Below are 72,089 nucleotides of genomic sequence, written 5' to 3' on the forward strand. Positions count from 1 at the left end.
TTTCTTTTGATGGCTGCATAGTATTCCATTATATATATATATATATATATATATATATATATATACACACACACACACACACACACACACACACACCACATCTTCTTTATCCATTCATCTGTTGATGGACATCTAGGTTCTTTCCATAGTTTGGCTATTGTGGACATTGCTGCTATAAACATTCAGGTGCACATGTCCCTTAAGATCACTACATTTGTATCTTTATGGTAAATACCCAGTAGTGCAATTGCTGGTCATAGGGTAACTCTATTTTCAACTTTTTGAGGAACCTCCCTGCTGTTTTCCAGAGTGGTTGCACCAGCTTGCATTTGCACCAATAGTGTAGGAGGGTTCCCCTTTCTCCACATCCTCGCCAGCATCTGTCATTTCCCGACTTGTTAATTTTAGCCATTCTGACTGGTGTGAGGTGATATCTCATTGTGGTTTTGATTTGTATTTCCCTGATGCTGAGTGATGTGGAGCACTTTTTCATGTGTCTATTGGCCATCTGGATGTAAGACCCCATTTCTTTTGACCTATCAGATTTGAAAAAAAAGAACAAAGTACTATTTGTTGGCAAAGCTATGGGGAATAGGCAAATTTGGTGTGATCCCCCATGGCAGATAATTTGGTAAAATTCATCAAAATTACAAATGCCCTGCTCTTCAAGTTTCATACTTTTTTAAAAGAGATTTTTAAAAATTTATGTAGCTTTGAAAGAAAGAGAGTGCACATGAGCATGGCAGGGGAGGGGCAGAGGGAGAAGCAGGCTCTCTGCTAAGCAGGGATCCCCATGCAGAACTTGATTTCAGTTCCCTGACATCATGGCCTGACAGATAAGGCAGACACTTAACCGACTGAGCTACCCAGGTGCCCTCAACTTTCACACTTTAATCCTATAGCAATCCTTGCCTCTTGTGCAATAGCGTACATGCAAGGCTATCTGTTACAGCATTATTTGAAAGAGCACAAGATTGGACACAACCTAAATTTCCAACAATAGAGAACTGATTAGACATATTATACCACATCTGTTCAATAGAATAGCATGCAGCCATAAAAACGGACGAGGGCGATCTTTACATACTAATATGATTAGACCTCTGAGATAGACTTCAAAGTGAAAAAAACAACAAGGAGACCATTAGGTACTCTGCTCTCTTTAGGATGCAGAGCTGACATCTGTACTTGTACTTGCTTATATATGCATAAAGGAACTAGAAAATGTGTGCAAGGAGACCACCCTATTTCATGGGTTCTAAGACATACATGTTTTTCTCATTTGGATATCTGTGAAATAGGAAGGTGTCTTCCATTATGTGGCATTTTAGAATTATAATCCACCATATTATTTTCTTTCTTAATAGTACATAAAATGATACATCTCAAAACCGATCATGTCTTCGATTTGCTACAGTGCAGTAATAACATGCAGGAGGGGGGAGACTGGGGAGTGGGAGGAAGTGGAGGTTTTAATTAGTTTTTGCTTGAAACACGTGAGTTTGTTGTCTACTCAAATAAAAATGAAAAAAATAATATTGTTAAAAATTACATAAATAGGGGCACCTGGGTGGCTCAGTGGGTTAAATTCTCTGCCTTCTGCTCAGGTCACGATCCCAGGGTCCTGGGATCAAGCCCCGCATTGGGCTCCTTGCTCAGCAGGGAGCCTGCCTCCCCTTCTCTCTCTGTCTGCCTCTCTGCCTACTTGTGATCTCTGTCAAATAAATAAATAAAATCTTTTTAAAAAGTGCATAAATATGCATATGTATATTTTATGTAATATATCTGTAATAATATTATTTCTCTTAAATTTTTATTTATTTGAGAGAAAGAGCACAAGGAGGAGAAGGGGCAGAGGGAGAAGGAGACTCCCAGCCAAGCAGAGAGCCCAATGTGGGGCTAGATTCCAGGACCCTAGGATCGTGACCTGAGCCAAAGGCAGACTGAGCCACCCAGGCGCCCCTATAATAATATTATTAGAATTATATATGCATGTACATGTGTTATGTTTGTGTGTGCATATATGTGTGTGTGTATATATATTGTGTGTGTGTGTATATATACACATACACATATACACAGTATGTGTGTATATGTATATATGTGTGTATATATACTGTGTACACACACACATACGCAGTAGGTTAATTTCTGAGGTTTACATCCCCTTGTAGCAACGGTTTAAGATACCAGGTTTGAAAATATTAAAATGGGATAAAAACTGACCCACACTTGGAACATGCTAACTGATGAGAAGATAACAGCTGTGTGCCATGCTGACCTGGGTACACCTGGAAAGCCCGTGGCTTCTCAGCATCACACCTGGCTTGGCCAGTAGGAAGGGCATGTGATTCTTCTCCATGCGTCCAATCCAACTTTAGTTTGGGAGTCCAGAAAGACATTGCCTCATCATAAAGCTTTATGAGAGGAGGAGACATGCAGTTAAGGCTTCTACTCTGACCTCGTAGACATTTTCAGAGCTCTGAGGCAAAAATCAATGCTTGGGCAAGCACACAACTAAACCAGGATCTTGTTTTTACTTTTTTCTCCCTTCAAAATACTAAATAAGCTCTGAATTAAGTCAGTTTTTCTTTTTGGCTATTTATTTTAGTCATGAAAGCCATTGCTTCTCTTCCCCTCCTCCCCACTTCCACAAACCTTTACAAGCTTCTTCTGGGTTAAATGCAGCTTCCAGGTAAGTCACTGACAAGAAGCAGGGTGACAGATGCCACTGAAAGGGCCAGGCATGGAGCATCTAGAGTTGCATTCCAAACAAATATTTTTAATGAAAAATAGAACTGGGAGAAATCCCAGCAGGTCTTTCTTTTGGTGACAGGAAAGGTTCATAACTTTATGGAAAACAAACTGATGAATGCTTTCTGGAAATTCTTTTAGAGGCCCTTTCCTTCCGTTTTCTGCCCTGGATGGTGGAGGTGGTAATACATATTCGGCTTTCCTTTCAGGGCTGTAGCAAGAAGAAATGAGATAATGTTTGCAAAGACACTTAAACGTACGTCTGTCAGAGTACTGGACATCAAGGTGAGGTTTTAGTTGCCACTGTGTGACAGGGAACCAAGACTTGTGCAGAGAGGTCATTTGCCAGACATTCGTCATGTCTCAGCTGGAGATTCTTCTTTCCCAACTTTCTCCATGCAACAGGAAACATCCCTGAACAATGACCGTGGGGTGCAGGGAGGGGCTAAGCTTATCACCACCTGATGAAGTAACAGCAGTACTAACCAAATTGTCTTCCCAAAGTACTTTCACACCCTCTCTGTTACCTCATCCTCCCAGAAGTCCTGTAAAGTAGGCAGTGGCATTACTCTTCCTCTGTAACAGATGAAGAACTCATGTTGTGAGCTAAGCTAGAATTTGGACCCAGGTTTCTCTGGCTCCAAAATTTGCACTCCTTCCCTAATACTGTCCCCCTCCCTTCTGCTCTGAACTGAGCTCAGCAACACGTTGCAGAAAACACAGAAAGCTGGGGCCTGGGGTGCCCTGGGGACCAGAGGTGGAAGCAGGGAGGCGAAATGGAAACTTTTTCTCCTTCTAACAGAGGCTATTAGCACACGTGTACTAGGACATATGGCGGCCATCTGGAACTGGAGTCACTGAGGTCACTGCTGAAATTCAGCCTAAGAACAATGTACTCAGTTTAGATAGCACTGCAGTGCCCTCATCCCCTAAAATATTGCCTTCAGGGAGAATGCTCCTGGCAAATGGTGGTCAGGAATAACAGTAATCTATTGATAAGCAAAATAAAGTGAGTCGATGTGCAGGACCAGGGTATTCATTGTCCTTAAATGTTGTCAGGCAGATTGTGTCCTAACTCAACCATGTATGTCACCATTAATGATCCAGCCATGCAAGATTATACAAACAAAAGGGACAACCACAAAGGGATCCGACTTAGTTCCCAAACCCAGGTGCATCTAGTGAAGAGCTAAATAACCAGTTCCAGGTGGTGATGGGTAGTGCTAGGCTAGGGGTAGACAACAGACAGCCTTTGGGCCAAATCTGGCCCCTGAGTTGTTTCTGTAAATAAAGTTTTATTAGAGTACAACCACCCTACTTGTAGATGTATGGTTTGCTTTGTGCTACAGTGGCACAGTTGAAAACTTGAGTGGTTGACAGAGACTATATGGGTCTGAAAAGCCAAAAGTATTCACCGTCTAGCTCTTACAGAAAAAGGTTGCCAACTTCTGTTCTAGGTGATAAACATGCAGATGAATTCGGACTGTGCGTGTGGCCCAAATCCCGGCCATGTCCCCTGCTGATGAAGCACAGGAAGAGAAAAGTAAAGGTAATCTCTGGATAACCATGCCCAGAAAGATATTTCAAGGGCCAGACTTCTGCTGAAAGAGGCTATGGTCCTGTGGATTTAAACACCTGGAAGTCATAAACACATACATATAGGATATCTGTTTTAATTGGGGTCTGAAGAGCATCAGAGACCTGGCTGGCCACTCTGTTGGTTGCTCTCTCTATCTACCTCTGTGATGTTTGAATTAAACTGAAACAGAGTGAGCCCTTGTTAGAAGGCTACTGTGAGTGCTGGCCCTGGGACGCTGGAGGCCTCTATGGGACAGTTAAGTAACTTGGCAGTCTTCTAGGGGTAGTAGAGAATGCAGTGGCAGCAGTGAATCAGTTGCTCATAGTCCTGGGGGGGAACCTCTTGAACCAGGAATCTGAGCTAGGAGACCTTGAGGCACCCCAGAGACCATCTAGGTTTAAAGAATGGAATGGCTTGTTCAAGGGCTCATCTCAAGTTACATGGTGACATCTTCTAACCCCATTCAGGGTGTTTCCCACCATTCCATGTACTGTCACTAACATCAATCCACTGCACATTATCTCCAGTACCCAGTGGGCTGAAGGAGTGTTTATAGGTTCAATTTGGTCTGACCCCTGTAATCTGAACCAGCTAGGAAGAAGTGATTGAGGGAAGGAACAAATCCATGATCATCCCTGAAGCTTGGTTTCTTATAGGGTTAAGAGAAAAGAGGGTTTTTAGAAAGCTTTTGTGGACATATGGGGGCTGTAGGAAGGAGCTATCTGAGATGACTGATGTATGGCTTCTCCTTAAAGGGCTTGAAGAGTAAACCTGGGTCAGAGCCAATGGGGCAGGAGCCAGGATGAGTAGCCAAGAAATTGGGAAGAAAGGAAGCACATCCCAAGAACATTGCCAGGGTCTATGCCCTTGGATAAGAAAACAACAGGATCAGAATTAGAATCCAAAGTCATAGCCACTAAGTAGAAGTAAGGACAATCCTGGGAAGGTAAGGAGTTCCGTTCTAAATATTGGGACCGTGGAGACAGGTTGAGGTAAACAGTGCTTGGCAACAATGTGAAGTGTGTTAGAGATTCCACATACCAACTTCCCTTTGATAATGACTGCAGTGTGGGTTCCTGGGATTCTAGAATGACAATGTTGTTTTGTAGGTGACCCTGTAAAGGCAGTCTGCATGATGACCACTATTGGTACAAATACATAAAAGGAGAACCAATTATAAACATGGAGTACCCAATCAGGGGAGTTCACTGTCCTTATGAGCTGCTTAGGAGTTGGTATGGTTGCAGATGATGGCCACATTCTGTTCAGCAAGAACCAAGCACCCACAAGTGGACAGAAGGCCAGGTCAGTGGAAGACCCCAGCAACATGGTAACCAAAAATAAGAAAGTAGACTAAGGAGGACCTTGAGAAATTAGGTCTGGAGCTTCCCCACTGAATGTGGAGCTCTCATCTGCACTCTCTAGAGGATTGTACCTTTAGAATATGAGCCTTTGAGTCAAAAAGAAAGAACATGTGCAGTTGGAAATGAAATCCTAAACAAACCATCAAGCTGGAAATCAGTCCAGATTGCCTTTGGCATTCGTTCCAAGCTGGTTGAACAAACTTTATGGTGTACCTGTGGACATTGTAATCTGTGACAGGCACTAAGGCCATAGCCACTTCCCTCTGGGCCCTTCTTGCTTGATGGGGAAACAAACATAAACAGATAATGTTGATATAACTTGGTAAGGGCCAGATCATCAAGGGAGCCTGGAGGAGAGTTCTGTAACTTAGCAGAGGGTGATATGGATGCTTCTGGAAGGAGATGACACTTGGTTCCCAGCGGGGTTGGTAGTGGGAGAGTCAGTGAGGCAGGAGGAGACACAGGAGACAGAGACCAGGGGAATGGAGAGATTCAAAACATTGTGAAAGGGTAATGGTACAGCATCCAGCCAATGAGGAGGGGAAAGTTTTCCCCAGATTTGGAAACAGGGAGGTAACTGGTGATCTTAAAGATCCCATGTTTCAGTAGAGTGAGGGTGAGAGGCCATAGCCAGGGTCAAGGGCTGAATGGAATTGAGGAAATGGGTCAAGCCAGCAAAGACCACCCTCTGAAGGACTGTGGCTAAGAAGGGAACTTGGGCAATGGGCAGTGGCTGCAAGAGGTTAAAGGAAGGGGTGTGTGTGTGTGTGTGTGTGTGTGTGTGTTGTGTTTTTGTTGAGTTTGATTTTGGGGATTGGAGGGATATTTTTCATGCTGAGAACTGAGAAGAAAGTGAAGAGACACCATGACAGAGGAAGGGAGGGATGGTGTGTGGAGCGGTGAGGGAGAGGATGGCCTTGAGCAAGAAGGCTACCTCCTCCTCTGAGATTAGGGGTGGGACTGAGGAAGAGTGGGTGCCCTATGAGTTAAGTGAGTAGGCGGGGAAATGTGGCAGAGGGGACAGTCCTGATGGCTTGTTTTCTCAGTCTGTGGGAACACCAGCAACCCCAGAGGGTCTGGGCTGTGGAGGCTGCACAGGAGACCAGAAGAAGGGAGTGAGGGTCCAAAGGAGGAATGGATGAGACATGGAGTGGGGCCTGGCTACTTGAAGCTCACACTTTCTGGGATCTCAGCCACCATAATGCTGTGGAGGGGACCATGCCTGGCATGCTTCCCTCTCTCCCTGTAAGAAATACTGCATTTTTTTTTTTTGGTGATAGATTTGACTTGACAATTACTAGTCCTGTGTCTCCCTGTGGAAGGAGAGTACTACTAAGACCTTGGCGTAGCAAAGAGTTTGGGCAGAAGGTGGAGTTGGAGGAGTATATGAAATATCCCTTCAATCAAGGTTGGGCACCTGATCCATCCTGTCAGTCCTCAGGATGGCTCTGGCCCTCCTTGACAAAGGTTTTTTTCTGGACCACGCCACAAGCCAAAGGAGGAGTCCTGCACAGAGTAGAAACCTCTACTGCAGCCACTGTCCCCAGCTACGGCTCAACTGCACCCCTCTCTCCCAGTTTCACAGACCCCTTGATCTGTCCCTTATTTTCTCTGCCCACCACTGAATGCCCTCCCCTGTGACCTCAGGCTCCCAGATAGCTTGACCACCCTCCACCCTCCTGCCTCACTCCTGTTACAATGCACTGCACTCTGTTCCAGGCAACTACACTCTCTTTCTTTGTTTTTACCACTCTCTTGACATTTACTGTCTCCTGCTTTGTGAACCCTAGTCTGCCATGTTAGTATATTCCACCTGCCCCCACCAGACACACACACACACACACAATGGAGGCCTTCTTGAGGGCAGGGACGGAATGTTGCACACTTAGTTTTAGCCTTCCCCAGCACCAACTCCATTATTGCTGCTAAATGAATATTGCTGAGTTACTTGGCCAAACTGCTGGATAAAGCAGGCAAGGGGCATGCTCTGCCTTGGGGAAGACGGGTTCTTCTCTGACCCATGGAACACCAGGGTGTAAAGAGCAGCTCCCCTCCCTGGGTGAAGCCAGGGGGAACGTTGCTAATAAACATGACTCTCTTACTGATAAGCGTGTGGATGGTGCCTGTTAATACTCCCTGATTGTCTGAGACATCTCACTGCCCGAGTGAGCTCGGAGAAGGATGTGGAATGGAAGCCTATACCTACCATGGCTCCCATGGCTCCTGCCGGCCTCCAGCCACCTGCTTATCTGCCACCCTGCCCTCATTCCCAGACTTGTTCATTTCTGCGAGCAAGGACTGCCAGGCACACAAGTGGCCCCCCCAAAGCAGAGGGCAGGGTCCCCCAGTGCTCCTTCTGCACATGTGTGGATCTGTCCTGTTGCAAAATCCAAACAAGAGTTTCTCCCCCCACCCCACATCTGATTTATGGAACAGGAAAAAAATGTGTAAATAAGAACCACAGAGATAGCTGCTATCCCTTTTGCGGCTGTATTGGAGAGATTTCAGGGCCTGAGTTTTGTGACCTTGGGCTACCCCTGTTGAAGCCAGTTGCACCCAATTACAGGGTGGAACCTTAGAATGTTGGAAGGCTGAACTCTGTTTAAATGTCGGTCTAAAGAAAGTCCTTCTTGGGATTTTCAGAAGAGAAATACTACTGGGTGAGTAATAGTCTTGAGCATCCTATTACATAAGATGTTTGGATTTGGTCCTAAAACTGGAACAAATCAAAAGGCCATTTCGTTGTTTCTTATGGTTAGATGTGAATTAAAATCATGGATTTTCTGATTCACTCAAGGCCAGACTATCCTTCATTTTGAGCCTTGATGTTTTCCCATTTATCTTGGTTTCTTGGGTTGTTTCTCACACTAAAAAGGACAATGTACTTGGGCAGTGCAAAAAACAAACAAACAAAAAGGTTTCAAGGCGTTTCATCATGAAATTTACAATTCCCTTTTCATCCTTGCTCCATTCCAGATGACAGGCCAGGTGCCCTTCACAATACAGGTAGAACAGGTGGCTTCTGCTACCCCTTCTAAAATAGCACCAGCGGTCACCATGGTAGAGCATGGGGTCATGTACTAAAGAGAAGAATGAGGGAACAGCTAAAGGTCAAGACAGGTGATGTGTTCATCGTTCATCTCAACTACCCTAATCACTGAAGCCTCTAATGTTGGATTGGTGGGTTCCAGAGCACTGGATTGTTGGATTCCAAGGATCAAACTTGCTTTCCTATTCTCTCAGTCACTACCAGATTCTGAGATACATGTTCTGTTTGTTTACTTTAGGCTAAACCCAGCTGTTTGATTTAGCATGAAATCACTTGGGCAGCAACTGTCCGTCTTCCTGTAACCGTGGGAACCAGTTTTGCAGCCGGAATGGCCTTAATGCCAAAGATCCTGTCCTGTTGTCTTCCTAAATATGTTCATACTTGTTGGGTCATGTGTCCCATATTTGGATTGATGGCATAAGACTGCAAGAAAGCAACATTTTTTGGTCAACTCTAGTGTAGAACACTGATTCCAAGGTCTTTTTTCTTTAAGATTTTATTTATTTACTTGAGAGAGAGAGAGAGAGAGAGCACGAAAGGGAGGGCTGGGCAGAAGGGTAGAGGCTTCCCACTGAGCAGGGAGCCTGAGGTGGGGCTCAATCCCCAAACCCTGGGATCATGACCTGAGCTGAAGGCAGATGCTTAACAGACTGAGCCACCCAGGTGCCCCTAATTCTCAAATTCTAATGCGCCTCTAAACTCCCCAGGGCTCTTGTTAAAATGAAGATTCTGGTTCAGTATGTCTGCGAGGGACTTGAGACTCTGCATTTCTAACCAGCGCCTAGGGGATGCCACACATAGAACCAGTCTCCTATAAGGTAACTGCATGTTTAAAACCAAAGATTCCAAATACATATTTCATATTCAGCAGAACAAAACCATCTGTAGGCATTGGGTTCTGATTTAGTCCCACGCCCCTTCTCCTCAACTCTTAGTTCACCTGCTTCTGACCCTAGAGGACTAGGGCTAATTGGCTTTTAATTTCAAGAGACAGGAAACTTTGGGATCTGCCTATTATTAATGCTTGATGAATATTATTTGCTCTTATTGGAACTGATTATGAACGTTCTTTGAATATTGGGTTCTAAGTAAGCCTTGCAAACATAGTGGCACCTAACTAATTTTAGTACTGGCTCATCTCCCTTCTGTTTGGCCCCCAATGCCTCTCATCAGACCACGCTCTTTACTTGGCTTCAGATATAGCTGGTATCTCTTTACGCCACAGCTTCACTCTGTAATCCACCTGCTCCCTGAATTCTGACTGGCTTTACCTAGTAAAGGTGGACTGGGTGGACTCCCATCTTATCAAGACCAAAAGGGACTTGGGAGGCCAGGGCCTGCACAGACCCCTGGAGATCATTCCTGAGCTTCTTTTGAATCTCCTGATTCAAAAGTGAGTGGGAGTGATCCTGCTTCGTAAAGCAGCCCGTTCCGTAGCTGGGGTATTCTGGGACAGGGTTCTTATGTACCTTCAGCTGCACATCACCCCTCTGTAATTCTACTGTGGCAGAATTCTAAAGCTAATTCCTCATCTATAGTATGGCTCATCAACCAGATTAAACCTACTCCGATTGACTCCTTGTGTCTTATCTCCATGCACAAATGTCCCATTTCTTCAAATATTTCTTATATATTGAAGTTCCCAAATCCCTTACCTTCCCAGTCACCAGGCTCTGACTTGCTCTATTTAGCAGTATCCTCCTTTCCCGAGCCTTCTCTGATATGGCCGGCCTAAGCCCGGTTCTGAATGTCTGTATTGGCAGCCATGTTTTACTTGTGACTCACACTGAACCAAAAATTTCCCAGGGGATTTTCAAAGGAAGCTGTTTTCCAAACTGGGGCCGTTGACCATTTGAATCCAGTGCAGATGGTTACACTTATCTTTCTCGAATTTCATCTTGTTTCTTTCACCCATTCCGTCCATCCAGTTGAGATCTCGAGTCCTGAGTCTCTCATCTACTACGTTGTGGCTCCTTTCCAGCTTTGGTCACCACAAATTTGCTAGATACTGCTCTTCTATCTTCATTGTTGGAGATAATACTTGAAATAGATGTGACCAAATGTTGATCCCTGTGGCCTTTTGCTAAATCCATTTTCCCATTCATTTATTCATCCACTCGCTCATCCTTCCAATAAACTCTGGTGAAGGGCTACTGTGTTCTGGACACTGGGCTTGCTGCTAGAGACACTGAAGCAAATAAGGCATGATTTCTGTTCCTGAAGAGCTCAGTGTCCAGCAGGATGACAGTCTGCTTCCAAACCCTCATCCGTGATTGCCTATTCATTATGAGGATACTCACATCCTGTTAGATCATTATGACTCTATCACCTGCCAGGCCAGTCAGACTCCCATTCCATTCCCCTACCATTTACTTTCCTTATAAAGTGAGGACCAAGATCCTGGGATTTGGAAGAGGAGGACACCGAGACTGAGAATAGCAAAATGCAGTAGGCTTTACAGAGAGGAGTGAAAAGGGAGCAGGAGAAGGAGGGAGAGGGAGGGAGAGAGACCGAGGGAGAGAAGTGGAAAGGGGAAGGAGTGCCCAGAGGAGGCTGAGAGGGAAGGAAACCCTTTGACCTCTTGGCTGGTTGGGTAGTCCAGTGTGGCTGGCTGGATATGACTGAATGTATGTGTGAGGTGAATAAGCATCAATCAGGACATGCCTGTGTAACCAGTATACAGATAAGCATAGCTTCTGCTGTGAACAAAGCAGCGCTCGGTTGTTTGACTTGATTCGGGGAGGGTAATCTTCTCCAAAACCTGTGTGCAAACTAAGCAGGTCTTATTTCTATTTATTGTTAGGTAATAGATGGTTACAGGTCACTTCAGTTCACAATTGAGCAATGCAGATGTCCCATCTAAGACGACAAAGTCAGAACTCCAAGCTTGGCTTGGCACTCAGTTTTTCCCTGCCTGCCTCAGGCCCCCCTTTAGGCAGAAAGGCTGCGACGGGAAGATTGGGTGGGGAATGGAACTTCTCCTCTGTCCCTGCTCACCACCACCATTTGTTGGGGGCCATTTTGCCCCAGCCACCATTGGTTGGCCCTGGGAGAAAGAGCAGACAGCTCTAACTCGCTGGAGCCATTGCTCTTCTTGGGTCTCATTTTGAGGTTAGAGCTAGGGTCCTGGATGGGCATGAAAGATGAATAAAACCAGCTTTTCCTCTCCGGAGGTGTTCTCTTGGGCCCTTCAGAGGTTCTCATGGCTGGACACCTCTCTCCAGTTCTCTCGACCTTGGGCTGATAGGTCACCATGAAGGGTGGTGGTCACCATGAAGGCATGCTCCTGAGGTAGCCAGCTGGCAGGATCTCCTTAGCCTCTTCCAGCTGGGATTATCTTGTCCTATGACTCAGGGCCCGAGTTGGCGCCACATCAGCTCTCTTTCTTCTGCAGCTTCTTCGAGTCTGTGGGTCACACTCCTGTATCTCCTGTTCCAATATATTCTGGGAGACCAGAGTCACCCCAAGGCAGTAGTCTCTACTGACTTGGCCATGAAAGCACCTAATGGCCCTTCTGTCCCCCCACCCACCCAAATGGCCTCTGGAGGCATGGTCTGAGGGCAAAACCCAGCCCACGGTCTGCTTTAGCTTTCGGGGTCATAGGTGAGCTGCTCTGGGGCTCCCAGCTGCAGGGAACATACTGCAAAACATCTTGAAGACCCTCACCAGGCCTGGGGTTAAAGAGTGACACCACAATCCCTGCATTAAAAGGAAGAGAAGAGGGCATTCACTGTGGAGCTATGGCTCTTCACCAGTGTCCTCACATGTAAGCCTCTCCTCCCCACTCTGATGCTTTTCATAGTCTTAAAATGGGAGATGGGGCTCAAGAGTCAAGAGCTGCCATTTAAGAACACGGTTTGGTGTTAAGGTCCTGAGTTGGGATTCACACACCTAGGTATAGACCCAAGGGAAATCTTAGCCTGTCCAGTGGAAGACACATAGAGACATGTTCACAGCAGCTTTGTTTCCAGACTAAGGCTGTCAGATAAAACAGAGGATGGCCGGTTAAATTTGAATTTCAGACAAGCAGTGAATACTTTTTTGGTAATAAAGATGTCTCAAATGTTCCATGGACCTACTTATCCTTAAAAAAATGGTCTTAAAATCAAATTTAACTGGGTGCCCTGTATTTTTTACTTGCTAAATCCGGCAATGCCACCCCAAGCCAAATGCCCACTAAAAGGTGAGCAGAGGAATAAATTGTGGCATAGGCACACTGTGGAAAATTACACAGGAGACTGAGTGACAGTGACATAGGAAAATAGGGATACATCTTAGCCATGCAAAATCTGGCAGGGTGGGGAATGCTCCAAAAGATTATGTGCAGAATGTTCTTTTTTGTTGACATTAGAAACAACCAAAATAAGGGGTTTTAATTTTAAAAGAATGTACATAGCTGCAGTAAAATATATAAAGTAAATATATAACGTATATAATATATATAAAATATATAAAGCAAAATATAAAAAGGAAAGAATTAGGATGATGAATATATGATTTGAAAGTATGATAAACCTTGTCAAACAGGGAGTCAAGGTCATAGGTTAATGAGGGGTGGGGGATGTTGTGTAGGCTATGGTCACAGTCTTGCCTGGCTTTGCTTTTGGGTAATAGCTTTGCTAGTGCTTATGGAGTATGCATGAGCCAATGATGAGAGTAAGTCATTCACCAGTAATTATAAGTCATGCAGTGATTGCCCTTGATATCCAGAAATTAAATTAAATTAGAAAGATGAAAAAAAAAAAAAACCAGAGGTAGGGATAATCCCATCGTGAAAGCCCACTTCTAGTGCTTTCCCATGTAGGAGGGGGAAGAGTACTGGTGGAAAAGATGTCTCTGCGCCTGAAGAGGTGAGAGCCGAAATGGACCTCGAAGGATGACTAGAAGTTCACCAGATGGAGGAAGAAGGGGAAGCATTCCAGGAACAGTATGTTGGAGAGCCACACAGTACCACAGAGCCTGGTCTGCTTCCAGAACAGCAGCAAAGCCCAAGGTGGTCTCAACCAGAGGAGGGTGGCAGTGATGAGTTGAGAAGGTAGGGGTGGAAGTCAAGATGTGGAAGAGCTTACGTTCCTTGCCACGGAACGTGGCACTTACCCTTGAGCTTCAGGGCAAGAAATAGCAAAGGGGTTATGAGGGATGCTGTCCTTGGGAGCCCCTAGAAAATCCTTGCCGTGAGATGGGGAGTCTCTTGACTTCACCTATGCAAACTATTGCTAATAAAGCTTTTGCAGATGATGGAGGGTAGCAAGGGCTGGCAAGGCAGAGGCTGAAAAGACAGAGCCTCCTGAGCTTTGTGGATGCTGAGCAAACCATGGTCAAGGGATGGGTTATACCTCAGGTTTAAAATCATAAAATACAGGATGACCAACAGCTCGGAGAATAGAGAGGGTTATCGATCTGGTGGAAGAGGGAGCAAGTAGCAGTAAAGTTTGGCTAATTCTCCAAAGGCGATCCTAAGAAAAATTTAAAAACCATTAATGAAGAAATATAATAGAATCCCTTAGTGGTGCCTCTGGATTTCTTGTGTCTTGCCTGCACCAGCCACTCCTGCCCTGCCAAACTCACAGCATTTGTTCTTTGAATATGTTCTGTTCTAGTAACCAAGCGCACTGACTACCCCATGTCAGGTACAGGGTCGAGTGTTAGAAAGACCAAAATGAGTAAGTTATAGCTTATGCCCTTATCGAGGCTACAGCCAAACGCAAACCATCTATGACTAGTTATACTAACATTTGGAAAGTACCAGAAGGGAGGATCAAACAAGTCACTACAGGAATACAGAAGAGGGGACTGTTGGTGCTTGTCTGACATGGGGCTGTCAGAAAAAGCGTCACACTCGAGCTAGAGGCTGAAGGTCAAGCAGAAGTTGGACAAGCTCAGGAAGGGGTGGAGGTGGGCACGCACAGCAGAGAGAATGGCAAGAGTGCAGGGCCTGAAGGTGAAGCAGCCTGGAGTCGGCTGGCGCCAGGTTGGGAAAAGCCTTCTAGATCCTGTTGAGGAGAGTGAACTTTGTTCTTCGTGTCCTGGCTGTTCGGCAGGGCAGTGCCAGGAGCAGATCTGGGGCTTTGGAGCAAGCCTCCTGGCCACAGGCAGAAGATGGAATGGAGGGGGCCAAGGTTAAGGTCACAGGGACCAGCTGGGAGGCAGCTTCCAGAGTTCCTGTGAGTCCTGATGAGCCTGCGGAGGGGCTGCACGGATGGACACCTGGTGATGCTGGGACCAGAAAAGGTCTTGGTTGGGAGGGAAGTCATTCCCCTCCCTGCCAGCCACATGGGTGGGATGGCGTGTGAGGGACGTCAGCCTACAGGGAGGCTGGAGCCCAGGCCAGGAGAGGCCATTGATTTGGGAAGGGCTACAGCGACAGGAAGGGTGTTCCCTCTGTACACCTGCCAAAAGAAACATGTGATTCAGTGGATGGCATTGTCTCATTACCCAGAAGGCTTTAAGTCTCCACTTATCCTGAATCCTATCTACTTCTGTAATTCCACAGGGCCTCTGAGCTGGGATGGCAGCCAAGGGGTGGCATTTCAGGGAAGTTGCTCTGTAGAAGGCACAGACCATGGGAAGGTTGATAAAGAGCAAGGAAAACATCTTCTTTCAGGACTGCAATTCTCCCCTCAGGATTGGTGTGATCTTCTTTGTGCCAGAATTGTGTTACAGATATCAGTCATTGATAATATCAGGTGACCTCCTGTTTAGAAAGCACCCACTATAGGCTGAGAGCTGGGTCAGCTACACTATCTGATTTATTCTGCAGAATACCTCCCCATGGTAAACCTCACAAGCTCCATTTTAAAGGTGGGGAAGTAAGGCTGAGAGAGTTCGATATGCACGCTCATCGGGAACCGTCTAAAAATAGCTCCCCTCTCCAACATGGTGATGGCTGTGCTTACAATCTGACCTGTATCTTGTTTTCTTTGCTAATGAACACTGGCCACATTTTCTGATGAAAAAGCCTTCCCTGCCTCCCACACAACAAAGTACTTCTGCAAGCAGTCATTCCAAAAGCCATGTTTATTTAGTTGCAGGGTCTTTAAAAACGCAGCCACCATGGGAATCACGTTAGTGCAGGGCCTGGGCTGTGACAGCATTCGGCAATGCCTGGTATTCTGTTTGCTTCAGATGATACTTAACAGTCCAGCGGTTAGGAGATGGAAAATAATTAGTCCGTCTAGCCGGGAGATTGGGTGATAAAAGGAAACTGGGCTGCTGATTAAATTGTTTATTTAAGCTCAAGTTTAGCTATGTTTTTGGCATAATGTGTTGTTGGAAGAAGATAGGAATCTGTCCTCACGGGGAGACACCGCCAGCGTGGCCATCATCCCCACCTCTGCTCACTCACCACAGTCTTCTGTGCTTTCCTTTCCTGCCTGGATCTGGACTGTGAGGGTCTGGGGACTGGACAGAATGACAGAAGGGCAGACAACGGCCTGGAATCAGAGCCCATTGAGCTCTGATCTCGTGTTCTCTGTCTTGTGTGCCTCCGAGTGTGCGCTGCTCCCACCAAGACACGCTTTGCCTCCTCTTCCTCATGGCTTGTGTATACATTCTTCTCCCCCTAGCTTATGAACTTCCTTTCTTCTCTTGTATCACTGTTTTCCTTAATTCCTCCTTCTCTGTGTTAGAACACATGTAATTTATATGTAACACATAATTTCAACACTCACTTTGCCCATACTTTGAGCATAGGCAAGCCCAACTTTCTAGGAATGTACTAGACCAGCAAATTACAGCCCACAGGACAAGTCCAGCTTGTGCCTGTTTTTGTAAATAAAGTTTATTGGACAAAGCCACGCTACAGCAGCAGAATAGTAATTGAAGTAAAGATCGTATGGCCTGCAAAGCCTAAAATATTTACTATCTGGCCCTTTACAGAAAAGTTTGCCAACCCCTGCACTAGACAAAGGTATTACAAGTTAAATTCCAATTTAGATCATTCTTGCCTCTAGAGAGTCCTGGGCATAACTTTTATGTCTGCAGAATATGGGAGACCTGGGCCATGTTTGCACTGAACTGTCAAGAGGATTCAGGAAGAATGTTGTGGTTCACTAACCAAAGTACAATTTCATTTTTAAACTTTCATTTTTGATATGCTGAACATTAAGGAACCTCAGATTCAGTTTCCTCTCCCACTTTTTAAAAAAACTCTAATTTTTTAGAGCAGTTTTCAAAAATGTTTTATTTCTTATTTAAATTCAGTTGAGTTAACTTATAGTGTATTATTAATTTCAGGGGTAGAATTGAGTGATTCATCAATTGTATATAACACTCAGTGCTCATTCCTTCAAGTGCTCTCCTTAATATCCATCACCCAGTGACCCCATCCCCTCAACCCCCTCCCCTCCAGCAACCCTCAGTGTTTCCTGAGATTGAGTCTCTTATGGTTTGCCTCCCTCTCTGTTTTTGTCTTATTTTATGTTTCCTTCGCTTTCCCTTTATTCATCTGTTTTGTTTCTTAAATTCCACATAGGAGTGAAATCATACAGTATTTGTCTTTCTCTGACTGACTTATTTCACTTAGCATAATACCCTCTAGCTCCATCCACAGCACTGCAAATGGCAAGATTTCATTCTTTTTGTTGGCCAACCAGTATTCCATTGCATATATATACCACATCTTCTTTATCCATTTTTCTCTCAATGGACATCTGGGCTCTTGCCATATTTTGGTTATTGTGAACATTGCTGCTATAAACTTTGGGGTGCATTTGCCCCTTCAGATCACTATGTTTGTATCCTTTGGATAAATACCCAGTAGTGTGAGTGCTGGATTGTAGGGTAGCTCTATTGTCAACTTATTGAGGAACCTCCATACGGTTTTCCAGAGTGGATGTACCAGTTTGCATTCCCACCAATAGTGTAAGAGGGTTCCCCTTTCTCCAAATCCATGCCAACATCTGTTGTTTCCTAACTTGTTAATTTTAGCCATTCTGACTGGTGTGAGGTGATAGCCCACAGTGGTTTTGATTTGTATATCCCTGATACCGAGTGATGGTGAGTATTTTTTCATGTTTCTATTGGCCATTTGGTTGTCTTCTTTGGAGAAATGTCTGTTCATATCTTCTGCCCATTTCTTGACTGTTTTTGTTGTTGTTGTTGTTGTTTTGGGCATTGAGTTTGATAAGTTCTTTATAGATTTTGGATACTAGCTCTTTAAATGGTAAGTCATTTGCAATATCTTCTCCCATTCCGTAGATTGCCTTTTAGTTTTTTTGACTGTTTCCTTCACTGTGCAGAAGTGTTTTATCATGATGAAGTCCTAATAGTTCATTTTTGCTCTTGTTTCTCTTCTTGCCTTTGGAGAAATGTCTAGCAAGAAGTCGCTGTGGCCAAGGTCAGAGAGGGTGCTGTCTGTGTTGTCCTCTAGGTTTTAGAGTCACAGTAAAATGGAGAAGAAGGTATGGAGATTTCCCAGATAACCCCTGCCCCCAATACATGCATAACTTCCCCGTTATCAGCATCCCCACTGAAGTGTACATTTTTTTTTTAAGATTTTATTTATTTATTTGACAGACAGAGATCACAAGTAGGCAGAGAGGCAGGCAGAGAGAGAGAGAGAGAGAGAGAGGGAAGCAGGCTTCCTGCGGAGCAGAGAGCCCGATGCGGGGCTCGATCCCAGGACCCTGAGATCATGACCCGAGCCGAAGGCAGCAGCCCAAACCACTGAGCCACCCAGGCGCCCCTGGAGTGTACATTTTTAAAAGTTGATGAACCTATTACTGGTACATCATTATCATCCAGAGTCCATAAGTTATGTTAGGGTTGACCCTTACCATTGAACATTCTGTGGGTTTAGACAAATGTAGTGATGTGTATCCACCATTATAATATCATACAGACTATTTTCACTGTCCTAAAAATCTTCTGGGCTTCACTTGTGCTTCCCTCCCCTATCTCCCCAGCTGCCCACAACCACTCATCTTTTTGCTATTTCCAGAGTTCTGCCTTTTCTAGAATGTCGTATAGTTGGAATCGTATGTAACCTTTTTAGATTGGGTTCTTTTACTTAGTAACATGCATTTGAGGTTCCTCTTTATCTTTTCATGGCTTGATAGCTCATTTCTTGTTAGTGCTAAATCATATTGCATTGTCTGGATTACCACAGTTGATTGACCCATTCACCTACTGAAGACATCTTGTTTGTTTCCAAGCTTGGGCAATCATGAATAAAGCTACTGTAAACATCTACATGCCAGTTTTTGTATGGACATAAGTCCTTTCCCACTTTTAAGTCTTCAGTGTCTCTTCTTCCGTAGGGCAGACCCTTATAGCTGTGCCGGCGCCTCCTGCTGGCTGGCTTTTGCACCTTGGATGCTTCCTGGCTGTGGTCTGAACCACCTTGCTCTAGGCGAGACATACATATACTTCAGCAGAATTTGTCACCCCAAAATATGTCTCTTTGGCATAAAGATGATTTTAGGCTGATTATTTTTAAGGAACAGCAGACTTGGGAAAAACTCTGAAAACGGAGCACAAATTACCATTTTGTAAGAGAAAATTACATGTATAAGGGAGCTCTCCTTCTCTAAGGGTGTCTCCTTCTCTGTACCAGGATGACTCAGTCTCTAGAAACTCTGATCATTGGAGAAGGCAATGACCTAAATCTGCATAACACCTTTAGTCTTGATTACTGTGCTTTGCCTGGAAACCTCCCAGAACCAGCCTCTCCTCTCCCGATGTCTTCTCTGGCCTTTAGCTGGAGATGGTATTTAAGGGGGTGGCTTGGGCCAGTTTGGAGCTAGTCTATTTTCCTGGGTGTCTTTCATGTACATGGAAGGTATCATTAAACATCTGTTTGTTTTTTTCCTGTTAGTCTTTTATGGGGGGGGGGTGCTGTCTGAGCCAAGAACCTAGAAGGGTAGAGGGAAAGTGACTTTTCCTCCCCCAGCAGACAGACATCACACAAGGAGCAAGTCTAGAGGGTGTAACTTCAGGACCATAGTCTCATTCAGTGTTGTACCCACTCTGCCCCATAATAAATAAAAGTTATTTCTTTCATGAGGTACTCTGAACTCAGGTATTCCTTCTGGCATTTTCTTTTCCTTCCTTTCTTTGCACCTTGCATGTGCTGAGATAGGAACCTCTAGTTTTAGATTTATTGATGATCTCCTAAACTCATGGAATTTCAAAGAAGATCCATCCAGCCTCCCTTCTCTTGAACGGCCACATTTTTACGCCTCTTCTTTTCTTTGGTCATAAATGAGACTCTCTATACAATATAATTTTTTTCCATTTCCATTCTGCATTTCTACCTCTTTGTCTCCTCCCACCCCCTGCAGTACCTAAGAACGGAGTCTACAAAAAGCGTATTTTGTCGAAAGCTCTTCGTGGATCACAGTGCTCACCTTATTTGCTGAGAAAAATATTCATTAGGTTGTGTTAGAGTTTTCTGGAATCACCTGGAAGCTGAACTCCTAGAGAACATGTTTGGGTCTGGATTGTTAATTGAACGGTGTGCAGCCTAAAAATCTCCCTGCAGCCTTCTGGGACTTCTCAGCCTGAGTGCTAGGGATGGAGCATGGGCTTCATCACCTGCTGCCCCCGTCTCAGCAGGTGACTGGCATTAGTCCAGCCACATGCTGGATCTGAATTTTACTACCAGGGAAGACAGATGATAATGTCTCACTCCTACAGACCTACGATAAGGTGGGAAATGAGGCAGTGTGTGTGCCCATGGAATGTGGAGTTCCTCTGAGGATTAAGGCTGAGACTCTGGACTCAGTCCAGCCAGTGGGGCCTCCCAACGTTGCAATAGCATCTGGGCTGTCCTGGCACCTCCTTGTGTGATGCAAGTTGACCTGGTGGGATGTGCTACCCTTGCTGGCTTGCCAGTGAGGGGGAAAATGGAATTGTTACTGTAACATGGATGCTCCCAACAGTTTCCTTCAGGCCAACAACTAGATGTCAGGGGTGAGGAAGCTGAGGCCTGAGGTCAAAGTCACAGTGGTGGGTTTACCATAGTCGCTAAACGGGAACTATGTTTCACACAATTCTCGCCTTTACCCTCCATGGTCAGGGGTGGCCCAAAGAGAAACTTGTGTGAAGTTTCTGTGGTCCGACCATCCTAGCAGTACAGGCACGGTCCCAGCTCACACATGTCACCCATCCACCTTCTCACATCATTGGTGTGGGTGGCAGCGGGCCCGCAGCCGCTGGCCACCCTCCCTGGGCTTCTCTGAGTGCCGGGGCCACTGGGTGTGCGTGCTGGAAGACCCCCCACCTGGCCTGTAGGTCACCTGCATCTATGAAGTTGGAGGCTGTGAGAAACTGGGAAGGCTCCCTTCTGTCCAGCTGGCCTCCAGTTTGTCCTTGCCTTCCTCCACTTCACGTCCATCTCTCCCTCCTGACTGCCTGTGCTGCTGTTTTCAGGGTCCACACTGCGGACCTACAGACTGCTCAACAGGTCCCCAGCTGTGGAACGTTCTGCCCTATCACAGGGCACTTACTCCACAGCTGTGGCCCTTCTGACCCACTTCTGGCCGAACTGCGACATCCAGTCACATAGCCTTGCTGCAGAACCCAGGTCCCTGGGCTTCCAGAACGAGCTCCTTGTTTCCAAGGTCACCCCACTTCGAGGCTCTGTGTGGGTGTTGCAATGCCTGTGTTGCTAAATGCTGAAAAGCAAACAGGGAGGTTCTGAGCAAGGAAATCCTCGGGGCATTGAGCCAAGAATTTGTCTTCAAAGTGCTTGGGCTAGCCCTGAGCTGCAGCTTCCCAGTATAAGCTAGACCCTGCTTGCATCCCTCTCTGAGCCAGGCCAGAGTCTGTCAGCATGGTAGACCCTAAATCAATCCTGGGTGCTTGCGTCAGAGACTCAGACCAAATCAGATGAGTCTAGGACACAACCAAGTCTCATCTCCATGCTTTCTGTGGGGAAGGGTCAGCCAAACTTTTATTGAATCATTCAGTGTATGGTGACAGCTTTTGTAGGGACCTGGGGATGGGGAGCGGAGAGGGACACTTCCAGATCAGCCTCCCTCTTCCTACACATCTGTCTCCAGGATGCCTCCATCTGCGAGTTGAAGCATTGGGAGCTATGACGTCTGTCCAGGAAGTTGGGGGTGGGGCTTCCCCTTTAGTTAGTAACTAATCAGGACCCTCTCAGGGACTAGGTGGTAGCTGATAGAGAATCAGGGAGTATAGGCCCCTAGAGGCGGCTCTAAAGAGGCCAGCGCAGCAGAACAGGCTGATGAGGTAACCTGGGCACTGGCTATGATGTTCGGTGACTCTCTACCGCGCTCAGAATCTGCAGCGACAGCCTTCGTGTTTCCATTTCAGCTCCAGTGGCTCCCACGGTGCCCTGGGCCTCTGCCAGGCCTGCTTCGAGCTCAGGTCATTGGCACTTACTTAGAAGGAGCCCTCTACTTGGGTCCTTCTTCCCTCAGAGTGTCTCCTAGAGGGGCTCACTCCTTCATCTTTGCTCAAAAGTCGCCTCCTCCATTCTCCACCCCTCTCCTGGATGTATTGTTTCTCTCTTTTTAAATATTTTATTTATTTGTTTATTTATGCGGGGGGCAGGCAAAGGAAGAGGGAGACAGAGAATCTCAGGGAGACAGAGACTCTCAAGCAGACTCCCCACTGAGAACGGATCCTGACGTGTCATTCAATCTCACGACCCGGAGACCATGACCTGAGCTGCAATCAAAAGTTGAATGCTTCACCAACTGGGCCACCCAGGAGCTCCTCTCCTGGATAGGTTCTTGATCTGGCACATATCCCCTACTAACATGCTGTTTAATTTACTAATAAGAATGGAAGCTTCGGAACAGAGACCTGCTCTGTGTGGACATTGGCCTATCCCAAATGGTGGTTCATAGTGGGTGCTCCTTAGGGCATTCGTCTTGGCCAGTAACACCTCTGGAAAGAACTCCATGGGTATCTGTGGGAAGAGGGCCCCCTAGGCCTGTGCAGATCAGCGGAACAGGGCCTGCTTTCATTGAAAGGAGGCCACCTCTCCCTGCTTACCTCCGCCACCCACTGGCCTCTCTCAGTTCATTCCAGTGGCTTTGAATTCTGCAGCTCTGTTTCAACCTTCCCTGTGTCAGGATGGGGAAGCCGGCATGAAGAACGGGACTGATTTTGTTTGTTCATGGTTTATGTTCAAACTTTGACATCTTATTTCAGAGCGATGTGAGAAAGGCACTTGATAAGCTGCCGGCAGGCGTTTCTCCTAAGGGGTCTGCCAAAAACTGTGGGATTTCAGGGTCTGGTTTTCTTCCCCTTCTTCAGGTAAGCTTGTTTATAAGGAGGAAACATTTGTGCCGCTCAGCAGGTTTGAGAGACCCTGTGGGAATGGCTGTTTATTTGTCTTTTGATCACAAAGCCTGGGGTTTGGCTCCGAGGCCAAAGTTCTAGAGGCCTCTTTATCTCCTCCCCTGGAGACTTGAATCTCTCCTCTGACATTCCTTGGGCCCCTGGAGTGGCTGGGCACTGTGGGAGGGGCTCCTGTAGGTGGACAAAATCCCCTAGCTGCCTGCCCCCCGCCCCCGTGCCTGCCCCTGCCCTGGCGTAGCTGTCTTTAGCCTGACCTTCCACCAAGAACTGTGGTTCCTTCAGAGCCAGGCCCCAGAGCCTAACCTACCCCCCCCAACAAAGCCCTGTCAACATTTATTCAGGGAGCGAGACTTTTGTGTTTTATGCCACATCTTAGCCCTTGCCTTCTACCAAATCTGGGGAAGGTCGCAGCGCAATTCACTCCCTCCTCTAACACGGAACCCAGCGGGCCGCAGGAGCTGTGGGTGGGGGGAGCTGTCTGTAAAGGTGGCCAGACCAGGCCCTGGCTGTGGGATACCCCCAGTCTGTGCTCGGGGTGCCCCCACTGCCTGGTGCAAGGCAAGCTACCCACGACGAGCCTTCAACCTCAGCGAGCAGAGAGACCGTTTTCCTTGAATCAGCATGCGACACCACGCAGCTTTCCCCATGGGGGCACATATTGAGAAAATGAAATTCAAATCACCCCTTTGGTACGCTTTTCATTCCCTTTCCTGATAACGCACAGAGAGAAGCCGATTCTCTAGGAGAGCAGGTAGGTGCTTAGAGGGCCTTTCTCGTGTCCCCAGGTGCTTGCAATGGGACCCACGGCCAGCAGCCTGGGCGGAGATCACAGTCCACTCCAGGACTTTGCTCCTTGCCTTGAGGCTTGCTTGCTTCCCCAAGGAGCGGGACAACCTTCTAGGGTCAGTCTCTGGCTGTACCCACCTCCGGTCCCCCCAACACCTCCCTTGGCACGAGACTTGAGCGAGCTCGAGATCGCGCCCTGATTTTGAGCTTGCTTTCTCAAGTCATTCCACTTCACAGTAGATTGCCTTACATCTTTCTCTAAAAATAACTAAATAAACGAATGAATGAATGAATGAATGAATGAATAAATAAATAAAAAGTCCTTAGCTTGGCGTTGTGGTTTTACTGATGCAGAAAAATGTAAAGATAAAGACGAACCCCCCCCCAGAACAAACCTTTGTGCTCCCTGGCTCTCCTGGGAAAAGAGGCCAGGCAGGGCCTGTGTGCACGAGGCAAGAGCTGCTTTTGCAGAAATGGAAATGCTCCCCCATCTTTCCTTCCACATGAAGTCGCTTCATTATATTTTCAGGCGAGCGAGTCATGGGTTCCTGGTGCGCGGTTCTGTCTTTTTCAATTAATGCTTTTCACAGAAGTTCAGGTTTTAAACATCTCCCCCTCTCTTCCCAGGTCTGTTACATTTCCCAGAATGGTTCCCAGCGCTGGAGATAATTCCTTTTCGGAGAACCTACATTTCTCACCTGCTGATTGCAATTAGCCACTGCCAGCTGGGGCCTGGTGTGCAGCTGAAAAGCTAACAAGAAGTGGAGACCACGTGGAACCCAGACAGGGCAGAGGATGTGAATAAATAAGGAATAGTGCCCGTGTGTATGAGCCGCTCCCGTGAATCCAAGGTTTCCCGACCCTCTGGATGGCCCTCCCTCTTCCGGCTCTGTACTCCCCACCCCTCCCCCTCACTATTTTATTTTTAATATTTTTTTGGTCTCTGGCTTTGTAGCCTACACTTAACATCATGGTCACGAATTTACCACTAAGTACATTTTGTTAGGCAATAAACAGCCTTGGAAGAAAAATGAAATCGGACTAGGGCTTCTGTTCCAATCATGTTTGTGAGCTGTGGTGGAATCAGGCGGGCCCTGTGTGCAGGCCCTGGAGCTAACCTCGGATATGAGGACTGGCAGGACCTGGAGAGGCCTTGGGGACCACCAGATCCGAACCCCTTCATTTTATGGGCGAGGACACGGAATCCCAGAAGGGGGGAGCATGACTGATCCAAAGACTTGGAGGAAGTTGCAGGGCTGGCTGAAATCTACCTCTCCTGACCTCCAGCCCAGTCTCTAACCACTGAACTGCCTTGCCTTTGTCCATTCTCTAGAGTTTGTGAGGAAAGCACCAAGGAGATCGCCAACGGTTGGAAGGTAAGCCTCTGTTGGGCAATGTGATCTCCAACCTAAGCAGATATTTCCTTCTTTTCTTCATGGGCTGGGCCTGGCCCCAGGGCCAGGGTTATCCCCCCCCAACCCCACCCCGGTGTCCTCCGGGGTTGTACATACCCATGTCCCCATGGCTCTCAGCTGCTGACCTTGATCCCCTGCCTGGTCTCTAAGCAGAGAGTGCTGGGCCTTTGGGGTTGCTTTGTCTACATACCGCAGGCAGTGGTAGGGAACAGACAACCAGCCAGGGGGAAACGAGTAGCTCTCTCTTCTAGCTCCACAGTGGAGAGATGCTGGCCCAGTGAGGTCTGTGGCTCCTGATGCAACTGTATCTACCTGGTAGGAGCAGGCTGCGTCCCCCCTAGCCCTCCTCCCCACCCCACAACTCACACTTAGAGGCTCAGGCGTTCTCTGCCTAGCTCACTTTCCACTGGGAGACGTCGCCTTGTATGGTTTAGGGTCAGAGAGTGGATAAGCTCCCAGACAGCCATAAGTAACCAAACATGCCTGGACTGTGGACTCCAACCTGGCCATCTTCTATGATAGGCATGTTCCTCAGCCTGTCTCATCATCTGAAACTTGGACACTCCTAATGCCTGGCTCACTGGGCTAGCCGAGAGGATAAGGGAAGGTAATGTAGGTAAAAGAAGGTTCTGCGTAATCATTCATTTTCCTTCACTCTAGTCCTATCTCCATTTTACAGAGGAGGAAACCTGAAGTCAAGGATGGTAAAGCCACTGTCTCCAGCCACCAACTTCGTCTCCCTGTGAGGCACTCAGGGAAGAAGCCTAACACAAAATCCGTTCTCCAAAGACAAGCAATTCTGTGCAGGTAAATGTTCAACAACTCGCTGGGGGTGGTGGGGAGGGGGAGCGAAAGGGGAGGGAGGAAGTTCTGACTTGCAGGGTTGTTGACTTTTATTTGGAGATAATCGTAGATTCACACACAGTTGTGAGAAATAATACAGCAAGATTCCCCTGTACCTTTTATCCGGTTTCCCCCAGTGATAACATCTCAGAACACTGCCGGGCAATCTCACAGCCAGGATATTGACATGATATCATCCGGCAGTCTTTGTGTTTTCCCAGTTGGACTTGCACTCATTTGCCCATGTGTGTACTTGGACCTGCGCAGTCGCCTCCCGCATGCGGGCGTGTGGAGATAGCACACAGTCAAGACAGAGCAGTGCTGTCACCACAGGGCCCCCCGTTGTTATCTTTACTCCCTCCTGCTCTACCCTGTCCTTAGCCCCTGACAACCTCCACTCTGTCCTCTGTTCCAAAAATCTTGTCATTTCCAAATCTCCTATAAATGGAATCATATAGTATATAACTTTGGGGATTGGCTTTCTTTCCCCTACTCGGCATAATTCCATCAAATTTGATTCTAGTTTTTATATGTATCAGTAGTTCATTCTGTTTTATTGCTGAGCAGGAGTCCACAGTATGGATGTATGAGTTTGTTCAACCAGTTACCTATTAAGGGACATTTAGCTCATCTGCACATTTTGGCTATGATGTATAAAGCGACTATAAATATTCATGCCCAGGTGTTTGTGTGAATGTCAGGTTTCCATTTCCTTAGAAATTCTGCCCTCTGCCCAGGGGTGTGATTGTTGGCTTGTATGGTAGTTGCCTGTTTACTTTGATAAGAAACTACCAAATTGTTTTCCAGAGTAACCGTACCATTTTACATTCTCACCAGCAGTCCTAGCCAGCATTTGACATTGTCACTCTTCTTTATTTCAGCGGTCCTGATAGGTGTGTCATCATATTTCATTGTGGTTTTTTTTTCTTTGCCTTTCCCTAATGGCTAATGAAGCTGAATATCTCTTCGTGTGCTTATATGCCATCTGCGTATCCTCTGCAGTGAAATAGCTCTTCATGTCTTTGGCTCATTTTCTGATCGGACTGTTTGGTTTTGTTACTGTTGAGTTTTGCAAGTTCTTTATATATGCCACATACTTGTCCTTTGTATCAGATACGTGGTTTGCAGACATTTCTCTCCAGTACATAGCTTGTCTTTTCATCCTCTTAACAGGGTGTTTTGCAGAGCAAACATTTTTAATTTTGGTGAAGTCCTATTCACCAATTTTCTTTTACTGACTGCACATTGGGTGTCAAGTCTAAAATCTCTGCTTAGCTGGAGATCACAAGATTTTTCATCTTTTCTTCCCCTAAATGTTTCATAGTTTTATGTTTTACATTTAAGCCCATGATCCAGTTTTAGTTAATTTTTCTGTAACTTATAAGGTCTGGGTTCAGTTTCTTTTTTTTTTCCCCCTTACAGATATCTAATTGCTCTGGCAGTATTTGTTAAAAAGGCCATTTTTCTCCACTGAATTACTTTTGCACCTTTGTCAAACATTAATCGGACATATTTGTGGAGGGTTATCTCTGGTCTATTCTGTTTCATTAACCCATGTGTCTACTTATCCAACAATACCACTGCCTTGATTATTATAACTAAGTAACAAACCTTAGTATTAGGTAGAATGATTCCTTCCTTCTTTTTCTAGATTATTTGGCTATTCAAGGGCTTTTGCTTTTCCATATACATTTTAGAATAAATTTGTCCATGTTCACAAACAACCTTGCTGGGATTTTAATAGGAATTACATTAAACATATATATATATATATATCAAATTGGAGGGAATTGACATTCTAACTATGTTGAGTCTTCTAATCCCTTTAATGGAATGTCTCTCCATGTATTAGAGATCTTCTTTGACTTCTTTTACCAGTTTTTAAAAAATAATTTTCAGCATACAAATCTTGGATATGTTTTGTTAAGTATATACCAAAATATTTCACTTTCTCTGGCATGAAGGTAAATTCTATCATGGCTTTCAATTTTAGTTTCCACATGCTCATGAGTAGTCTATAAAATGCAGTTATCTTTGTGTGTTGGTGTTATGTTCCATAAGCTTGTAGAACTCACTTTTTGGTTCTGGAATGTTGGGTGTTTTGTTTTGTTCTGTTTTTTAAATAGATTCCTTGGGATTTTTTACATAGACAGTCTGAAAATTGGCACAATTTTATTTCTCTGTTTCTTCTCTCTGTATCTTTTACTTCTTTTTGTTGCCTATGGCACTGGCTAGAACTTCCTGTACTCTGGTCAGTATGAGTAGTAAGAGTGACCATCCATCCTCATTTGGTGCCTGTTCTTAGGACAATGCATCCAGTTGCTCAATTAAGTACGATGTTGGTGGGTTTCTTGTAAGTGCTCTTTATGAAGCTGTGGTAGTTCTGTCTGTTTCTAATTTGCTGTGAGTTTTTATCATGAAGCATGCTGCATTTTCAAATGTGTTTTTTTCTATTTTCATTGATATGTTCAAATGATTCTTCTTGTTTAACTTGTTGATATGATGGATTACATTGAATGATTTTTGAATGTTGAACCACCTTTGCATTCTTGGAATAAATCCCCAATTCATCGTGATGTATAGACTTACCGTATAGGGGCGCATGGGTGGCTCAGTCAGTTAAGCGTCTGACTCTTGATTTTTGGCTCAGGTCATCATCTCAGGGTTGTGAAACTGAGCCCTCCATTGGGTCCCACACTGGGCATTAAAATTCTTTCCCTCCCTCTCTCTCTCTGTGCCTCTGCCCCAGTAAAAAATAATAAATAAAATAAAATCTTTAAAAAAAGAATTATTTGTATACATTGTTGGATTGTGTTGGGTAATATTTTGTTGAGGATTTTTGTTTGTAAATTCCTGAGAGATATTGGATCTGTGGTTTTCTTTTTTTGTACTGTCTTTTCCTGGTTTTGGTCAATATAATACATGCCTCATAATAAGAGTTGGCAAGTGTTACTGCCTCTTCTATTTTCTGGAAGATATTGGGTAAAATTAATGTTAATCTTATTTAAATGTTTGGTAAAATTCTCCAGTAAATCCACTGGGGCCACGGAATCTCTTTTGGAGTTTAAATTACAAATTCTATTTCTTTAATGGTTATGGTATCTCCACTGAAGTTTTTTAGTTCAGGGTTTTTGAGAAACTGGTCTATTTCTTCTAAGTGGTCAGACTACGAGAGTAAAGTTGTTTGTTGTATTCCTTTATTATCCTTTTAATGGCTACAGAATCTATAGCAATATCCCCTATTTTGTTCCCAGTATTAGTGATTTGTGTCCCCTCTCAATTTATATGCCCATTTCACTGGAACGCTATTGATTTTTTTCCCCCAAAGAACCAGCTTTTTGTTTCATTGATTTTTTTTTCCTGTTTTGCTGTTTTCAGTTTCATTTATGTCTGCTCTTATTTTTATGATTTCCTTCCATCTGCCTGCTTTGGCTCTACTTTGCTCTTCCTTTTCTAGCCTTTTGGAATAGGAACTTGGATTATTGATTTGAGATCTTTCCTCTTTTTTAATGGAAAGACTGAGTGCTATACATTTCCCTCTCAGTAACGCTTTAGCTGAATCCTACCAACTGTGATAGGTTGTATTTTAATTTATCTCTATGTGTTTTTAAATCATTTTGGAGACTTCCTTTTGGGCCCATGGGTTGCTTAGTAGTGTACTGTTTAATTTCCAGTTCTTTTATTTTTGTCTTTCTGTTACTGATATCTACTGTGATTCCTTATGTGTTCCCACAGAACATATTCTGTATTGAGGTTTGCTTCATGACCCTTTAACCATTCTTTAAATGTAGGTTTACTAGCAGTACATTCTCTCAGTTTTTCCTTGTCTAAGAAATGTCTTTATTTCCCCTTCATTTCTAATAGATAGTTTCACCAGGTACAGAATTCATGGTTGACAGTTGTTATACTTCTGCACTTGAAACATGGGGCCCCTTCTTTAGGCCACCCTTGTTTCTGATGAGAAATCCGCTATCCTTGGAATTGTTATTCCCTCCAGTTCATTTGTCATTTTCCCCTGGTTGTTAAAGAAATTGTTTTCTTCATCTTGAGTTTTCCTATGTTTAGCTATTATTTGTCTTTGCATGAATTTCTTTGTGTCTACTTAGTGGGGTTAGGTCTTCTTCCACTTTGAGAATTTTTCAGCCATTATTTCACCAAATACATTTTCAACCCCACATTATTTTTTCCTTCTGAGACTCTGATGAGACAAATGTAAGATTTTTTTTTTATTGTCCATATTGTTCTTGGAATTCTGTTCTTTTTTTTTAAGTCTATTGTTAATGTGTTGGTCAGATTGAGTAAATTTTATTGAGCTTTTATTAAGTTCACTGATTCTGTCTTCTGTCATCTCCACTCTACCATGAGCCCATCAAGTAAGTTTTTTGTTCAATTACTACTGTATATTTCAGTTCTATAATTTCCATTTAGTATTTTTTAAAATATTTTCTCTTTCTTTGCTGTGGTTTTATTTTTTTATTTGTTTTAAGAGAATTCATAATTATTTGTTGGAGCAATTTTATGGTGACTGCTTTAGAATATGTCTCATATTCCAAAATCTGATTCATCTTCTTATTAGTATCAGTTGATTATCTTTTTTAAAGATTTTATTTATTTATTTATTTATTTATTTATTTTACAGGGTGGGGAGGGGAGAGGGACAGAGGGAGAGGAAGAAGGAGAGTCCCAAGCAGACTCCATGCTGAATGTAGAACCTGATGTGGGCCTGATGACACAACCCTGATATTACAACCTGAGGTGAAATCAAGAGTCAGGTGCCCAAATGACTGAGCCATCCAGGTGCCCCAAGTTGGTCATCTTTCTAATCCATGTTGTGATTTTCCTGGTTATGAGAATGATGAGTAATTTTTTAATTGTATTTTCGACCTTTTAATTTTTATTTTAGAAGACTCTGTCTTTGAATCTTTTATTGTATCTGGCATTTGCCCTGTTTTGGTTTCGCTTGCACATTCTGTCCTACCTTTTTTTAGCTCTCAGTTCCAATGGCAATTTAGTTTCCTGAGCCCTTGCAATGGTATTCTGGTCTGTTTGATTTATGTGGCTCTGCCTGAGCTTCTGTTAGATCCCTGCTAGTGCCATTTGTGAGGATGAACAGTGTTTCCCTGGGCCTCTCAGTATTCTTAAGTAGAATATGAGGGATTCTAGACCTATGAGAGGGAAAACACTACCCTTGGCCTGTTCACTGGCCACCTGTGTCATTTGGCTTCCTGTCCTATTTTCCTATTTTCGTAGGTGCTTCTGGGGGAGTGAAGAGGCTACTAGAGCTTCCTTCTGCCATTGATTGGAGGATCAGGAGCCATGGATTTGGATGATTCTTTACCATTAGGTGAAGGGTTGAGTGACATTAACCTTGGGTCACCTGCAGCCACTGAGTGGATAGATAGAAAACATGGAGCATGCTAGCTCCATTGATACCTGTTTAAATGTTGCTGGTCTATGTGGGGGTGGAGTAGACGGGTCCACTCTGGACCCACTCTTGCCTGTGCTGTAGACAGATTGAGCCTGCTGCTCTTGTTGGATGTGGACAGGGGATGGGACAGCATCCTGAGCTCTGCTGGTACCACTGCTGTGAGTAGATTGGCCTGCCATGTCCCTGGGTGTGTCTCCCAGTTAAGTCCCTGATGAGATTCCCTTTTCCTGGAAAAAAAAAAAATGAAAACCCAGGGATTTATGACAGTATTGGTCTTCAAGTCCTGAGGTCCCTAACCAGTCTGTCTTCTTCTACCCAACATTCTGAGTTCTTTTATCATTGTCTGTGGAATTATTTCCAGGGTTTTAGTCATACTTTGAGGAAAAAAGAGGGAATATTGAGTCTATGCTATCTTATCGCAGAAATTAAAATTACTGCTCAGAAAAGGAGTCCATTCAGTGTGGTGGGTATGCAGGTGTTTGTTTTAGTTTATTATTTATACATTCCCATGGATTTGAAGTATCAGAAATAGTTGTTTGTAAGGTGGTACCAGGTGTAAGATAATCAGTTTCCCATTGACATTGCACTGTGTCTCCTATTGTAGTTTATTATATTAATTTGATGAACAAAATACTTGTTTGGTCAAGACACATTAGCTAGAAATGATTTCAGTTGCATCCAAAATACTAATTTTGGATGACCATCTGACAGAATAGAGTTAAAAATGAGGCAAATAAATTTAGTGCAAATGTGACCATGCATGGGAACATGGCTTCACAACTGCAAGAGTTAGATCATGATGTAACCAAGCCTTTTAAGGATTACTTGTAAGTGGTCACCTTTGGAGATGGTAAACATAAACCTATAGGGTGAATTAAAAAAAAAAAAACTATCCTAATATGGGGATGAAAACTTAATGCCTCAGATATTTCCAGTGACCCCATTAAACATAGACCAAAGAGGACTGTATCTTAACTTTGAGGGAAGTGAGGATAACATGTGACCTCAAAACCTATGTTCAATGTCACGAACATATCCCTAAATGTGTTCTAAGAAAGTCACTGACATCAAAGATGCATGATTAGTTTAAAACAACTGTTTCACAAGGCAAAAGGACAGTGTTTCCAATTAATACTTCTTTTTATGTAAAACATGTTTATAAATATGGATATCTAATTTTATTAGAAAATTAAATAATGTAAGTAAACCTTTCACTATTCCATCTGTATCTTTGAAAGTTTGTGTATTCAAGGTGATAAAAAAATTCTTTTTTTAGAGAGAGAGAACGAGAGAAAGCACATGAGCAGTGGGGGAGGGACAGACAGAGAGAGAGAGAATCCCAAACAGGCTCCACACCCAGCATGAAGCCCAACACAGGGCATGATCTCACAACCTCAAGATGATGATCTCAGCCGAAAATCAAGAGTCAGATGCTCAACAAAATGAGCCATCCAAGTGATCAAGAAATCTTCCTAAAAGATCTTTTCATTTGGAAATGTGGAGGCTACGTTGCATTTGGTATAGATTTATATATAGTTATTTTAGTATTTCAAATGCTCAGAAAACTACAGTTGTGTGTCTACTACCCAGATTATGGAATATTAACCTCTGGTCATATTTACCACATAATTTTTAAAAAGGAACAAAGTCTGCAGTGAAAGTTCTCTGTGTACCCTACTTCTATACCATTCCTTTCTTCCTTCCCCCAGAGATTGATATTCATTTACATGACTGTCTATTATAACTTACAACACAGATATATATCTGAAAACAACACTTGGAATTATCTTACGAATTTTAAAACATTGCATAAATGAAATCATGCTGCATATATTCTGTAATACTGATATATTTGAAATTATTTTTATATTCCTATTTTGTGTTTTCTGCTTACCACACTTGTTTTCCTTTCGAACTGTCTAATAGACTGGAAAAAAATTAATTGTCCTTTTTATTCATTGCCAGTTTGGAAACTGTGTGTTATATTTCTCTCCAATTTTACTAGTTATTCTTACATTCTAAACATGCATATTTAATTATGAATTTTTTTCAAAGTCTAAAGCTATTTAATATATCTGTTCTCATACTCCGACCTTTAACTAGCTCCACTAGCCTCCTCAATTTCTTTGTTATTTTGTCTAGAACATTAATCCCATCTGTTTAAAAAGACAATTTATGGGGGTGCCTGGGTGGCTCAGTCGGTTAAGCATCCAGTTCTTGATTTCAGCTCAGGTCGTGATCTTGGGGTCTTGAGATCAAGCCCTGTGTCTAGCTCCATGCTGGGTGTGGGGCCTGCTTAAGATTCCCTCTCTCCCTCTCCCTCTGAAAGAAAAAGACACAATTTATGGCTCTATTTTTTATTGGTCAATGGTTAATTAAAATTATTATTCTATATTATTCTATATATATTTCTTAATCATAGTTTCTAGTAGCCTACTTTTTCTGGGTTCACTTTTCTGCTTATTAAAGTATATCCTCTAATTGTTTACTTAGTAAATATCTGTGAGTCTTTATTTTTGAAAATGTCTTTATTTGTCCTCACCTTTAAATGTTATTTTTGCTGAAAATTAACACCTTTGTTGACAATGATTTTTCTTTAGTAATTGGAAGACACCATTGTCTTCTATCATCTTTTGCTGTTAGTACTTTTTCTTTTGACAGAAATTTGTCTTCTCATTCTTGTAGTTTTTGACATTTTCTCTTTGCCCTTGATATTCTGAAGTTTTATATGAGTTTAGATTTGTTTTTATTCATACTCTTTAGAATTTGTGTGACTGAATCTGAGTCCTAGCCTTCTCTAACCAGCATGATTCTGGGTAATTATGTTCCCTCATTTTGAACCCCAATTAGATGTATATTAGAGCCCCCCTCAGTCTCTCAACTGCTCTTTCTTTATATCCTTTTAACTCTTTGTAGTGTATCTTATAAATTATGCAAGACTATCATCCAATTCACTAATTTTCTCTTTGATTAGGTTCATAATTCACTCAACAAACATTTGCTGGGTGCTTTATTATGTGTCAGGTGCTATAGTAGGCACTGTACTCTTACAGATGAATGAGTTAGGGCCCTACTTTTGACAAATTCCTTCTGTTGTCAGGAAGAGATGCAAAGTAAGAAGCAATCTCACATGGTGTCTGAAGTGTTACGGCAAAGCTTTGATATTGCCAAGTACTGAGGCTGGCTACCTAAAAATCAGAAGGGGCCGCCTTAGATAAAAGCTATCCACACTGAACCTGACAAGCCAGGTAGACTTTGCCAGGTGCATAAGAAAGTGAAAGCACGTGGCTGTCAAAGAGAACAACTATAAAAAGAGGAGCAGGAACGACTGTGCCTGTCAGTAGATGGAGAAGTGGCAGGAGAAGATCTGGGGGAGGCGTGGGAAATGACACTGGGGAGGTAAGCAGGGAGTAGGTTGTGAAGGGCCTTGTACACTCCATTCTTGAATGTGATTTCATTCCAAAGTGGGAGGGAGTAATTTAGACATGTTAAGCGGAGGAATGGCATGGTTAGATGTGGATTTTAGGCATGCCATTCCAGATTGTAGGAAATTGGGGCTAGATGCAGGAAATGATGAGGATATGGGTTCTGGAAACAACGAGAAATGCAAGACAGGATGGCATAGTGGGCAGAGATGCTTGGGAGGCAGACATGATTGAGCTTGGTGGTGGAGAGGCTGAGTGGTCTGAGAAAAGGTAGGAGGCAAGGACAATCATCAAGTGTGGGAATCTGTGATTTAGGTGGATAAGATGGTGTTGGCAATAAGGAGGAGGAACAGATTTATGGGGAGGGTACGGGGGTGATAATAAATAGGGGTTGAGACATGTTGAATTCTAGGAGCTTGTGACTTTCACAGAGGAAGATGTGAACAGTAGGTTAGAAGTAAAGATCTAAAACTCACAAGAGAGCTGTTAGAGTTACGTGGAGGAAGCTGTTATAATTCAGGCTCTTTGCCCATAGATGAGTGGTTAGAATCACCTCATCGATAAAGGCTAATGTAGAATGTTTGTCTGTTTTCCATGTATCATCGTTCTCACAAAGAAAAGACCCTAGATTGTCCCCGTTACTGAGAAAAGAGGGTGATAGGACCTGGAATCATTATTTCCAGGAAGAAAAGATGTGCAATGGTCTTGCTATCTCTCTCGGAATGCATTTCCATTATTCCCTTGTCCCTTGTCCCTCTCTATGGCTGTGCCAGGTCCCTCCTCATTCAAGCTACCACGTGTAGCAAAATGCCCGCCATCCGAGCGGGGAACTTACAACACCAGGCTCTGACCTATTCACCAAGAGCTTCCTACCATATGCAAAAACCGTAAGGAATGGTAAGCAGTATGTCTTAGGCCCACATGACCAAAAAAGAAATATACTTTGGTTTAGGTTAGACTCAAGGGAACCTTCCACGAGGATCTATGGAAATGGTTTACCTCAAGCGTCAGGGAATCCCCTCCCTCAAATGCTCCTAGAAAAGTACAAACATTTGTTTTACTGGAAAAATTTTAAGATAGCTTAGTGAAAGCATCAACATAGTTTGGTGGTTCTTTCACTGCCTCTGGGATGACATAAAATCTTGGCCTGGCTCACACAGCCTGTCACCATCTCTTCCCTGCTTGACTCTCACCACCTACCTCCCTTCAGCTCAAACATGTTGAGTTTTCACTCTCTCCAAAGCTCCACACTCTCTCCCCTTGGGGCTTCTCTCTATCTGGAACCTTCTTCCTCCTGCCCTTATCCCTCTTGCCTCTGACTCATCCTTCAAGCCTTACCTGAGATGCATCTTCCTTCAGGAAACCTTCACTAATCTTCTGAATTGTAGCTGTCCCTCCCATGTGCTCCTATTTATTAATTAAATCCTCCAGTACATGTTTTTAAGAGCCTATCAGAGGTCAGACCATGTGCTAAATTACAATATAAGTCTGCCCCAGTAGAACCTACTGGGGGAAAGGGAGAATAAATGAGTCAACCAATGGTATTAATTAGTGTGAAAAGTGAACTCCTATACCAAAATATCCAGCAATAAAGTAGTGTGAAGAACAAAGACACGCATTCTCTTTCAACCGTCAGAGATGAGTGTTCCAGGTCAGTGAGACGCTCAGCTTCAAGCAGTTGTGCTTGACCATGAATGGCTCTGCCATCGTCATTGCATGGCTTCCAAAGTCAAAGTCCCTCTAGTCCACTGCTCTCCGATAGAATATTCAATGATGATAGAAAGTTTCTATTAGTATCTCTGAGGTCCAATATAGTAACCCCTAGCCACATGTGGCTACTGAATACTTAACATTGTGGCTAGTGTCACTAAGGAACAGAATTTTGAATTTTAATTAATAAAAATCTGAATTTAGGTGTGCCTAGGTGGCTCAGCGGTTAAGCCTCTGCCTTCGGCTCAGGTCATGGTCTCAGCGTCCTGGGATCGAGCTCTGCATCGGGCTCTCTGCTCAGTGGGGAACCTGCTTCTCCCTCTCTCTCTGCCTGCCTCTCTGCCTACTTGTGATCTCTCTCTCTGCCAAATAAATAAAATCTTTAAAAAAAATAAAATAAAAGCTGAATTTAAATCATGACGTGAAGCTAATTAGCGGCTACCATATTGGATAGTGTGGCCTCATTGCCTCTCCAGCCAGGGGTTGGGAGAAAAAGGGGAATTCTGGGACCTGGTGTCTCCTCTTAAGCAGGCGAGGCCAAATTTATACCCAGAGCTTCTGCTCACATTCTATTGGGCCTACTGTGTTTCACTGCATCTAAGTTGACATCAGTTGTAAGATGGATCATGTGTCGCTAAGGGAGAAAAAAAATGCTGCCAATTAAGCTGTTATAATGCATTTAAAAAATCACATCCACTTGTGATTTTATACATATTGAAAGGGCCTTTCAGATGTACTAAGTACACACACAGAGTAATACACAAGTGAAATAAGTTCCTAAAAACTTCTTTGCATTGAGTCTAGCTCTCCTGAAATATTTTTCAACTCACACTTGCTGATGCATGTGCTTTTCCACAGGTGATTTTTTTCCATGCCCCCAAAACATCAGTGATAAGGCCTTTCTTCCCAGTGTGCTCTACTCTTGTATCCAGGATTTCCTTCCAAGAAACTGACACCCAGTTGGCAACTTTTGACTCTGGTGCTTTACTGTTTGATCAAATGGAGGGTACTGTTTTTCCCTTGGTTGAAACAAATGTTGCTAGAAGTTGGCCAGTTTGGGACAAATGGATATTCATTGTCTTAACAATGATCTTGCTCAACGTGTGAATTGGTCACGTCAGCCTCTCACTGCTTTGAAATTTCTTTTGTCTGTTCTGAAGGATTTGGCAATTTCTCCTGCTTTCAATTGCATTACTCGACAGGAGATAGGCTGTCCTTTTGTTTGTATCTGGGAAGCACAATGTAACACAGCTTCATCTACTTGTAGATGTCTTCCTGCCTTGGGTCTTGTAAACACTTGGTTGTTGCTTTGAAAAAAAAAATTACGAAATTGCTACCATTCCTCCAATAATGAATATTTGCTTTGCTAATATCAAATGTATGCCCCACCGCTCTGTTTACCCGCCTTTCTGTGTACACGATACCTTTTCATCTCAATGAGAAATCATAGTATAATCTTTCTGAAGACATTTTAAGCAGCAGTTCAATTTAGCACGCATAACACTGACAACGCACAGATCTCAGCTGGCGCAATGACGATGTGAATAGCTATGACCAGCATTGCGTGGACCGGGGCAATGACAACCATTTCACGATTGCCATCCAGCCTGCAGCAATGGTGACATGCCATTGATGGCGGGGGGAGGGTGGGGGGGCACCCAGGAGTCAGTGCTGAGACAAACCAAAGCCAAAGTCAAGCCAGTGGCGGGTGAGCTAAGAGGATTCTGGCCTGTGGGGAAATAGAAGAAAAATCCACATAGGGGCAGAGAGGTGAAAATGAGTCTGTGAGAGCCTAGAGAAGGAGGCAGAGAGGGAGGAAAGACGAGAAGGAGAGTCGTTTCCTGAAGACTCCTCGGCTTCAGGTCGGTGATACATACATCCGTGTGTGTGTGCACACATACACACGCCCCCACACCTAGACATGCATGCACACACGTTTCTGTTTTCCTTCTTGCCCAAGCTAGCACAAGTGGATTTCTGTACTTGGAAACAAACAAAGACTAGAACACTGGCCTTTTAAGATCTGTTTCAGTTCAAGGGGTGACCTTCAGAAAAAGTCCAAAGCGGCTGATCTGACCACAAAGGGAACTGCATCGGTTGGGTCAGTTTGAGGGATTCTGACTAAAGAAGAAACATGAATTTCATGCAGCTTAATAGGAGCTGACGCCAAAGCACATTCCCTCTATAGGATTTCACCCGTGACTAATAAGCCTTTTAATCATGGCAAGAAGACACGGAGATTTTGCAAACATGCTTTTGCAGTACCCACATTTAGTGTTCCTGACCCTGTTTTCTTGCCAGACTGTGAGAAGCACCTGCTCCTTTTCAAGCCGTTGTCAGATCAATATTTAATCAATTGCCTTTTGATATTTGGTAGCGCTGAATAAATGGGATGCCGATATTTCTGCTCAGAGCTGCTCCTCTGGTGTCCCTCATTCCGTGTCTGTGAAACCCTTCAGGAACCTCTGAACACTAAGTGGCATGTCCTCTGAGTTGTCTGATACCCCCCCCCATTGCTGCAGAGGGGCTCTGTGGCCCAAGGAGACGTGGGATGCTGGTGCCAGGGCCACTCTTATTAAAGCAACGTCCAAACTGAGTCATGAAAGCGGGGGAGCAGAGCTACATTCAGGACACTGGGGGGCTTTGCCAGGTGAGGGCTATTTAATAGACCAGCCACATTAAAGAAAAGCAATGATGTAGTGAAAGGAGCCTAATGAGCAGAAGTGAGGCTACTGTACCTAGAGAGAAAAAATAATGAGCTGCGAAATATCCCCCAAGGCGAGATTGCCAGTCTTCTGCAAGGAGGTCTCAGCCTATAGGTAAAAAAGGCTCATGTGGTCCCTTTTCCTTGCATGGTAAACAGAAGTTCTGTGGGCAATTAGGGGCTGAGCTGAATGTGAGATTTGAAGACCGGGAATTCTGTCGCCAACTCTTTGGAGATTTCCACACCCAAGACCCCAGCTTTAATTCCCAAAGGAAACCGGGAACATACGTGACCTGTGAATAGAAATTAGGAACATCACATCATCAAAAACAACCCTCTCAGTGTCTGTGCAGCAGACGGACATCTGGATGTTCGTTCGAGAAATCTCAGGGACTGGCACTACAGAATCTTTCTAAAGCTGTCCTCGGGGGCCATGCCATGGCGCTGCCTTGAGGGCAAAGCCACTTTCTAATGAGACCCTCTCGGTCTTTCAGTAATGACCCCTCCTAGAGTGGGATCCGAGCTGGGCATGCCATAGCCATACAAGGTTCTGCTTTACAGTCTGTGTGGGAATGACAGGCCAGAGTTCGGGACACGTGGGCGGGGGGAAAAAATTATTAAACCCAATGCATTACTACATCCCGAATGTGAAGGAAATCAAAGGAACAGAAGACCTGGTCACTGCCCTTAAGAAACGTACAAATGCCTGCCATATAGACAATGGGTCATTTACAGAGAAACTTTTCAAGTTCACACAGTGGGAAAGAGGTTGAAGCCTGTGCTTTCCAGATGAGCGAGGAGACAGGATGATGAAAGATACATCATGAAAGTGGAAAAAAGATACACTTTATGATAACAAATCCTTACTGCTTATAAATGCTTTCTTCAGCATTTTCTAAATAGGTGTTCACAGCAACCCCACGAGACAGGCAGGGTGAGGATAGATCCGCCATCTTACATGTGGGAAACTGAAGCTTCCTAGAGATTGAGTCAGGAATTTCTAATCTTTTAGCTATGGGGGTGCAAAGACGAGTAGAGTTCCCATGCATGATGCGCTGTCAAGGCCATAGCCAAGTTTAGAAGAAACTCATATTTCTAGGGTAAATAAATAGTACTATAAACATTTTTGGCAAGGGAGGGAGCAAGGCAGAAATAGGCATTGCATTCACAAAAATTTTGCAAATACATGAATAATGAAATCAATGTTTAAAAATACAAGATTTTAGCAAGAGAAACTCTAGAGAGATGGCCAGTCAGGGCTCATATAAGTACTATATTATTTTGACTCCCCCAAGCAAGCCATGGAACCATTCATGGATCAGGGACAATAGTGTATGTGCCATTAAAGTTGTTATTGGACAAATTACCCCCAAACTTAGTAGTTTGATACAACAGCAATTATCTTTCACTGTTTCTATGGTGATTTTGGCTTGGGATCTCTCATGTGTTTGCAATCAGATAGTGGTGGGGGCTGATGCAGTTGAGGTCTCTCTCTCTGTCTGTAATCTTGGGACTTCCCCATGTGGTCTCACCCCATGGGCTAGTTTGAAGTTCCTTACAGCATGGCAGCTCGAGGTTCCAGCTTGAGTGTTCCAGCAAACAAGGCAGAAGACCTAGCCTAATCTATGGTCATGAGTGAGTCACAGGTCCTGCCTAGTTTCAAGGGGGAGAGGACAGACAGCTCCCCCCTCTATGGGAGGAGTGTCCAGGTCACATTGTTCCTGAACATGTGAGAGGGAGTGACCACTCCAGCCATCTTCAGTGAATAAAATCTGGCAGAGCATACCTTGAACTAAGGATTATGATGAATCTTATTTTGTGCCTTCGAGGTCTGCACAAGGGAAAAAAAAATGTGCTCAATCAAATTTTCCTGAAGGGAACTTATTTTGGAAAAAAATGAATCTTGAATTTTTCCAGACTCCCATTCCATAGATAAATGTAATAAAGCAGTAAGCATGCAAATTGAAAAGGAAAATATAAATAATTCTTATTTTGTTGTTGAATATCACAAAAGGTAGAATTTATAGAGACAGCATCTTATTATAAACATGAAGAACATTTATAATTTTTCTTGTGTTCTCACTCTGTCTGCCTTTTATTTGGAAGGTGACTGTTGTATCGTAGACAAAAATGTTCCTAAGACCCCTTTCAATCATGTGCAATATAGAAACCCAAGCCCTTCTTTTTCTTCTCTTGTCTTTCCTTGCAGTTTTGTTATTAAAAATTTATCATGGGGGGTGAAATTTCAAAAGAAATGGAAGCAAATGTCGAATCACAACTCATGGGTACATAACTTCTATAATCTTTATAACTAACGCCTACTGATGGGGTGGTAACTGTCTGGTTTGACAGAGACATGGCTTAAGAGTTTCACGAAATTTCTACCTCAAGACCCATATTGGCCAAGGACAAAGAACATATAACTCTGAGTTCTTGGGGTCCATAGCCCCAAGGAGCCCCACGTCTATGAGCACTCTTGAAATTTCATGCACATTTCACTTTCTCTCTTTCATAAGGCATTGGTGTTTGTTTGTTTGTTTGTTTGTTTAAGATTTTATTTATTTATTTGACAGAGATCACAAGTAGGCAGAGAAGCAGGCAGAGAAAGAGAGGGGGAAGCAGACCTGCCGAGCAGAGAGCCCGATGCGGGGCTCGATCCCAGGACCCTGGGATCATGACCTGAGCCAAAAGCAGAGGCTTTACCCACTGAGCCACCCAGGCATTGGTGTTTTTATCTTCATATATAAAAGATATTTTAGATACTATCAGTTAACGTCAGATGGCCGTATCTGTCACGTGGCTTCAAGCTCCTCTGTGTACCCCCTTATCAGTTCAACGGGCAATGGAATGCCCAGTCCCCATGATATGCTGGTTATAATTTCCCCAACACTTTCTCTCTCCTTTGAGGAAACACATGCAGGTAAATCAGAATGATGGAATTATTGGCATTACTTTGGATTCACTCTAATTTATGTACTTTAAGTTGCTTTCAAGTCTCAGGACTTGACTATTATTGAAAGCTAATTACTCAAGGCATACCTCCCGGTGATAATAATACCCTCGAATGCTGGAGAGACTTCTGCTGAGAATTTCTGGGATTAGTGAGTAACCCAAGGTCATGTGGTTAATTAATAACAATGCTGATATTCAGACCCTATCTTTGGAGTCCTTATCTTGTGTATTCTATTGCTACACTTAGAGTCATAAAGACTACTAACAGCAATTCACATTCCTAAAGAAGCCTGGGGACACGAGGTAGGTGTAACAACGTTTTGCAGAGAAAGTCAACTTACTAACTTAGGCTCTGTTATTTATACATTCAATTACTTATTTTTTCTGAGAGGATTAGAGACAAAACATGTGGTCTGGTATATTTTTTTTTAATTTTTATTTATTTTTTTAAATTTCTTTTCAGTGTTCCAGAATTCATTGTTTATGCACCACACCCAGTGCTCCATGCCATATGTGCCCTCCATAATACCCACCACCAGGCTCACCCAACCCCCCACTACCCTCCCCTCCAAAACCCTCAGTTTGTTTCTCAGAGTCCACAGTCTCTCATGGTTCATCTCCCCCTCCGATTTCCCCCAACTCACTTCGCCTCTTCAACTCCCAATGTCCTCCGTGTTATTCGTTATGCTCCACAAGTAAGTGAAACCATATGATAACTGACTCTTTCTGCTTGACTTATTTCACTCAGCATAATCTCTTCCAGTCCTGTCCATGTTGATACAAAAGTTAGGTATTCATCCTTTCTGATAGAGGCATAATCCTCCATTATATATATGGACCATATCTTTTTTAAAAAAGATTTTATTTATTTATTTGACAGAGATCATAAGTAGGCAGAGAGGCAGGCGGAGAGAAAAGGGGAAGCAGGCTCCCCCCTGAGCAGAGAGCCTGATGTGAGGCTCGATCCCAGGACCCTGAGATCATGACCTGAGCCAAAGGCAGAGGCTTAACCTACTGAGCCACCCAGGTGCCGCTAGACCATATCTTCTTTATCCATTCGTCCATTGAAGGGCATCTTGGTTCTTTCCACAGTTTTGTGACTGTGGTCATTGCTGCTATGAACACTGGGGTACAGATGGTCCTTCTTTTCACTACATCTGTATCTTTGGGGTAAATACCCAGAAGTGCAATTGCAGGGTCTAGGGTAGTTCTATTTTTAATTTCTTAAGGAATCTCCACAGTGTTTTCCAAAGTGGCTGCACCAACTTGCATTCCCACCAACAGTGTAAGAGGGTTCCCCTTTCTCCACATCCTCTCCAACACTTGTTGTCTCCTGTCCTGTTGATTTTGGCCATTCTAACTGGTGTGAGGTGGTATCTCAATGTGGTTTTGATTTGAATCTCCCTGAGGGCTAATGATGATGAACATTTTTTCATGTGTCTGTTAGCCTTTGTATGTCTTCTTTGGAGAAGTGTCTGCTCATGTCTTCTGCCCATTTTTTGACATGATTATCTGTTTTGTGTGGGTTGAGTTTGAGAAGTTCTTTATAGATCCTGGGTATCAGCCCTTCGTCTGTACTGTAATTTACAAATATCTTCTCCCATTCCGTGGGTTGCCTCTTTGTTTTGTTGACTGTTTCCTTTGCTGTGCAGAAGGAAACAAAAGCAAAAATGTGGTCTGTTTTTAAGCCAAGCCAGATGTCCCTAACTTTGTCGTCCCCCACTCCCAGTTTCAGAGCAGCGTCGCTCCGCGCCACCGCCCCCACCCCCAACCTATGTCCAAGAGGCTCTATAGGTGCCAGGGATGCTGGGACTCCACTGAGCCTTGAGATGATAAGCAGAAACGCCATGTCATAGGTCTTGCAAAGTAACGAGTGCCATGACCGGTTAGGGTGAGGGTCCCACAGAGGGCTCTAGAGCTGAGTGTTGTTGTTTCAGCGGTCTGGGGCAGGGGCTGGGGGGCACTCACATCCACAGGGTGGCAGGGTCTTACCACTGTTCTCCATCATGTTTTATCCAGAAATCACCCTTTGCCTCAAAGATGTAGGTACGGTTGTTGAACAGTCCTCGCTTCATTCCTTATGGGGATTTCCCTCCCAGGGGCTCTGTTTCTTCCATAAGACCATGTTTCTATCAGCGACCTTCTAGAGAAGTATCAGATCTATCCATGGGTCTGTACCCTAAGGTTCTTTTTTACCCAGAAAACACTTCCTAGCTCCTGTTAAAACAGCCGATATATGTAGTGTGTGTGTGTGTGTGTGTGTGTGTGTGTGTGTAGTAGTGGAGTAGTGGGGAGGGAGGAAGTCACCAGACTTCGTTCACTATAAGGATCCAAGTCTGAACTTTGTGTACTCTAATAGAGCTTGTTGCACTGGCTATAGGAAGATCATTGGTGAAGGGTCTGAGAGAGAGAGATTGAGAGAGAGGGGGGCTGGCACTAGCACAGAATTGCTAAAGTAGCTCATTGCATGCACTTGAATCCATCACAAAATACTGAACAAAACAATGTGGAATGCCGGCCATTAGGATATCACAGCTGCTGTTTCCTTCCTCCCCCTCCCTCCCTATTTCCCTTCTCTTCTTTCTTTCTTTTCAGGTTTGAGATGGCTAATGCCTCCCCCTTCCTGAGCATCAGTCCCTCGTGTTTTCCAGAGGCTTAGACAAGACGGTCTCAGACTTTGCAGTACTAACACGCCATGCTTCCATGAACTTGTGAATTATGCAAAGTGATCAGAGTTGTGAGATGCCTGCACAATCACCCCACCCCGCCCAGGTTTCCTATGAACTTCCCCAGAGGGGAGCTGACAAATTGTTAAACGGACTCATGCAGAAAGTGCAGAAAGTTCCGAGTGTCTAAAGGGGGACCCTGCAGCATCCTGGAACTTGGGACCCATTGGTTGCCTGCCTCTCTGTAAGTCTTAATAGATAAAACCAGAAAAAAATAACTGGGCTTGAGCTATCTTTTAAAGAGTCTGAGCAAAGAGAATGCAGGTAATCTGTAAGGAGGAGGCAAGAGCTTGGATTCCAGAAGCGAATGTCCCTGGGGGCACCTGGGTGGCTCAATGGGTTAAGCCTCTGCCTTCAGGTCAGGTCATGATCTCAGGGTCCTGGGATCGAGCCTCACATCAGGCTCTCTGCTCAGCAGAGAGCTGAGCAGAAAGCCTGCTTCTCCTCCCCCTTCTGCCTACTCATGATCTCTCTCTCTCTCTCTCTGTCAAATAAATAAACAAAATTTTTTAAAAAAGGAAAGTCCCTGAAAGTATGAATAAAAGAGTGGTTGATTTGAACCTTCTGTGGCTAAAAGCCTGAGTAAAATGCCTCTGTGGCAAAGGTTTTATTGAAACTGTCAACAGGACCAGAGAAGAAGGCAGTGAATTGCTAATGAGAAGACCTGAATGCAGCCAGTGGCCACGCACCTTGCACCTGGATCCCAAGTCCCCAGAAGGGAAGGGCCAGCAGGTGGAGGTGAAGGACAAAGGGTCCACTCTAGTGATGAGTGATCCAGTTCTGGGTTTACAGGCTTCAGAAACAGTCTCGGAGTACAAACCAGAGATACGCTCTTTCTTCAAGAAGTCTAGGGTTGTTTTTTTTTTTTTTTAAGATTTTATTTATTTACTTGACAGAGAGAGATCACAAGTAGACAGAGAGGCAGGCAGAGAGAGAGAGAGAGGGAAGCAGGCTCCCTGCTGAGCAGAGAACCCGATGTGGGCCTCGATCCCAGGACCCTGAGCCGAAGGCAGCGGCTTAACCCACTGAGCCACCCAGGCGCCCAAGAAGTCTAGGGTTTTACATCAGGAAAGGGTCTTGCTCAAAAAAGGATCTCAACTCCATAACGAGCACCCAAACCATCCAGGTCTGCCAGGCCCTACATTAAAAAAATATATATTAGGGCGCCTGGGTGGCTCAGTGGGTTAAGCCTCTGCCTTCAGTTCAGGTCATGGTGTCAGGGTCCTAGGATTGAGGCCCACGCCAGGCTCTCTGCTCAGCAGGGAGCTTGCTTCCCCTTCTCTCTCTGCCTGCCTCTCTGCCTACTTGTGGTCTCTCCCTCTCTCTCTCTGTCAAATAAATATATAAAATCTTTAAAATATATATATTTTATATATAAATATTATATATTATATATATATAATATTTTAGGTGTCTGGGTGGCTCAGTCAGTTAAGTGTCTGCCTTCTGCTCAGGCCATGATCTCAGGGTCGTGGGATCCAGTCCCGCATTGGGCTTTCTGCTAAGTGGGGAGTCTGTTGCTCCCTCTCCATCTGCCCCTGCCCCCCACTTGTGTGATCTCTCTCACTCTCTCATAAATAAATAAAAATCTTTTAAAAAATCAAAAAATTATATTTAAAAGCCCTCTGTCCATTCTTCTCCTTGATCACTTCCCATTCATCTACCAATACCTCGCTCAATGTTCCACTCCCCTGAAATTCCCCAGGTCCAGAGACAGGAAGAAGAATTTCAAGAGGTAGTCTTCCCCCCACTCCCAAGCACTGACATCTCACCATAACCCACCCCTCTGTTACAGACCAGATTGTGTCATGTCCTAAGGATCTCTCCCATTTTTCGTATCAGTTAGCATGTTTTGGTTACAAGTATCGGAAAACAAAACAAAATTTTAAAAACCAGCTTAAACCAAAAATGAGGAAGTACTCGTTTGTGTCACTGAAAAACTCACCTTCCTTTGCAGCTGAATTCAGTTGCCCGACAAATTTTCCCGGATCTGTCTGAGTGAGCTTCATTCTCAGATCTCCTGTGTTCTCTGGATTTATATGTTGTTCCTCCTGAACTTTGAATTTAAATAATCTCAGAACTCCAGCCAAGATGAGACAGACACTTCTCTTCCCTGAAGCTACAGTAAAAATGTAGGACATGAGTCTTTTTGATGCTGATTGGCCTGGCTTCGATCATGTGCCCCTCTCTCACCAATCACAGTGGTCTGGAGGATGGAAGTCTCTGATTGGTTTAAAAGAGGTCACCTATCCTACCCTTAGTGTCTAGTAGTGGAGGCTGGACTCTAAAAATAGCAAGTGCCTGTCCCTATACTGTGAGCTCTTCAGGGCATAGCACCGTGTCACATACAGTAGGTGCTTAACAAACGCTGACTGCATTCCTGAATTAGGAAGAGAATGAATACAGCCTGTTCCCACTGCCTTCTTTCCACTCCATCCTCATCCATTGCCTACCCTGGCCATGGCAAGCCATCAGTCTTTCTGGAATTGAGGCTTAAACAGTTGGTGTCTTCCTCCACTTTTCTTCCTCCTAAGCTCTAGCCAACATAACTTTGATGGGTCATGATTGAATTGCTTTTGTTCAAGAAGCCACAGAAAGAAATTATTTCTTGCTAATATTCTTGAAGGATTTTCCACAATGTGATTAGATTATTGCTAATCTAATAAGACACCAGACTAATGGTGGTATTAATAATATTATGTGATTTTTGCAGCAATCGCATTGCTCACTGAATGAAAACTTTGGAACATTCTCTCTCTGGAAAGTCTTAGACCACGGAGATACAGATAGAGTTAGCTGTGTTACTCTGTAGGCACCTTATAGAACATTCATAAAACCAAGCAAACAAATGACAACTTTATATTCCTATAAAGTAGTGGAATTATGAGTGTTTTATTTCCTTCTTTATGCCCGTGTGTATTCTCACTTTCTCCACAATGAGCAGCCTTTGATTCATACTTTGGATGTTTTTTTTATTGAGGGGGGATCTTTATAGAAGATTCCATTCTCATTGACTTAATGATCACTTTGGGGCAGATTCCTTAAGACTAAGGTGGATTGGACTCAGCGGCTCTTTGGTGAGACTCAGAAGCACCATCCCCAGGCCCAAGCCCATGCTTAACATGTGCAAAAACTCAGAGCACACCTACCAATGGAGGCCTGCAGACCCTATATCTGACTATTTACAAAGTATAATGAAGCTTATACATTGTTAAGTGAAATACATCCATTCTCCTATCTTGACAAATATAACTTCATTTCAATCTGGAAATTCGGCATTGCTTTTAGGATCTCTGGACTCAGAGTTGTTCACTGGAATGTGGTGGCAGGGAAGAGGGGGGCCCTCTGGCCCTCAGACCACTGTCCTTCTCTTCTCACCCCTGGTTCCAGCCCACATTACAAAGGTCCCATGATGCTCCAAGTCCAAGCTCCATCACCTCACTTTGGAAATACCCATTCTTTGGCCACTTTGGAGAGTTAGGGGGACACATCAGTGTTAATCGATCCTCAGGGGGAAGGCTTTGTGTAAGCCTTAGGTATATTTTCTTGCCCCTCAGAACTCCCCACCCCATGAGAAAGGCCAGAGTGGGATCCTGTAAAGCACAGGGCCCAGGGCAGGGCACCTCTTATCTGGGCCAGGAGAGGGACTGCCAGTGACTGAGGGTGCTGGGTCACAAGTAAGATGGGGTGACCTCTGTCATTATGACTGTTGCTCCAGAGGTACCCCCATTCACCACACGTACCATAGTCTAAGTCTTGCAAATGCTGTCTATAGCAAAAAGAAATCTGTCCTCACATGGAGCCATTGTTGAATGTGGAAGCTGCTTGCCCCCTTGGATGTGGGTGTTTTCTGGTTCTGGGCCCCTAGCTCCCTAAGGCCCCACTAAGGGGCCAGCCTTCAGAGTTATTTTAAAAGATGTTGTCACTCCCCTGCCCAGATTCCTTCAGTGCTTCCCATTACAGTTCTTGCCAACAATGTCATTTTGTGTACAACCGAAACTCGCCACCTGATAGAATTTCCACATGGGAGCATGGGCAGGCCAGAAGGGCCAAGGGGTTAATGCTTTTGGGAGCACTGCTCAGCCACTGATGGGGGAGCTGCAGGGTGAACACACCAGCTGCCTCATTCTTCTAGTAGAATCATTCAGAGGCATTTAGCCCTACAGTCTCTCCCAGAGGTGCCTGACAAGATGGAGTCCCAGTGGTCTGCAATGTCAGCCTGATCATTCATGCATCTTTTGTTAGCATCCTTCCACCCCCTGGCACACTTCTCCATTCTGTTTCCTGGGATATTTTCCTGGTATATTTCCCGAGTGAACTCCTTGTACCCACATCTTTTTCTTGGGGTCTCCTGCTGGGGCAGCCAACCTAAGACAGTTGTCTGCTTCCGGTTACATCGATTTTGATTGCTTATGGCATATCCGGTGCTGTTCTCTGCATGTGACCATTATCATCTCAGTTTAACAGATGAGGAAACCAAGGCTCAGTGAAACCAGATCACCTCCCTGAGCATCTCCAACTATAGAGCAGTAGAGACAGGATTTGAATCGTGGCTCAGACTCCAGAACCCAAATGGTCGATTATTGAGCTGTAATTGCATGATATGTGGTGGCTGATGGCCATGCTTCACTTGGGCGTAGATTCCAAAAGGAGAGTAGGACAGGGTTTTTGAGATTCCAACTTACTTTCTTCTTGGTCTGACCCTCCACTATCTTCCCTGTCTATTGGCCATAGTAGTAGTAGCTACTTTCCAGAGTCATTAGGACAATTAAGTGGCATGGTAACTTCACAGTGTTTTGTACCCATGCCAGGCCCATGGGCCATGCACTGTGTGTGTGCAAGTTGGCCTCCCCATCACCCCATCCTCCTCTTCATCATGCCCATTGGCTGGGCTGCCAGAAAGATGAGTAGCAGAGGAGGAGAACGCAGCCTCAAAAACCTGTTGTTACCAGCAAGTATCTGGCTAATTTATTTCAAAAGGTTTTGCTTCTATGAAGTTTAATAGAGTTGATGAGTATTAAAGGAATCATTTCATCTTCATTTGAATGTGAGCAGTAAATGTGTTTTGGAGATTATATTCATTCCCCAGTGACTCCAAGTACTTTCCCATTCCAAAGCTGATTTTCATCCATCAGAGCAAAGGGTTTTCAGCTCTACGGAGCTGTCTGAATGAAAAGCAGGAGTTCCTCGTGGAGGGTGCTGCTTGGCTCACCCGGAGTGAGGTGGCAGAGCTTCCTTCTGGGCACAGGGGTACCCCTGCCGGTGTGCAGACATGTGACTCCCTCCTGGCCCCTCTCCTCCTGTCCTCAGCTGTTCCTGAATCCATGCAAGGCTTTGTGTCTCTGTAAAGCAGCCTTCAGAAGCCCGGGACTCTGAGACAGGTCTAACTCCCCTTCTCGGCCTGCTGGTTCTTGCACCTTACTGCACCTAATGGGGGGTCAGCCCCATTTGTGAAAGGTGAAGCTGCTAAGATCTGTCTGGGGAGGCATTTCACCAAATGAATTTTAATAGCTTGGAATCAGGTTAAACTCATGAAGAAGGAAGAAAAAGAAGGTTTCCTTGGTATTGAATGTGTAATAACTCCATTTTTTACAACCTGTAAGCACTTGGGATGTGCACGTTGCTTCGAGGGCAGGAAGAATTTGTGCTTCCGGCCAAGGGCAGTTTGGTCTTTAGCAAGGCCCAACAGCCCTGGAGGGAGGCCTTGGAGCTTAGGGTTTCTCCTGTGGGTGAGCAAAACATTCTCAAATCAGAGCAGAACATTGATGGGCTGGTTATGCAATTAGCTGTGCCCTGAGTCCAACGGGGGGAATGTGTGAAGGGTGCATTGATCAGGAGGGAAGGTGGCCGAAGGTTTCCAAGGGAGCGGGAGGAGGGGTTTTATGCCTTCCTACACCATGTCTCTCACCCCCACAGGACCCTCTCAAGGGTGGCCCAGGCATATGGGGCCATATTTTCTCAAATGGGAACCCTGGTAAAATTCCAATCCCAGTTGGGATCGGAACCCAAACCTTTCTCAGACACCTGTGGATCAGGAGCGAGGCCTGCATTCAAGGTCAGTTCTACCACTCCTGTCTTCTCGACCAAGTCACTTACTCGGTTGGACGCCCTGTTCCATCGGTAGAATGGGAACGCTCATGCTGATTTACATAAACTGTAAGATCCTCCTGAGGAGCAAAAGCACGTGGAAGTGATCAAAAGGCAACTAAGTGCTATGCAAATAATTATTTGTCGCTTGCTGGTGATAGTGGTAAGGATGACCCCCATGCTAGGAGTTATCGTAGCACCGGGGACAGCCAGTAGGTGACCGCTTCAAGCAGGGGCATTCGAGGGCACAAAGGTCGCTGGGGAAAAAGCCATGGGACGTGGTCTTGGCGAGGCTGCCGCTAATCAAGTAGAGCGAAGAAGCCAGACACCGGAGAATCAAAGGCAGTGTGGGGCAGAAGAAAGGCAGACATGCTCGAGTATTCAGGTGGGGAATTCAGACCAAGAAGCCAGAAATAAGGCAGTAGCTGACGGTCAGTGGGGGCAGAGGCCAGCAGAGCAGCAAAGGAAGGGGCAGGGGGAGAAGCCAGGTGGGACCTAGGCCCTGAGCCGCAAGGAGAGCTGAGCGTGTTTGTGGGCTGTTGGTTTCGGGTCACATATCTGAACAGCGAGCAAGCAGCTTTATGCCAGAAACCCCTGGGCCCGCTCTGGGACGAGCCCCCAGCTGCACGAGTACATGTAGGTGGAGTCTTACAATATTTATGGGCTTGAGATGCATGCCCTCTGGAGCTCCAGGAGGCGAAAGCACATTCCAGATACATAAAGGCTGAGCCCCACTGCGTGAAACACCATGGGAGGCCCTGGTTACGAGGGTCGCCGCTGGGGCTGGGTGGCTGTGTGGGCAGATGAGGTATCCGGAGCCTCAGGCTCACAGATTTGGGGGCAGGCCCTGTCTGGGGTGACTCTTCATGTCGCTTTTTTGGCAGAAATAGCAGAGAGACCCTGCCTCGAGGGGAGAGGTGGTATTTAACATGACCCCTTGAACGGGCTCCTGTGGGAGTATGAGTGTAGCTGTCTGTTGGCTCTTTCTCTCCCCGGTTCGAAATTGAACTCCTAAGGGGGACAGAAGTAGGTTAGCTTTGTTTCCGAAGGTGCTAGAAGTAAATCCAGCCCTTCTTCGGTGTCTGTGATACAAAAGGCATCTTGTTCTCAGCGGCCGGGGTGGCTGCGGTGCCTTTGGCCCCAGGCCTCTGTCTGCAGCCTCTTGGCAGAGGGTTTACAAAGGAGGGACTGTCCTGAGGCTTAGAAAAGGCCACAGGCTGTCGAAGGTGAAGGGGGAAAAACAGGACCTTCTGTCTCTTCGGGCCAGGTGGAACCATCTGGGGCTTCTCAGGTGTGAGTTCAATCTGTCTGTGACTGTGATAAGGTGTCCCTTTTCTGGACCCATGGTCTGTCGCCACACCACAGTGCCCCTTCGTCACCAGCTGAGTAGCTAGGGCCGTGTGAGGTCGTGAGGGGTAACAGCCGGAGCAGCAATCAGGCCTTTTGCCCTTTGAAACAACTTCAGCTTCTGGTGGGCACACGGGAGGGAAATGACAGCAGAGCACTGGGGTGACTGGTTCACCACGATGGAGGATCCCCCTCCCCTCAGAAGTGGGCCAAACACCCCAGGCAGTGCTTCTCGGAAAGGAGGGAGGCAAGGGACAGTCCTAGCAAGGGCGAGGATAGCCTGTTTCCACCCACTTGAGCTATTCAGAGCTCTCAGCAGCCAGCCCCAAAGAGACAGATGACTCCTAGAAGGTTCGACACTGAAAATTGTCTGGCAACCACATAACTGAACAATGGTCATCTTAGGGAGTCCTTAGGGGATCCTTGGGCTCAATGTCTGTGTCTGACCAGCTTGGAGGGTGGGGGGCCCTGTTCTCAGCTTTTGGAATCCAGGCCATCTTTCCACTGCTCCCTTATGTCTGCTCTACTTCGTAGGGTGCTTGTGAGGATACGCATAGAGAACCAAGCAGCAGTTGTGTGTTCAGTGTGTAATAACCTTATTGGTGGAACTCGTCCAATGGCTGTCCCTTTGCGAGAAACCCTTGACCATGTTCTGCTGCTCAATCCGGAGCATCGTTCTAGGGAACAGATGAAATATGGCCCCCATCCTCAAGGACCTTAGAGTTGAGGGGAAGAGATGCAAGTAAGAAGAAAGGCAGCCGCAGAGTCAGTAAGTGGGTGCTGGAGAGGCATCGGAAGGGAAAGTGGCTGAGACTCCATGGAGTGGGAAGTCTTCCAGAAGAGAGGTTGCTTCAGTTAGCTCTGATGGGCAGACAGAGGTGGCCCAAGCAGAGAGAACGGGCAAAGGGGCGCTCTCTTTGGATCAGAAAGCGTTGCGTGAAAGCCCAAAGGTGTGCAGAAGCAGGGCACAGGTGAGGCACTGCCTGCAGGTTAGTGGGACATAGGACAGACCTGGAATGTAGTGGAAGGGGCCGCTGGAGAGGCTGACAGGCTGCCACCAGACCAGGGTGTCTACTGGGGATTAGCCAAAGACACTGAAGGTTCCCCCAGAGTTGCTGCTAAAAAACTTTTCAACAGGGAATGCTTTAGCCATGCTTGTATGTTAGAAAGGCTGCTCCAGCCCCAACCACAGGCTGATTTGGGAGAGACCTAGGTGGAGAGACCAGTGATCCAGGGGGCAAGGATAGGGGTCCGAACAAATTCACTTGTCATGGGAATCCGGGTGTAAGGCTCAACCTGAGGAGAGAGACATTTAGAAAGTAGACTCTTCACAATATATTCATCTAGATGGATGGGAGACAACAAAGAACAAACCAGAAGCTGGAGTCCTACTGCGCCCTTCCTTCTCTCTCACCTCCCACATCTAATCGGATCATGTCATTTCTTTCTGGTTAAATGCTTTCCATGATTTTCCTTAGCTTTCAGGAAAATATTCCAACCATTAGATTAATCAAATAAAGCTTTTTCTAATCGGGTCCCTGATAACCTTTGCTTTAGCAGGAGCAGGGACAAAGTTTGTTCGCTGGTTTACCCAGGTTGTACTTGGAAAATTTGTAAATTGCAGGAAAGCCGCCCAAATGGTCAGGAATGCCTCTCTGTGCTTCATCTAGACGCATCCCTTGCTAACAGTACACTGTGCCTGCCTTCCCTCCCCCGCTCCCTCCCCCACTCCCTCCCTCTCTCTCCCTCACTCCCTCCCTCTCTGGTCTGCAATGTGTCCACAGTGACACGCAGAAACATGTTTTCCCCGAATCGTTTGTAAGATGCAGACATTGTGATACCTTACAGCTCGATACATCAGCATGTATCTCCTAAGAGCAAAGACATTCTCCTACAAACCTGCAATTCTCAAGAAATGTAACCTCGTTTACATCCAATCTAATCCACAGTGCATATTTAAATCTCCCCAGATGTCCCCCACGTATGTGCTTAATAGCTTTTTAAAAAATCTAGGACTCAAAGATCGTGGATTGCATGTGGTGGTCCCATCTTTTTAGTCTCATGGCATTTACCACAGTCCTCTCTGCCATTTTGTGTCTTTTATAACATGATCTTTTCTCAGAGCCTAGGCTGGTTGCCTTGTAGAGCCACAATATGAGTATGGCTGATTATTTCCTCAGGATAAGATTCAGGTTGTGCATTGTGTGGAAGTATTCTACATGGATGATGTTGTATCTTTCTTTCTGTGTCTCATCAGGATATACATAATAGCTGTTTGACCCGTTATTAATGATGCTATGGTTTTTCTTTTTTAATGATGCTAAGTTTGATCTCTCCCCTGAAAAAGCACATTTCTCCTTTTGTAATCAATCAGTAATCTGTCGGGGTGAAGCTATGTGAATGTGTAAATATCTTGTTGTGAATGTCTCACCAGTTATAATCCAGGAATGACCTTTGCCTCAATCAGTTACTCCATTGTCAGTTGTAAAATACTGATTTCCTAAATTTTCCATACCTTATACATTCATTAGCTGGCTTTCATCTGTAAAGAAGAGCTTTACCTCTCCATTTCCCCCACCCCCTCGCCATTTTTAAAAAGGTATTACTACAGACTCCTGGATTCCTTTTTTTTTTAATAAGATTTTATTTATTTATTTGAGAGAGAAAGAGCACAAGCAGGAGGAGGGGCAGAGGCAGAGGGAGAGTGACAAGCAGACTCACCACTAAGTAAGGAGCCCAATGTAGGGCTTGAACCCAGGACCCTGAGATCATGACCTGAGCCTAAGTCAGATATTTAGCCAACTAAGCAACCCAGGTGCCCCTGGACTCCTGGATTCCTTAAAAAAAAAAAAAAATATATATATATATATATATATATAAAATATACATAATAAATTCAATATTATTATACATATATTATACATATATGTATAATATGTGTATGTATATATGTATACATATATAATAATACAGATATACATTATAATACATATAACTATATTACATATACATATAATACATATAATACATTATAATATATAATGTATACATATATATGACAACATATTTATTATATACAATATATATTAAATTTATATTATGTATATGTGTACATTATGTGTATACATATGTATGTTTATGCACATGTATATCATACATACATATTACACATATAGAATACATATATATAATTATATACAATATAATAAAATATACATTATATATTATGTATAATATGCATAATATTATGCATAATATGCATAACATAATATTATGTATAATATGCATAATATTATGCATAATATGCATAATAACACAAAATATATATTATATATACTACTACAGTCATTCTTTTTGATGTTCTAACTGTCCCAAATCTGGCTAGTGGGAGCCCCTTTAAACCAGCTATTGTGTCCTTTTGGCATATCCCCCATAGACTTTGAACACTTCTTTGCTTTCTGACTTACTATTTTCCAACATCATCTGGTAATTTCCTGAAGGTCAGAGCTTTGGGAAGAAAGGTGATGAGTTGAGTTTTGTACATGCTGCATTTAAATTTGGCGTACATCTATGACATCCCTGTCTGGTAGGCAATCGTGTATGTGTGCACACACACATGCACACATACACTCCAATTTATATCTTCACTTTTGTTTCCAATGTGTTCAAATGGTGGTTTTTTTTCTCTTGAAAGTCCAAGTAGCCCCTCCCAGCTGTGCCACTATTATGGAAAGGGAAGCATGAATTGGTGGCAGACTGCTGGCTGTCTCTGCCTTAGGGAGTAATTGGTTTGCCAACCAGTAGTCTGTGAGAATGTGATGCAAGATAGTCCATTGGGTGGGAGATGAAATGATTAGACCTTCTATTTAGATTTATTTGTATCTATTTGTCACACTTCTATTATATATCCTTTACAATATATGGAGTATAAGAAGTGCATAAGAAAGTACAAGAATGCATAAATTCACCTGTAGATAAATAACTACACATACAGAGAGGTCTATGCTCAATTCTTAAAATAAGAGCATGAACAAAAATATTTGGAGAACCTTGGTATAATTGTAGTTGAAGCTATGGGTTGAAAGAAGTCAACTGGAAGGTGTTTACAGAATAAGAACTTAGGGTCTAGAATGGAAGCATAGGGAAGCTTCAACCTTCAGGACATGAGAAAAGGACTAGAACAGACACCTAGAAAGGAGACTAAGAGAAAGCTGGCCAAGAAGTGGGAGAAAACCTTGGGAGAGTGATGTTATCAAAACACACAGAATGGTGGACATGGCAGCAGTTCCAAATACTGACGAGAGCTGAGGAAAAGAGGTCGAAAATGTCTCCATTCAATTTGGCAATATGGCGGCCATCACAGTGCTCATGGATTGTGGTGCGGAAAGTAAGGACAACTCGAGAACTGTGTGAAGGGAAGGAGAGAGGCCAGAGAGTATGTGGAACCAGCTGGTGCCACAGTCCTTTTAGCTGCTGCAACAAACGGCCACCGCTGTGAAGTGGGGATGATGCTATGACGCTGTGTGGAGTTTGGAGAGGCCTGTGTAATAGCCCAAAGGCTTCGAGAGAAAAGGGCTGTGGAAGTCCAACCTACCGGAGCTGACAGCTGAGGGCAGCACAAATGCACAGTGAGCATGTGTTCTGACAGCACAGGGCCAGGCACAGAGCAGGTGTGCCCTCAGTACTCGCCAACTAGCAATGACTTTCAATCATCCTCTACTGTGGATGGACGCGGTCTGAAGGATTCCAGTGGGACCTTATGTAGCCCAGACCGGCCTGCAGCAAACCTGTGACAGACTTGCTTCCGTCTTTAGCACAGCCTGCCTCCCATCTCGGGTCCTTTCCCGTCCTGTTGAAGTGTCGCTCCCATTCCAGGGCATGCGGTCCTCTTCTGTGCCCCAGCTGGCCCTTTCTCTGATTCTCCCACCATACAGAATCTTTCACTCCAGACCTCTCCATCTATTTCCTCTGTCAGCATTAGCTCCTCTTGGGAGCCTTGTCCTCTGCCAGATGATAATAGGAAAATTATGGACACTAGAAGTTGCGCTTGCTTGTGTGCATCCCGGAAATGAGCTTTGGCCCTGCCTCAGGTGAGGAGTCAGGGAAAGGGCCCGTGTGCATGGGTCAAAGAGGCTTTGGTTCGCATCTGGGTTCTGTTGGTTCCTATTATGTGAGACCTGGAGCAAGTACTGAAGTCTGCCATACCGTTTCCTCACCCATAAAATGGGGACAATGCTGATAATAATATCTAGCCTACAGGTCATTATGAGAATTCACTTAAGTAATTTTCAAAAAGGTTCTCAGCATGTCACAGTAAACCTGTTCATAGATATATCCATTCACTAACTATGCATTGAGCCTGTGTCTGGGGCTAGGCATTGTTCCAGGCACCGGGGATCTGGCGGCGGGGGTGGGGTGGGGGAGAAAGAATCCAGACCTTGCTCTCAGGGAGCCTGCTCTCTAGTGAGGAAGAGAAAGAGGAAGCAGACAAATGTCTAACATGCTGTCAGATAAGGAGTCCTGAGAAGGGAAAGCAAGAAAGAGGGCACAGGGAACGAGGGGAAGTGTGACTGGAGGTGGGGGCCTGGAAAGACCTCCTCTGAGGCCAGACTGTGAGCCCAGGGCAATGGGGTCCGGACGCTCCAGGCACAGGGAGAAGCAAGCGCAAGGGAGCTCACCAGGAGAGCACCGGGAGACCCTGTGCGCCTGCGCAAGTGCGTGCGTGCGTGCGTGCCTGAGTGCGTGCGTTTGTGCAGGCGTGCGCATGAGCGAAAGGCGAGGAGATCAGAGTGGAGAGCGGAAGCTAGATCGTTTGAATCTTAGTAGCGTCTGTAAGAACTTTTGATCCAATTTTATGCTGAAACTGTTAAAAGCCGCTGGGCGGTGAGAACAGAGAAAGATGGCGTGCTCTGAAGTGAGCCTTTTGGCCTCTGTGGGGAGAGCAGATTGCAGAGTGGGCAAGAAGGGAATGGGGACACCTCATAGGCGACTGTCTCAGGGGCCTGGCGGGAGCGGTGGTGGCCTGGACCCGGGCAAGGAGGGGTCAGACTCAGCATCTGGTTTACAGTTTGAGCTGGCAGCGTTTGCTGAGGAGCTAAGAGTAGATTGTAAAGAATGGAATCCAGGATGATGCCCAGGCTTTAGGCCTGGGCAACTCGGTCAGTGGTGGTGTCCTTTCTTCTATCCAGCATATTGCATATTAGCGGCAGCAGCCGCATAGCGAGAGCATCTTCGACCCCATTCAGGGACTATCTGGAGCACTGCCTTGAGAGGATAAGGGTCCAGAGGCCAGGATTAGGGTGAGCAGAAAAGTGAATGCTGACTGATGAGTCATGCCATGGGCACAGAAGCAGGGCGAGGTGGCTTAAATCCTAAATACTTAACAACCTGGCCCTACACCAGTGGTTCCCAAAGTGTGGTCTGGGGACCAGCAGCAGAAGCTGAGAATTTGCTACAAATGCAAGATCTTGGGTCCCACCTCTGACCTGCCGAATCAGAAACGGGAACCGGGCTGAGTGCTCTGTGTTTTGACTTACTTTCTAGATGATCCTCACACATGCTTGAGTGTGACAGCCACTGGCTTGATGTGTTCCTCTGCGGTTGGGAATCCAAAGGAGGCTGCCACATGCCCCAGGAATGGATCATCATGCCCCAGAAGGTGTGTGTGACAAGAGCCACATACTTAGGAAGGGAAAAGGAAGATGGGAAGCGGGGAGAGAAATTAGGAATCGAAAAAGGGTATTGTTTGGGATGTTGGAGCCCTCGGAGATGGGGGCCAGAGCTAAGTGAAGTATCAGCTAGAGTAGAATTAGGACCCTTTACTTGGTAAAGGCGGCTTTGTTTGTACTTGCACGTGGTTCGTTTTCCTTTGCCCTTAACATTTTAGATTTTACTTTTGGAATTCATAGCCTCCTCAATGGTCTGAAGAGTTTATTTATTTTTTATTTTAAACATGTTATTTATTTGAGAGACAACTTGGGAGAGAGCAAGAGAGGGGGCAGAGGCAGAGGGAGAGGGAGAAACAGACTTCTCACTGAACAGGGAACCTGAGGTTGGGCTCAATCTCAGGGACTCTGAGATCATCATTTAAGCTGAAGGCAGATGCTTAACCAGCTGAGCCACACAGGCGACCCGGTCTGAACAGTTTAAAGGGAAAGGCCTTTTATGCACACCAGGGCCAAAGTTTCAAAGGGAGACTACTCCCGAGACTGGATGCTGAGGTAGAGGTGCTTGGGGACCTCCCGGCGGGGATCACTCCCCCACCCCGGAACCTAGTTGAAAGATACTCCTTCTGCACCCTGGACTGACCTCAAACCTTGCAGACCAGAGGCTTTACTTTTATAAAAGAGGCCTCTTTTCCTCCCCTGCAAAATGAAACAACAAAAAAGGCATGTCTTTAAAAGAAGGTCTTAGAGTTGGGAATTTTACGGTCTGTTAGGCAACATTTCCAGCGTGGTGTGCCTGCTTCTGGCGGTTGCTGGAGCAGCCTCCCGGTCTGGGCTGAGGCAGGCTTTCTGATCCCTCAGTCCCCATGCTCCGGCAGGCAGCTGTGGGACTTCTAATTGGCTGATCCATTAGTTCCAGTTCCTTGGAGTAATGGCAAGATGCTTACACACACGTGGGTCCCACCGTGCCCAGGAACACCTGGGGAAGCAGGAGGCCTGCCTTGTCTCTTGAAGTGGAATTGAGTTCAGTGTCAAGGAAAAACTTTTTCCCGATCTAAAGCTTCAAATGCATATTGCTGTGGCCTGGGTGGCCTTCTGTGCTCTGGGTAGGGTCTCTGTGACTGGCCGGATGGTCTTGAAGTGCCTCGACTTCTCTTCAAGGCTTTCTGCCTCACCCACCTTTGAGGTTGGCCACAGGCCATTGGCGCTGCTCCTATCAGAGTCACTTTCCATGTCTCTGCCTATCTGACGTCTCAGTAGCTTTTGGCACTGATGAACACCCTCCACTTGAAATTTAGGTTCCCTTTGGTATTCGTGACCTCTGATCCACTTCTGACCTCCCTGGCTGCTAGGAGGCTCCTCCCTTTGTAGCTGATTTATAAGAGTTGATGCTGTTTGGGATTCTGATCTGGGCCTTCTTCTCTCTGGTGGTCTTATCCATCCCCAGGTTTTCAGTCATGTCTGCCTGTATCCTCATGTGTCCCAATCTCCAACCCCGGCCCAGACCTCTTTCCCGAATTTTAGACCGTATGTTACCTTGGAGTTCCATGGCCCTCTCAAACGTGGCCTGCTAAAAATGTGCTCCAGTCCCTCAAGCCTGACACCCATGCCCTGTTCTCACCTGCCTCCTCCGTCTCCCTCCCAGATCCGATGACTTACCAAGTCTCCTTCTATGAAGTGGCTCCAGATCCCTGAATTCCCTTTTCCCTTCTCTCAGCTTCAGCTACGCAGTCACTCCTGGTGTTACTTCCTCTCTTGGTAACACTTGCATCTCCACTAGCCCACCACCATCCCCGTTGAGTCTTAGTAGTGTCTGGGACATAGGGGCACATAGGTGTACAAGATGGAGAAACTTTTGCCCAGCAGACATCTAAACCAGATCTGGGACTGGTCTGGGGTCTAGAGCCCTCAGTGCAGGGACAGAAGCGGTTATCTCAGTGGACTTTTTCTCTGTGCTCTGTCCAGCGTCCGTACAGGGAGGCAAGACGAGTGGGCAGGGATTCTCGGCGGACCTCCACACTCCCTTCATGGGGCCAGGTGACTCTTGTGGGCTGGTGGCCCCCATTACCCAGGAGGTTATAAATGAATGTGCCCTAATGAGACATGGTCCTGTTTGGCTCAGTCGTCTTCAGCCAGGAGTAAAGTGAGTGGATAGCACCTGTTTCCAAACCCTTGTCTGTGGAGTCTGGAACCGCCTTCCTGCATTAAGTCCCTTAGGGGACAGTTCACGCACCCATGACATATGTCACACTGGTTTGTAGTTATTTCTTTAGGCCTCTGACTCTGGGATCTTGGCAGAGACTGGCTTTCACACCTCTGTCGGGTCTCAGGTGGGGGCACGGGGGCTGGCCCAGAGAGCACTGGAGGAATAGCCCAGTGGTATACTGTTCTCTGTTGGAGACGAGTCAGGAGTGACAGTGACGAGTGGCTGCCAGCAACCCGTTCTGACCACAGCAAGCTTGTCCTGCCTTCTCTCAGCGTTATTGAGGGAAGGATGTCACAGGCTCCTTCTGGGGGTTGCTGGAGCCACTGGTCAGGTAACTGGTTAGGTCGTGCTGCTGTGTTACCGGATCAGGGCAGGCGCTGTCCTGCAACACAAAGCAAGGAGGAAGTGACACAAGAGGAAACAAGGTGGATGCCTCGACCCACTCCAGGGACTCTGCCTGGGTGCTTCTGCATCTAGCGGGCACCATAAACCTGTGCATCCCATCTGCAAAGGAGCTCAAATGCTGCACAGTATAGGGGCAGACGTGAGACTGGACCCAAAGAACCGCCCTTTCCCTTTGCCAGAAGGCAACTGCCTCCGTTACAGGAATTCAGGAAGGGAACTCTTCCCCAGCTGCCGAACACACAGTTTTGACCTAGGGATGCAGACGTGAAGTCTCTTGGTTTGGGTTGTCTGGGAAAGACCCTTTGAGTCACAGATGGGCAAGTAGGAAGTGTATTGGGAGCACCCTGGGGCACTCTGGAGCAACACCCATTCTGGAGGGCGGGAAGCAGGACAAGGCAGAGGGAGAAGTCAGAATGTGTGCCGTGCAGGGCTGGGATCAACTTGTACAACTGTCCCAAACTAAGGCAAAGGGACTGGGCCTTGGTACCGTCTCCCACTCACCCTGGAAGGGGCTGTGACCTCGGACAACAAGGCTTCCCATCAGCCAAGAGCAGTCCCCAGAGGGGGACTCAAATACCAGCAGTCTTGGTGGCCAGGGGCCGGAGTGCCTTGGAGGAGGATGGATCTGGCCACCGTGGCACCTGCCACGTGGGGTTGAAAACACAAAGCCACCCAAGGCAAGCAACAAACTGTTTTTCCATGGCCACCAAGGTGTAGATGACAGATACCAGAGCCTTTTCTGATAAGGTTTTGGATAAGGGTCAGGGGAGTGAATTTGAGGTGGAGGTGAAGAGGACCAGGGTGAAGGAAAAGGAGAAGGAGTGTGAGGAAGGCCAACAAAGGGGACTTTGGAGCCCTAGGGACTCCTTGCTTGTGCAGTTCTGCTGGCAGCATCTCTCCAAGGAGTGCAAAGGCCCTGGAGTCAGGCCTTGTCCCCGCAGAGACCCTGGGCAGAGAAGAATCTCCGCTCCTACTCTTCCACTTGGCACATGAGGACGAGTGAGGGTTCCATAATCTGGGTGGGGGAGGGCTTTAGTCTTTACAGGAAAGAAAGGCAACACACATTTCCATGGCTGCTCAAGGGACAGGGAGGTCAGAATGAGCTCTTTATGAGTTGGAAATAAGACTCGCCAGAATCACAGAGGCTCAGAGCTGGTCGTTCAACCCCCTCATCTTACAGATGAGGAAACTGGTTAAGGGAGCAGAAGTGACCAACCCAAGGTCACCAGGTCTTTAGCGTCAAAGTCAAAAAGAGGCCCAAGGTCTCTGACTTGTGGCTCAGTGCCAGTTCAGAACACTCGGCATCTATAGCCTTTGCGGGGCTCCCGGTCTTCAAAGCAACCCCAAACTCTGGCAGACTTGGGATTTTCGAGGCCAGTTTTCTCTAAGGCAGTGCTCTGTCTTGGAAGCTCATCTTCTGTGCAGAGTTCTACAGCCGGTGGCCACGCCAGCTGGAAGGCTGGCCAGCCAGAGAGGCCTCGGAGACATTTGCATTTGGGTGAAAGGAGCTGATGGTCTTGGACTCGCAGCTGAGGGTTTTCTGGGGTGGAAATTAAAGTGGCAGCAGGAAGCAGAATGCGACCTAATTAGCAGTTTGGTCTCCAAGGCTGACCTCCTTTCGGGAAAGCTGGCAGTCACAGGAGCATAAAGCAGCTGTCGCCCCTTCCCTGCCTGGCCAGGTGGGCTCAGAACAGTGCCAGCCCAGCCATCCCCCCATGCCAGATGCCCTTCTGGAAAGAAGTCTCACCTCACCCTCCAGAGCTCTCCATCCTCTGGCTCTGAGGGGCTGTGCAAACAAGGCACAGTCCCAGCACGGAAAACCCTTAAAAAGGGCGGGAAGGAGGAGAAAAAACAAAAGGCTTTCATGTATCTGGGGGCCGGGCGGCGGGGGCAGGGTAGTGTCAGAGGCTGGAGACATGACCAGGGATCAGGAGGTCAGGGATCAGGAGGCCGAGGGGCTGCGGAGGGGAGAGGGGACAGAGGGTGGCACGGGGCAGCGGATGTGTTCCCTGGCGTCTCGCACCTGTTGTCTGCCGTGACCACACGTGCAGGCGACCCCGGGAGCTGCAGCTAAACAGGCGAGCAATGTAATTAATCCATTGTTTAGCATTATTGGAGCTCACTGCTGCGCGGATTCTTCCTGGCAGTTCTCCCAGCCCTGCAGGGGCGGGTGGGGGGGTTGGTGGTGGGTGGGATAGTCACAGCTCTGGAGCACAGAGGGAGCTGGAAGGATTGAGAAGTCAGGTCCAGGGAAAGAGGCTCCTGCCTCGGGGACCCCCTCCTCCGCCCCAGCCTGGCCCAGGAGGGACCATGTACAGCACTTCCCAGGGTTGGGAATGGGTTGTCTGGCTCCCACAGACAAGGCTGCTTTCTACCCTGGTCCTCTGAGGCTGGCTGAGCTGTGGGCGCTGAGTGGTTGAGGTTTGCCCAGAGGCTGGAGCTGCTTCCTGCTGCCTGGCTTCTCATCCGCCGTGCGGTCAGCGGCTCTTCCCCTGGCATCAGCGCCCCAGCATCATGACAAGGTCTGAGCGGCCTCCTCTGGAGCTGAGAGCCAGCACTTTCACAGTTCTGACTGAGCGCCAGGCACCGTTCCCAGCACCGGGCGTCTGTTCTGTCCTTGAATCTCCACACCTTCCGGACTTAGGAGGCACTCTCATCATTCACTTTTTACAGATGAGGTCAGACAGGCCTGGAGAGACTGAGTAACTTACTCAAAGCAGCACAGCAAATAAGAGGTAGAGGCAGGATTCAAACACAACTTGGCTCCAGAGCCTGTGCCCACAACATACAGTCCCTTCCTGGGGTCATGGTTCTCAGTGCACAAGCCTAGCCCCATTGGGATCCACACAGTTTTTTTTGGAATCTCAGTCCTCCCATCCATCTGCCACAGGGCATTGCCATGTCTGCCTTGCGGATGCAGGTTACCAGTAGAGGGGCTGAGGAGTCTGAATGTTTAACAAGCTCTCAGCACGTGTTTCACCAGCTGGTCTGTTTAGTAGGTCCTGGTGATCTGGGGTTATTTCAGGGCAGTGGTTCTCAAACAGATGTGTAAGAAGAAACAGACCCCATGCAGGTCATTAACTGTACTAATTCCTGACCCCTCAAGCCCCCAGATTTCCAGGTTGGGTTCTATCACCCCCTTGCTTTAGTAGATGAAATAAGCCCATGAATTCCGTGCGCCTCCCTGTTCCAGCCTGGTGCCCGCAGCCAGGAGGGCCAGCGCAGCCCTGATGGGCAGCTCTGGGCTAGGGCTGCCCTGCAGGGCAGGGCTCACCAGCTCTCGAAGGCATGGAGAGGACAAGGCACACCAAAGGACTGGCTGATGGATTGGGGATCCCAAAGAAGCTCCCATGATCACTTGCTACCTCGCTGGAGGCTTCCTGGATCGGGGGGTGGGAGCTGAGGCTTGCTAGCTCTTTGCTAAGCAGCCTGCAACCAACGCAGCCAAGATGATGAAAGAGGCTCTTTGCTTCCCTGGACCCATGTGGACAGTGCATGGTGCCTCCTCTCTGTCCCAATTCTAGCACACCAGCATGCTGAGAGGAGGGAAACACATTCCTGCAACCGGACATCCTCAAAGGGCAAAACAAACCATCCACACTTAGCATTAGGAGAGATAACATCTGTCTATGTCTGGCCACCCGACGTGGGGCCCACGATAGCATCTTCACCCCCAAGAAGAAGCAGTCCTTCCCGTGTGAGTACAATTGCCCCTGCTGGTGTACCTTGCCTACTGGCTATTTTCAGCTGTTTCTTCCTGTTCCGTCCTTCAAAGATGCGGGGAGGAGCCAGCCACCAGCTGCTCGGTAATAATCCTTCATGTGCAGCATTCGAGAGACACACGGGGAAGGGCAGGGTTAATGGGAGAGCCTCATTCCAATTCATTCATGAGGGGACCTCAGGAAGTTTTGTTGTTGAATTTTTCCCCCCTGAACATCAACTGTGCATAATGAAGTCAGTTCAGGACGGGCTTTAAGCCCGAATTCACTTGCTTTGGGATTCGTCACTCAGACTCCTATATTAAATTCACCTTGGGGTCTATGGTAAATTTTATTAAATGTGACTTTCCTCTTTACGGCTAGCATAAACATTTATTATACATCCTGTGATATATGTTTTCAGGAAGTGAGGAAATGCAGTTGTGGAAAGATATGATTCCCAACTGATTTGAAATATAGACGAATAGCATGTTTTAGAAAGGGGCCGGAACTTTAATGGAAAAAAAGTAGTTATCAGATTTTTTTTCTTGTCTTTCTCTGCCTTCTCTTCCGGCACCAGTTAAAGGAACATTTCTCAGCCCTTCTCCCCATGCACACAAAAGATGATACCTGATAGGAAATGCTGTCAAATCCTGCTTCATTAAAGCCCACAAAAGCTAACGCACAGCTCCCCTCACACTGCCCTAAAATGGGAACAAAGAGGCAGAATAATGTCAAAATAGAACACAAAGGAAAAGAGTTTGTCCTCTGGGCCCGGGAGATGAAAGATAGCAGGAATCATCCCTGAATGTTGGGCTGGGCCCCTGTTTCTACAGCTCATTTCGTGGATGATAGGGGATTGTCAGATGGAGCAAGTGGTGTGAACACTGCGAAGGTGCAGGAAAGCCCTTCCAGCAAGAGCCCAAGCAGCACTCCTGTTCATAGTTGGGTCATTGGTCACAAGAAGGAGTCTGGCCCAGGATAGGGACCAGTAAGCAGGGACTATGGACTCCCACTCACATGCCATGCAGGAGAATGCCCCCAGAAGGTGAATTTTGTCTGGAGATGTGAACTTCGTTGGGGGAGTAAGGAAACAGTTTGGAGCAGCGTTCTGGGTTCTTAAAGGGCAGTGGCTGTAAGGAAAAGCAAGTCCCATAATGAACTCTGCCACTACTGGTAGTATCAACAACCCTCAACACCTAGGCCCTTAGCTTTGTGGCTCACCGACAGAGTGTGGTTTGTCTCAGATGGGGTTGGTGTATTCCACCAGGTCAGAATATAAGCCCTGGAAAGGTGAGCGAGCAGATTTAGAATAGCCTAGTTGCCACCATCAGGAAATGGCAGAGCCAGGATTTGAGATCCAGCCCCTGGGAGGCAGTGAGATGATGCCCTCAGTAACAGTAGTGATAGAACACATCCCGGACCCCTTCTGCCATCCCTACCGCCTCTTTGCTTTGACTCCCAGCCTCCCCTCTGTGCTTTTTCCTTCTGTATTCTGCCAGCCACCGCTAACACCAGTTCCTGGGGGGCTGTCACTGACCCCGCCACTGGGATCATAGCCTATTGGCTTGACAAGTGAGGCTGTGTCTTGTGTGGATTACCCAAAGCAGAGCCAGAAATAAGTATCTGAGAACAGGTAGTTTGCTTGGGAAGTGATTCCAAAGAGCAAGAGTAGGGGAGGAGAGAGTGGAGATAGGGATGGAGAGAAAGCCAATAGAAGGGGGGGAGGTTATCAGGGCCTAGTTCGGCAAGGGCCTCCTAAGACACATACAGAATACCTCCCAAAAATATCCCCCTAAAAGACAGGAGGCAGTCAGCTTAATTCCCTGGCTCCAATCCCCCACCGGCTGAGGGCTAGCCTGGTGTGTGTTGACATTCCTGAACTTCTGATCTGTGCCTGCAGTGGCCTGACACTTGTGAGTGCTGTGGGGCAGGGGACAAAGGCATGGTGCTCACTTCCGGTGTGGCTCATAAGCCTAAGCTGATATAGAGCTGTCCAGCCCAGCCGCCATCACAGATATGTGACCAGTAGGGTGTGTGACAGGGCACCGGCCATACCCACTACAGAAAGAAAGTCTGCACAAGAAAACAACCTTAGGCTACCACAGGGGAGCCAAAAAATGAAAGGAACTTAGACAAAAGTCCTCTCAGCAAAGGGGCTGATCTGGGATGACTCAAACTGATAAAAAATAAGGAGGGCTTCAAAGAACAGCTGGGGAGGGTTCCTGCGAGCTGGGTGGGGGAGTCTGTCAGAGAAAAGGGCAGAAGTCCTTCTGGATACCCAGCATCCCATGCATTAGAATACACTTGAGCCCTGACCCAGCAGAGTCCCTCAACATGAGGTCATAAAGGAGGTGAGACCAGACTGTAATGAGATTTTCTGGTTCCAACCTTAATAAACCTCTGTGGGTAGGGACCAAGACGGCCTACATCGTATTGATTTCGGGGCTATGGCAGGGTCATGCCTTTGTGAGAATATTCAGAAAGCTTGCAGTGCAAGGGATGGGGTGTTGGGAAACAGGGAAGGCTTGGGCCAGAATCTTGATGAGACTCTGGGAGCTATTTGCCCTACAAAGCCGGAGTCTAGACATTGCCGCTCCGACCTGCCACAAAGCACCTTGGGAAGAGTTGAGAGTCTCTGGGGCACAGCATACTCAAACTTGTAAAGAGAAAGGAAGCCTCCCCTGTGCACCTGTGTCAGAAATGCTTCGAGAGAGAGTCCAAAGATTGCAAGCCTCTGAGATGAGCAGGATGAAGTCTGTCTGGTTGAGCTAATTAAATATTATGAAAGGATCAGATAAGATTCATATAGCAAAGTCCTAGTAAGTCATCCACCGGCAATCGGCAATGTACTTGGGCCTCCAAATACCACAGTCTTTGAAGTTACAGTGACCGTATCTGATTGACCTTTTCAGTGTCCCACCTTTGGAGAACTGATCTCATATCCCCTCTGTGTGGTTCTGGTAGGATGGTAATCACAGTGCCTTGCTGTCTACCGACCTCCACCACCACAAACCCCAGCCATATATGGGTCATAGAAGGAAGGGCCAATCGAATACCCCCATTACTCTAAGCACAGCGATTCCTTCAAGGATGAATGCGTGACTTAAAACAGGAATAATGAAAGTGTTCCCTGAGATTTGATATATGGATGCTGGCAGAATGAGGGTTTCTCATGTTTGTTGGTGAAGCTTCTTGAAAATAAAGTGGCACCAAGAGGGAAGAAAAGTTGAAAGATGAGGAGACTGAAAGATACTGTTGATCTGTATGCATCCATGTCTGACACCAGCATCTCTTCCAACTTGCCAGTTACATGAACAAATAAATTCCCTTTTTGCTTAAGCTAGTCTGACTTGAATTTCTGTCATTTCCAATGGAGAAGATGTCTGACTAAGACAGTGTTGGCTGAGCACATAATGTACTCTCTGCTAGGTATAGTGAGTTGAGTGTTGGTCCCCAAAAGCTATGTCCCTGTCCAGAAGCAGTGAATATGATTTATTTGGAACATGTTCTTTGCAGACATAATTACATTAGGGATCTCAAGATGAGATCTCTTGGATTATTGGGATGGGCCCTAAATGCAATGGTGAGTGTCCCTATAAGAAACACACAGATTAGAAACACACAGACACCAAAGGAGATGATACAGACACACAGAAGAGAAAGCCATCTGAAGACAGAGGCAGAGATTGGAGTGATGTAGCCACAAAGAAAACTGGCAGCCCCAAATGCTGGAAGAGGCGAGGAAGGATTGCTCTCCAGAGCCTCCAGAGGGAATACAGACCTGCTGACACTTGGATTTCATACTTCTGGTCTCCACACTTTAGGAGAATACATTTCTGTTATTTTAAGCCACCTAATTTGTGGTAATTTCTTATGGCAGCCATAGGGAACTAATACACTTGTTGCTTGCCAAAATTCAAATTTGAAAAGGAAGTATCATTGCTCTGGAGGTAGTGGCATAAATTTATCATTTACTTTAAGTAATTAACACATAATAGCTGTGTTAATTGAAGTGTGTGCAAAGTGGAATGAGGGCAAAGAAGAATGGTTCATGCAATGGGGTCATATTATAGATGTAGAACTATATGGTGGCTTAGAGAACTTCTCGTGTTCAAATCCTGGCCCACTACTTGCTCCACCATATATAGCTGTGCAACTTTGGGTAAATTGCTTAACCTTTCCGGGCCTCAGTTTCCCAATCTGTGAAACAGGAATGACAATAATACCATCTTCATAAGGTTGTTGTGAGAGTTAAGCGAGATAATATTCATTAATTGCTTAGAAGAGAGTCTCACACATGGTAGGTACTTGGTAAATGCTATTCTGGAGGAATTATTCTGTAACATAATTGCCCAGGGAAATGAAAAAATCTGGGGATATTACAGAGAAAGAGAGGTTTATGAAAGTAAGCCCGTAAAGTTGTTCATGAATTTCTGAGATCATCTCAAACTTGTGCATGTGTGGATGTGATCCTGAACAGCACAGGACAGATTTTGAGACCTGTACCAAGAAATTGACCAATGTGCTGGCCAGAGACTGACCACTGGGTCATGCACATATGAGACAGATCCAAATTGTATAACAAAGGCTTTGAAAACAGAACTGACATCAAAACCGCAACCCACAGAAGGCTGGTTAAAATTTGCAGCCTGAATGCAACTTCGTTTACTGCCTGCTGAAACAAAACATAGTGACATTCTCCGTTAGGTTTAAACAAGAACCAGAATCTAAAAACAGAATAGTCAAAACATCTAGATGCAATCCAAACTTACTCAGTAAACAAAGAACCAGGATGCAATGGTAAGATGGCACAAACGTGAGAATTGTCAAACGAAGACTTTAAAATACCTATTACAAAAATATTCTAAGAAATAAGGGTAAACACTCTTGACATACATGGAAAGAAAGTCTCAACAACATCAAAAAAAGAAGATATGTGAAAAACTAGTGGGGGGTTTAGAACAAAACAGTACAATAACTCAAAAATTTTTTTTAAAATCCCACACTTCATTGGATAGGCTCAATAACAGAATGCAGATGGTGGCGGAAATGATCAATAGAGATTAAACAATCTGAATAACATAAAAAAGATTGAGAAAATAAATGAACAGAGCCTTGGAAATCTCTGGAAAAATACCAAAAGGCTTAATAAATGTGTCATCAGAATCCCAGAAGAAGAGGAAAGAACTTTATTTTGAAAAAATATTTGAAAAAATTATGGTTGAAAATTTCCCCCATTTGGTAAAATATATAAATCTATAGATTCCAGAAGAAGAGTGAACTCCAAGTAAGATAAATTTAAATAAATCTATAACCAGACACAGCATAATCAAACTACTGAAAATTAAAAACAAAAGCCATGATTTATTTGTAAGAGAACAATGATTTCAATGACTCTGAATTTCCCTTCAGAAACCATGGAGGGTAGAAGAAAATGACGATATTTCTCAAGTGCTGGAAAAAAAAAAAGAATAGTTAAATGAGAATTCTACATATAGTGAAAGTATTCTTCAGGAGTAAAAATAAACTAAAGATACTCATAGGTAAAGGAAAAGTAAGAGAATTCATAGCCAGCAGGCCTATTCTAAAATAATTGCTAAAGAAATTTCTTCAGCCATAGGAGAAATGATACCAAATGGAAGCTTGGAAGATGAGGAATGAAGGACAAGCAACATAAATGGTAATGTAAATAGTAAATATTTATTTACTGTCCCTAAAAATATTTACTGAGTAAAATTGACTATTTCTCTCTTCTTGAGTTTTTACAGATATATTTGACAGTTGGAAGGAAATTTATATCATTGTTTGATAGGGTTTTCAATGTTTTTAGATGTAATATGTAAGACAGTTACAACATAAATGTAAGAGGGTGAAGGGACCTATATAGTGTTAAGTTTCTTCATTCCACTCAGTTCTAAATAGAATGGAAAAACCTAAATATGCATATTCTAATACCTAGAGAAACCAGCCAAAGATCAACAAGAAGAGGCATAGTGAAAAAACAACAGATGAATTAAAACATATATTGGGTTGCCTGGGTAGCTCAGTCAGTTAAGTGTCTGACTTCAGCTCAGGTTATGATCTTGGGGTCCTGAGATCAATCCCCAAGTCAGGCCCCACACTCAGCAGGGAGTCTGCTTCTCTCTCTGCCTGTCCCTCTGCCCCTCCCCCTGCTCAGTCTCACTCTAATAAATGAAATCTTAAGAAAATAAAACATACTTTAAAATGTTCAAAATAACCAAGAGAAGGCAGGCAAGGAGAAACAAAGTAATAAAAAAGAGAGGGAACAAACAGAAAATGATATTGTAGAAATCAAAACATTCATAATTACATTAAATAAAAATGGTCTAAACATTTGATATTTAGACCAAGAGATGGTCAGAATGGATTTTTCTCAAATGACTGAACTATAAGTTATTTATAAGAAACTAACTTCAAATATAAAGATATGGCTAGGTTGGAAATAAAAGGATGAGGAGGCACCAGGGTGGCTCAGTTGGTTTAGTGTCCAATTCTTGGTTTCAGCTCAGGTCATGTTCTCAGGGCCCTGAGAACCAGCCCCACATCAGGCTCCAGGCTCATCATGGAGTCTGCTGGAGATTCTCTGCCTCTCCCTCTCCTTCTTTTCCTCTTACTACTTGGATGCTTGAATGTTCTCATAAATAA

The 72,089-nt window shown here is 45.4% G+C and overlaps 1 long non-coding RNA gene across 1 annotated transcript; it reads left to right on the plus strand.

The window, feature by feature from the left end:
• The first annotated feature begins 18,402 nt into the window (after positions 1–18,402).
• On the plus strand, positions 18,403–45,390 carry LOC101689613. The gene is made up of 3 exons (XR_199637.3): positions 18,403–25,185; positions 25,904–26,031; positions 44,882–45,390. It is a non-coding gene; the product is annotated as an uncharacterized LOC101689613 (long non-coding RNA).
• Positions 45,391–72,089: the final 26,699 nt, after the last annotated feature.

This window comes from Mustela putorius, unplaced genomic scaffold (assembly GCF_011764305.1).
Source record: "Mustela putorius furo isolate JIRA1106 unplaced genomic scaffold, ASM1176430v1.1 tig00003836_pilon_pilon_pilon, whole genome shotgun sequence".
In the NCBI taxonomy this organism is placed as follows: domain Eukaryota; kingdom Metazoa; phylum Chordata; class Mammalia; order Carnivora; family Mustelidae; genus Mustela; species Mustela putorius.